Source organism: Phyllobates terribilis, unplaced genomic scaffold (assembly GCF_046119375.1).
Source record: "Phyllobates terribilis strain yellow unplaced genomic scaffold, ASM4611937v1 Scaffold_1__5_contigs__length_1240528914, whole genome shotgun sequence".
Taxonomy (NCBI): Eukaryota; Metazoa; Chordata; class Amphibia; order Anura; family Dendrobatidae; genus Phyllobates; species Phyllobates terribilis.
Genome location: NW_027362761.1, coordinates 602,821,766 through 602,893,854, shown reverse-complemented (window position 1 = coordinate 602,893,854; position 72,089 = coordinate 602,821,766). Strand labels below are relative to the sequence as shown.

Sequence of the window (72,089 nt, the reverse complement as noted above, 5' to 3'; positions counted from 1 at the left end):
TGATGTGGGGTGTACTCATTTTTGCACCAACTAATTTGAGTAAAACTGAAGATTTTGTAATGAGAGTTATGTTATTACCCTTACTTTCATGTTTTGATTACAAAAAAAATGTTCTATGAAATTCAGTGCTGGCAAAATGTTAGAAATTGATTCAGTGAGATATTAAATAAAATCTTACTTATCAAAGGGGGTGTACTCATTTATGCTGAGCAATGTTTATTAAATGTATTAAAACACAGTGAACATAATTACAATTTCTTTCCTGTATGACTTCTCTCATGTTTTTCAAGATATGATTTATATATAAAAGATTTCCCACATTCTGAACATGAATATGGCTTCTCTCCTGTGTGAATTCTCTGATGTCTAATAAGACTCCCTTTACAGTGGGGAAAAAAAGTATTTCGGCAGCCTCCAATTGTTCAAGTTCTTCCACTTAAAAAGATGAGAGAGGCCTGTAATTGACATCATAGGTCGACCTCAACTATGAGAGACAAAATGAGAAAACAAATCCTGAAAATCACATTGTCTGATTTGGAAAGAATTTTTTTCAAATTTTGGTGGAAAATAAGTATTTGGTCAATTACAAAAGTTCATCTCAATACTTTGTTATATATCCTTTGTTGGCAATGACAAAGGTCAAACGTTTTCTGTAAGTCTTCACAAGGTTGGCACACACTGTTGCTGGTATGTCGGCCCATTCCTCCATGCAGATCTCCTCTAGACCAGTGATGTTTTGGGGCTGTCGCTGGGCAACATGGACTTTCAACTCCCTCCAAAAGTTTTCTATCGGGTTTAGATCTAGAGACTGGCTAGGCCACTCCAGGACCTTGAAATGCTTCTTACAAAGCCACTACTTCATTGCCCTGGCGGTGTGCTTGGGATCATTGACATGCTCAAAGACCAGCCACATTTAATCTTCAATGCCCTTGCTGATGGAAGGAGGTTTGCACTCAAAATCTCACGATACATGGCCCCATTCATTCTTTCATGTACACAGATCAGTCATCCCGGTCCCTTGGCAGAGAAACAGCCCCAAAGCATGATGTTGCCACCCCCATGCTTCACAGTAGGTATGTTGTTCTTTGGATGCAACTCAGCATTCTTTCTCCTCCAAACACGATGAGTTGTGTTTCTACCAAACAGTTCTAATTTGGTTTCATCTGACCATATGACATTCTCCCAATACTCTTCTGGATCATCCAAATGCTCTCTAACAAACTTCAGACGAGCCAGGACATGTAATGGCTTAAGCAGGGGGACAAGTCTGGCACTGCAGGATCTGAGTCCCTGGCGGTGTAGTGTGTTACTGATGGTAACCTGTGTAACGTTGGTCCCAGCTCTCTGCAAGGTCATTCACTAGGTCCCCCCGTGTGGTTCTGGGTTTTTTGCTCACCATTCTTGAGATCATTTTGACCCCACGGAGACCCAGATCTTGTGTGGATCTTGTGTGGAGACCCAGATCGAGGCAGATTATCAGTGGTCTTGTACATCTTCCATTTTCTAATTATTGCTCCCACAGTTGATTTCTTCACACCAAGCTGCTTGCCTATTGCATATTCAGTCTTCCCAGCCTGTTGAAGAGCTACAATTTTGTTTCTGGTGTCCTTGGATAGCTCTTTGGTCTTCACCATAGTGGAGTTGGGAGTGTGACTGTTTGAGGTTGCGGACAGGTGTCTTTTATACTGATAGCAAGTTCAAACAGGTGCCAGTACTACAGGTAATGAGTGGAGAACAGAGGAGCCTCTTAAAGAAGTTGTTACCGGTCTGCGAGAGCCAGAAATCTTGCTTGTTTGTAATTGACCAAATACTTATTTTCCACCAAAATTTGAAAAAAAATTCTTTCCAAATCAGACAATGTGATTTTCAGGATTTGTTTTCTCATTTTGTCTCTCATAGTTGAGGTCGACCTATGATGTCAATTACAGGCCTCTCTCATCTTTTTAAGTGGGAGAACTTGCACAATTGGTGGCTGACTAAATACTTTTTTATCCCCACTGTAACTGTGAAGGATTTCCCACATAGTGAACATGAATATGGCTTTTCTCCTGTGTGAGTTCTCTGATGTGTAAGAAGTTGAGATTTATGTGTAAAGCATTTTCCACATTGTAAACATGGAAAAGGTTTTTCTCCTGTGTGAATTCTTTGATGTTTAACAATCTCTGATGTTTTTTCTCCTATATGAATTCTCTCATGTGTAGCAAGGTGTGATTTACAGTACAGACCAAAAGTTTGGACACACCTTCTCATTTAAAGATTTTTCTGTATTTTCATGACTATGAAAATTGTACATTCACACTGAAGGCATCAAAACTATGAATTAACACATGTGGAATTATATACTTAACAAAAAAGTGTGAAACAACTGAAAATATGTCTTATATTCTAGGTTCTTCACAGTAGCCACCTTTTGCTTTGATGACTGCTTTGCACACTCTTGGCATTCTCTTGATGAGCTTCAAGAGGTAGTCCCCGGAAATGGTCTTCCAACAATCTCGAAGGAGTTCCCAGAGATGCTTAGCACTTGTTTACCCTTTTGTCTTCACTGTGCGGTCCATCTCACCCCAAACCATCTCGATTGGGTTCAGGTCTGGTGACTGTGGAGGCCAGGTCATCTGGCATAGCAGCCCATCACTCTCCTTCTTGGACAAATAGCCCTTACACAGCCTGGAGGTGTGTTTGGGGTCATTGTCATGTTGAAAAATAAATGATGGTCCAACTAAATGCAAACCGGATGGAATAGCATGCCGCTGCAAGATGCTCTGGTAGCCATGCTGGTTCAGTATGCGTTCAATTTTGAATAAATCCCCAACAGTGTCAGCAGCAAAGCACCCCCACACCATCACACCTCCTCCTCCATGCTTCACGGTGGGAGCCAGGCTTGTAGAGTCCATCCGTTCACCTTTTCTGCGTCGCACAAAGGCACGGTGGTTGGAACCAAAGATCTCAAATTTGGATCATCAGACCAAAGCACAGATTTCCATTGGTCTAATGTCCATTCCTTTTGTTCTTTACCCCATACAAGTCTCTTCTGCGTGTTGCCTGTCCTTAGCAGTGGTTTCCTAGCAGCTATTTTACCATGAAAGCCTGTTGCACAAAGTCTCCTCTTAACAGTTGTTGTAGAGATGTGTCTGCTGCTAGAACTCTGTGTGGCATTGACCTGGTCTCTAATCTGAGCTGCTGTTAACCTGCGATTTCTGAGGCTGGTGACTCGGATAAACTTATCCTCAGAAGCAGAGGTGACTCTTGGTCTTCCTTTCCTGGGGCGGTCCTCATGTGAGCCAGTTTCTTTGTAGCGCTTGATGGTTTTTGCAACTGCACTTGGGGACACTTTCAAAGTTTTCCCAATTTTTCGGACTGACTGACCTTCATTTCTTAAAGTAATGATGGCCACTCGGTTTTCTTTACTTAGCTGCTTTTTTCTTGCCATAATACAAATTCTAACAGTCTATTCAGTAGGACTATCAGCTGTGTATCCACCAGACTTCTGCACAACACAACTGATGGTCCCAACCCCATTTATAAGGCAAGAAATGCCACTTATTAAACCTGACAGGGCACACCTGTGAAGTGAAAACCATTTCCGGTGACTACCTCTTGAAGATCATCAAGAGAATGCCAAGAGTGTGCAAAGCAGTCATCAAAGCAAAGGGTGGCTACTTTGAAGAACCTAGAATATAAGCCATATTTTCAGTTGTTTCACACTTTTTTGTTAAGTATATAATTCCACATGTGTTAATTCATAGTTTTGACGCCTTCAGTGTGAATGTACAGTTTTCAAAGTCATGAAAATATAGAAAAATCTTTAAATGAGAAGGTGTGTCCAAACTTTTGGTCTGTACTGTATATATAAAATATTTCCCACATTCTGAACATGAATATTATGGCTTCTCTCCTGTGTGACTTCTCTCATGTTGCACAAGACTTGATTTATGTGGAAAGCATTTCTCACATCCTGAACATGGTCTGAACAGGTCAGTGAAGGCACAGTGAGCTGCCATAAGAGCATACAGATTAATATGTAATCAGAGCACCAGATAGAGCGCCCCCCAAAGGCCGCCCTGGAGTGCGAGCATATCATTATCTCCAAACTAAAAGTAAAGATTACACAAGAACCATAGGACGGATTTCATCAACCAAGGTATCATTTTAATCAGTGTAATGTCGCCCACCTGACAGTGTATGTAGTTTACTAAGTACAATCCTACTGGCAGGTACACTTTAAAGACCAAGCGACTTTGTATGTTAATGACCCGGCCTCGTTTTACAATTCTGACCAGAGTCACTTTATGTGATAATAACTCTGGAGCTTCCACACATGCCAATGATTCTGAGAATGTTTTTCCAAGACACATTGTACTTCTTGTTAGTGGTAAATTTTGGTCGTTATTATTTGCATTTATTTATGAAAATATCAAAAATTTGACAAGAAAAATTGAGAATTTTTGCAATTTTCAAACATTGAATTTTTATGCCCTTAACCCCTTAGGGACCGAGCCACTTTGTAGGTTAATGACCAGGCCTCAATTTTTAAATTTGACCACTGTCACTTTATGAGGTAATAACTCTGGAACGCTTCAACGGATCCCGCTGATTCTGAGATTGTTTTTTTCGTGATAGCAATGAAAGTTTTTCGATAAGGCTTTTGTTTATTTGTGAAAAAATTGGAAATTTGGCAAACATTTAGAAAATTTAACAATTTTCAAAATTTGAATTTTCATGCCATTAAATCAGAGAGATATGTCACACAAAATAATTAATAAATAACATTTCCCACATGTCTACTTTACATCAGCACAATGTTTGATACATTTTTTTTTTTTTTGTTAGAAAGTTATAAGGGTTAAAAGTTGCCCAGCAATTTCTCATTTTTCCAACAAAATTTTCAAAACCATTTTTTTAGGGACCACATCACATTTGAAGTCACTTTGAGGTGTCTAGATGACAGAAAATACCCAAAAGTGACACCATTCTAAAAACTGCACCCCACAAGGTGCTCAAAACCACATGCAAGAAGTTTATTAACCCTTCAGGTGCTTCACAGGAACAGAAGCAATGGGGAAGGAAAAAATGAACATTTAACTTTTTTCACAAAAAATTCACTTTAGACCCATTTTTTTTTTTTTTCACGAGAGTATCAGGAGAAAATGGACCCCCAAATTTCGGTCGAAAACTACTTTTGAGGCACAGTGAAAGCTCAGAAGGGAAGAAGCGCCATATTGGAGTTCAAATTTAGCTGGAATGGTTTGAGTGTGCCATGTCACATTGGCAGATCCCCTGAGGTGCCAAAACAGCAGAATCCCCCATAAGTGACCCCATTTTACAAACTACACCTCTCAATGAGTTAATCTGAGGGTGCAGTGATCATATTGACACCACAGATGTGTCACAGAATTTTATACCATTGGGCAGTGAAGAAAAAATAATTACATTTTTACCACAAATATTTTATTTTAGCCCCAGATTTTACATTTTCACATGGGGAAACTGGTAAAAAAAATGGCACCAAAATGTGTAACACAATTTCTGCTGAACGTGGCAATACCCCATATGTGGCTGTACAATACTGCTTAGCCACATGGTGAGACTCGGAGCGCAGATTTTCCTAGAATAGTTTGCAGACTCCATATACAGAGCCCCTAAGTGCTAGAAGAGCAGAATCCCCCCTCCCTCAAGTGACCCAATATTGGAAATCCTATCTCTGCCAAATATGTGGATGTTAAATGTGGTTTAGGCACACTGTGGGGCTCAGAAGGGAGGGGGGAGGATTTGAATTTGGGAGCGCAGAATTTGCTGAATTTCTTTTGGGGACACCTTTTTGCTTTTCCAGGGCCTTTGTACTACCAGCATAGGTGAATTATAATGAGGGCAATCTGAGCTCCCGCCCGGGGCCCGAGGGGGCCCATGGCCAGATTGCCCTCATTATAATGTGTGCACCACCGATGCAGTGCACATATCCCTGTAGGCAGTAGTGGGCTGGACGGCGAAGGGAGGAGCCAGGCAACTCCCCCAGCAGCTAAGCAGGGCCCCTGTTTCTTCTTCAGCCAGGCCTGCACCTCTAAACTTGCTTGTGTGCTGGCCCGGCTGCATCACAGCTAGGAGACAGAGCCCTGTGCGCGGCTGTGTCTGCTAGCGTGACATCACGCAGTGCACTCTGAACTGCTACTTACCAACAGAGAGGAGCTGGACGACTGGAGCTGAGGGATGGTGAATTACATGAGAGTCACAGTGTGTCTGTGTGTACAGATATCATTGTGTGATGTCTGTTTATATGTATTTCAAATGTGTTTATGCGTGTATGTATATGTATATGTCCTTGTATATGTGTGCGTGCGCGGCCTCCCGCTGTGTATGGGAGGCTGTTTGTAGAGGTGTTAGTTGTTTGCTGGATTTGAAGTGGGTTCAGCACCATCAGTGGATTCTGGGGTCTCCCATTCTGGTCCAGCTGGGGCTGATGCTGCTCAGCATCATCATCAGTCCCAACACCTAGCTGGTGCACAAGATGTACAGGTTATCTCTCGGGTCTTTGTTCCTAGCAACATGAAGGATAGGTTGCGGAGGGAGACAGGGCTGCTAAAGCCTAAGTCCAGGATTCTCTGTACTGAGCATGCCCGTGACATGGCGGACCGTGATTGGTGGTTTGGGAGTCAGCTGATCCGGTGACCTGGCACTGCCTGATTGGTCGCGGGTGACATCACCAATGGTGCGAGGGTGGGCAGGGCTTAATCTTTAAAAAGCAAACATGACGGCGCGCTCTGATCATTGAGCAGTGATGGTGTTGTGTGGACGCTTGGTCGTTTGGGCTCCACGTGTGGTTTAGTTTCTGGCAGGCAGGTTTAGTGGAAATAGCCAGGTAGCTTCATCTGACAGTCTGGCTCCGACAAAGGGGTCTCCTTACACCCGAGCAGTCTGCAGACACCCTATTCCCGGTACCACCTGTAAGCCACGTGGAGTGATACTCCTCAGTCCAGTAGCACGCCGGCTGGGAGCACGTATTCGCCGGCGTGAGTCACACACGCATCCTAGCGCCAACAGTGTAGTCCCTGTGCTGTAACAGGACAACAGATACATTATTTATCGCACATCTCTTGTGCAGTTAACGGAGATAGTGCGAATCCCTATTCCCGTTCCGGTGTGCAGTAACACGGAGGGGATTGTTATCTAAGTTGGTTGTTTTACCTTCTCACCCGGAAGGTGTTCGGCCGCAGTCCTCCAGGCTGCATCGCGGACCTCGGGTTCGGTTGCTTTGCATTATTTAATAAAGTTGTTTGCAACTGTCCCCTTAACAGAGGGCTATGTGGGGGCTTATGCTGTATGTGGGGGCTCATACTGTATATAGGGGGATGTCAGCATACTTAAAGGGAACCTGTCATGTCACTTCTATAACTTACACTGTCCCCAGGTCCATGTTAGTGATGCAATGTGCATCACTAACATGCTTTTCCCATGCAAATCACTGCTATAGTGACTTACTAAAATCACTTTATATACTTATAATCTTACTTGCTCGTTCAGTCATAGGGGTGTTCCTTTCTGTATTCAGTCAGCCTGGTCGCCGCCCATTGAATTTGAATGTTTATTCCACACTTGCGCAGTTTCAATGTGTTTACCAGCGTACTTTTTCCCCCATTGTGCAATCGCAGGTAATGTGTCATGCGCTTGCACATTGGGAACGGGGTCCCCGCGCGTGCGCCGTGAATTGCAGCTCCTGCACATGCGCTCAGTCAGTGAAGCTGTGCGCTCAACACCGCTTCACTGCGCAGTGAGAGCATGACTTAGTAATGCACGTTGCATCACTAACATGGACCTGGGGACAGTGTAAGTTATAGAAGTGACATGACAGGTTCCCTTTAATTGTGCTCAATATTAAGTCATACAATTAATGTAAAAAAAAATTATAATTAATATATTAATATTGAGTAGAATTAATTTCAGCCTAATGATTCGGCTTCCACAACAGTAAATATCTCTCATGTGGCCCCTTGGAAAAATTAATCCCCCACCCCTGCTCTATTTTGTATAGCGCTATGTTATGTATAGCGCTGTACACAAGGGAAAAATTTGCGTCGCTCGCATAGCTCGCCGCAATCTCTTTTTCCGTCTACAGATCTGCACCAGAGCACCTGTACGTTACTCCCATGAACTATCACATGATTTATCAAAGGGGGATCATGTGACATGTACCGGGGCGATGGGGGCCCCCATGCCTTCTAAACTGCCCGGGGCCCTGACTACTCTTAATCCACCCCTGGCTGCATTTACACTGGTCAAACTCGGCCAAAATGACCCCCGACTGATTATATGAAGCCGATCGGCAGTCGTTTAATCGCCTGTGAACCTTAATATGATGGTTCTGTGCGCAGAGAATAGCATTGTTCTCGGCAGCACGTTTACACAGGATGATCTGCTGCCCAGAACAGTGATATTTAAGCTTAATGATTTCACCTGACGAACTAATGTTTTGCTTGTACGTCGGGTGACTGTCAGCCGGTTTAGATCGGCCGATCAGTATCCGATTATTGGCCTGTGAAGATGCACCTTGTGAGGAGCTGCCCACTTACTAAAGACGTTTTTACGGCAGCAAAAACGCTTGTAAAACAGTCTGCCATGTAAAGCAATGTGAATTCGGATGTGCTGTGCGCATGATGCGCTAATTTGCGCGCCGAATTCGCATTGCGTTGCAAAACTCAGCATGACCATTTCTACCGCGATTACGCTGCAAGTTTGCGGCCATTGAGGAACATTGAAACGCAGCAAACCCGCAGGTATATGTGGATTTGCTGTGTTTCAATTAAATTCAGTGGCCGTGAATTTGCAGCGTAATCGTGGTGCGTGTGGTACCCGGGATGAAGAGGAGACTACAACTCCTCCTCATCCCGGCTACCACGCGGTGAAAAAAGAAATAAAAAAGTTAAAAATAAACAAAACCTGTATATTCACCTCTCCGGCGGCCACCGGTCTGCTCTCCGGTCTCCTCCAGTCTGCTCCCGGCCACGTCCTCTCTGCTTGGCGTCCCACGGGGTACTGTCAGGACCTGCGGTGACGTCATTTAGTCACCGGATGGTCACGCGACCGCTGACATCGGCGGTCAGGTGATGGTCGCGTGATCATCAGGTGACTAAATGACGTCACCGCACCGCAGGTCCTGGCAGTACACTGCGGGACGCCGAAGAGAGAGGATCGCAGGATTGCCGCCGGGAGCAGACTGGAGGAGACCGGAGAGGTGAGTATACAAGTTTTTTTTTTTTTTTTTAACTTTTTAATTCTCTTTTTTTTTTACTATAGATGCTGCATTTAAAGCATCAGTGGTTCACACATTATAAATCCATGCCCGTTGCATGGATTTATATTGTGTGACCAACTTGTCAAGCACTTTCCAAGTGATGCTCAAAATCGCTTGGAAAACTTCTTGAAAAAATGCATGCGAAAACACATGTAAAGAAAGCTGAAAAAACGCTTCTCTGTGGCAGAAAAACCGCATGTAAATCTGCATGCATTTTTTTTCTGCCAGAGAGAGGCAAAAACGCTCTGCATCAAATCTGCTACGTGGGCACATAGCCTAAGATTCACTTGTAAAATGTCCAGCATTCCACTAATCTCATCTTTATCTCAGGAGTCCATTGTTTCAACAGCCAATAATCTCATTATGTGTGTGTAGATTGAGACACAGTGGAGCCGTCACCACAGGGGGTCTTACATGCAGTCTCAGATTATGGCTTCGGCTTCTAGAAAATTTTTCATTGCTTTTTGACTTACAGTGAATGCTTGAGGGGAAGGGTGATCACTTCTGACCTGGGAGGGGACTGATCCCAGTGGAAGAAAGGAGAGTCAGGTTTTAGTGAGAATGGTGTGGAAGGATTGAAGGAAGAGGATGGAGACCGTGGACTTGGAAGGATGAATGGATAAACATGTTACCATTATGGATTATGTCTTTTGGATTTACACTTTCTTAAAAGGACTGCTGCTACTGGATACCTGTGCTTTCATCATTTTATCTGCTATTTAGAGGATCATGGACTGTGGCTACAGACTATACTGGCTGGAGATACAAAATCTGTGGGCCAACCAAAAGTTGGGAGACAGTGAGTATGGCCTTATACAAAGCCAGTGGAACTATTGAACGCAGATTGGGAATTTGAGGACTGAGAGAACTGTATTTTGGCCATTTACCTGGAATTGCTTTATTACCATGGGTGTGATCAATAAAATATTGTTGCATCGTTAACCTGCCTAGGTGATTACTTACAACCCACAACCTCAGATCTTTACACACCTTAAAGAGTTGCTGGCTCACACTGCACTCAGCGAGACTTGCCGGCTCTGATGAGAGTTGTAGTCTGTACCTGGTGCCTGTGGATAGCGGTCACTTTACTGCTATTCACAGTTTCAGGGAACGTGGACGACATCAGAGCTTTGTGGGAAAATTTTTTGTAATAAATTGGTGAACGAGGGACTGTCTCTCATTTTTATTTTTCTCGTATTATGTTTTTCAGGTTTCCATTTCTGGACTACATCGGATTCGGTGGGATACGGCGGACCTGCAGGGGATTTTTTTTTTCCATAGATTGGTGAAAATCTATAGTGCGGGGAGTCTTTACTCACAGTATTTTTTTCTGTGTTTTTTTTATCTGCAAATCTGCAAAACGTTTCAGCTCCTCCAGAGCTTTTGTCAATTGTGGGCAATCACATAGAAATACAACATTTATATAGAAAAAAAACAAGAAAATGACATCACAATAAAATAAAAAATGAAGAATATATACACAAAAATGAAAAATGATCCATAACAAAGTATATTAACTATCAAATAAAATATTTAATTTTACACCAATACACATTGCCACAAATATGTCTCGTATATAGGAAATGCAAAAAAAACATAATAATCATCGTATTATTTAACTATACGCAAAGTCTAAAAAACAAATATAATTCACCCACAACACATTCTAATTCTCCTCTGTATATCATAAATGGGAAGGAAAAATTATTGACCTAATTTATATATTACTTGCTTGTTTATTTTACATTTTTCGCCTTTAGTGGCCATAGGATAGGGCATCAATGTATGATCGGTGCCGGCAGCCGGAAGTGCTCACCTGCGGGGCTCCGCCGTCAAGTGGTAGTGGCCGCCGCGGTGTACTGCAGATCCGCCTCCCATTCAATTGAATACACCACGGCGGCCACTACCACTTGAAGGCAGAGCCCCGCAGGTGAGCACTACCGGCCGGCGGCCGCCAGCACTGATAACAGTTGATCGGCGGGGGTGCCGCGTGCGGGAACCCGGGCCGATCATACATTGATGCCCTATCCTTCGGATGGATGAGTGAGAGGGGTCATCTGAATCCTCGGTAACAATAGATAGGGAGGCATCTTCTGATACTGGGGAGGGTTCCCTTTTTCGCTTACTTTTAAGTGTTTTTCACAAGGGCCTTGCTAATTTCTTCTTTGATCAGAGATCTCAACCCTGAAGAAAAGCTGGGGGTTTCCTCTGCCACAGTTTGAAGAGTTTTTTCACGTGGGTATCAGGCAGAGGGATTTTCCATAAAGCACATTCCTTGTGCTTTGACTTGGAATTGCATTTCTTGCTCTGAAAAACATTTACCAAGAAGGAGGGAACAATTATCAATTGAACATTCATGAAGATCCACTTACCCCTGATCAAAATTCACGGTACCGGTTTTGCAGAAGAATCTCCTACCGATTGAGGGTCCTCCCTCTGGGCTGCAGGATCTTTCTTTCTACCTAAGTTTTTTCGGCTGCATCTCGAGGATCCATGTTTATCCATGGAACGGCTCCCACTAGTATGTGAGTGATGCTCCACACACTCTTGGGACTCCCCAGGCAGCAGCTGATCTTCCTGCTGCCTGGGGAGCAATTTTTATACCGGCCCTCTATCCCGGCAGCAGGTCAACTGACCCCTCGCGTGGCCAATAGAAACACCCCCATATTTGGTGGGGAACATCCCCCCCATTTGCTGCCGCACGCCTCCGGTGTGTCTCTGGCCGTGACGTTCATCCCGGAAGCAGCGTATCCTGGGCACACCCGCCGGCTCCCCAGCAGCACCTCCAATTATATCTGCAACGTCATCTGGTCGCGCCTGCCGCGTCACCCGCCGGCACGGCACAAACTTCTTGTTTGCGTAGATGGGGGGGGAATCATCCTCCAGACCTAGAACCGATCACAGCATCCCGTGGTCTGGGCCACGCACGAGTGGCCGACCCCAGACAGGGGATGCTGCTGCTACCCCAATGCACACGGAGCACCCCCCCCCTGAGCTCTACCGTGTGGTCTCCAGGGAATCCAGGTCAACCGAGGCAGAGAAGATATCCTAGCCTGGAAAGGCCGGCCAGGCCTGGGACAGGAAGCTTTCTTCTTTCTTGCATTAGGTAAGCCTGCAGGGATTCCCATCAAGGACAGGAAACCAAACTGAGGCAGAGAGAGGTTCCGCCCTTTTAACCTGTATGTTTCCTGTCTTTGGTGGACAGATCCCCCTCTCTCGTGGTGATGTCATGGGTGAACAAATAAATTACAGCTGACTCCTGAGGTGCACCACAAAAAGTTCCGGACCCTCTAACGTGGACCTCACGACAGCTACAGTGATGTGGTGGACGGGCTCAGAAGCAACTTCAAGAAGTGGGTCCAAGGAATATCTGTTGCTCAAAGAAGAGAGGGGAATCCAGGTCAACGGACTGTGAAATGGCTTTATTCACAAAGTGCTTAGTGGAGGATAAAACAAGCTATCAGCGATACAGCTCACATGATAGGCGATATCTACCCTTAATCATGATGATCGACAATGGTGAGTAGCTGCTTATATACCGAGTTCCGGTTAACACACCGGTGTCTTAATTAAATAGCAAAGTTACTCATTGAAAACAAGTGAGAACAGACATGGAACAGAAAACCCAGCTGTCACAGGTTTATCGTGACAGAGAGAAGTCAGAAGACCGCAGCGTCTGAGTTCACGTACTCCTGCATTGAAACATATTAAACAGTTCAGGTTTCTGTCAGCAGTGCAGGAGTTAAACTGCTCAGCTTTGAGTCTCTGTAGCTTCCTTCTTGGAGGTTCTCAGCTGTGCAGCATCAGCCACTCCCCTCTCCTATATAGTCTTTGCTCTGACTCTCTGCATTGCCAGTGTACACTGTGTTCCAAATTATTATGCAAATAATATTTTCTCAGATTTTCCCAAATTACCTATATGAATTGCAGTCATTGTAATTTTCCAGTCAAATAACTATTAGAGTACAATTGAAAGGTTTTTGTACAAACTGCCTATGATAACAGTATATTTTTCAAGAAATAAAACACTCAAATTGCACTCAAAATGCATGTTCCAAATTATTATGCACAGCAGAGTTTTCAACCTTTTCATTTTAATAAAGAACAAAAAAATGGTCATTTTTGCAATTATAAGCATTAGCAGGTTATTACACACTGAAATCAAACAGTTTTCAACTCAAAACTTTATTCCTGGTGATGTTACATTTGCACATAGGACCCCTTGTTCGAAAGGAGCTTCTGAACTCTCTCGTCCATTGAATTTGTCAGGTTTTGGATGGTTTCTGCTTCAATTGTTTTGCATGAGGACAGAATACCCTCCCAGAGCTGTTGCTTAGATATGAACTGCCTCCCGCCATCATAGACACTCCTTTTGATGATGCTCCAGAGGTTCTCAATGGGGTTGAGGTCAGGGGAGCATGGGTGCCACACCATAAGTTTGTCCCCTTTTATGCCCACAGCAGCCAGAGATGCAGATGTGTTATGTGCAGCATGAGACGGGGCATTATCATGCATGAAAATGATCTTGCTGCGGAATGCACGGTTCTTCTTCTTGAACCATGGAAGGAAGTGCTGTTTGAGAAACTCAACATACATTATGGAGTTCATCTTTACCCCTTCAGGGATCCTAAAAGGGCTGAAAATCTCTCTCCCCATGATTCCAGCCCAAAACATTACTCCACCTCCTCCTTGTTAGCGCCGTAGCCGTGTTTGCATGGGGTGTCCATCAACCAGCCATCCTCCACTCCATCCATCTGGACCATCGAGATCATTTCATGTATGATAATGCCCCGTCTCATGCTGCACATAACACATCTGCATCTCTGGCTGCTATGGGCATTAAAGGGGACAAACTTATGGTGTGGCCCCCATGCTCCCCTGACCTCAACCCCATTGAGAACCTCTGGAGCATCATCAAAAGGAGTGTCTATGATGGTGGGAGGCAGTTCACATCTAAGCAACAGCTCTGGGAGGGTATTCTGTCCTCATGCAAAACAATTAAAGCAGAAACCATCCAAAACCTGACAAATTCAATGGACGAGAGAGTTCAGAAGCTCCTTTCCAACAAGGGGTCCTATGTGCAAATGTTACATCACCTAGAATAAAGTTTTGAGTTGAAAACTGTTTGATATCAGTTTGTAATAACCTGCTAATGCTTATAATTGCAAAAATGACCATTTTTTTGTTCTTTATTAAAATGAAAAGGTTGAAAACTCTGCTGTGCATAATAATTTGGAACATGCATTTTGAGCGCAGTTTGAGTTTTTTATTTTTTTAAAAATATACTGTTATCATAGGCAGTTTGTACAAAAACCTTTCAATTGTACTCTAATAGTTATTTGACTGGAAAATTACAATGACTGCAATTCATATAGGTAATTTGGGAAAATCTAAGAAAATATTATTTGCATAATAATTTGGAACACAGTGTAAGTCTTGTACTGCCTGGTGAGGAGCGCAGGATTCGGTGTTCGGTAGAGGCGTTTGGAGTGTTGATCTTTGACTGTTGCTTGGTGTTTCGGTTGTGTGCATTGTCCCATCCTCTCCTATTTGGTTTTTCCTTCCTTTTCTCCCCAGTGTTCCTCTCTGTTGCTTGTTAGTACATATTTGTATGATTGGTATTTTTATTATCCCTGTGTATTTATATACCTTATTCTACCCCACTTCCCTGGGTGGGGGAGCTGACAAATAACAGCTGATTCAGGAGTACAGCAAGGTACTTGTCCCCAGCATCTTCACCAGCAGAAGTAACCTGGGGAGCAGGGATAGCTAGGGCGCCCCTAGTGTTAGGACAGGGAAGGAGCCTCTGGCCTTGGGTAATCTGACAACAATAGCGTGACAGCAGCACTAGACTTAGAGTAGTTTTTATTGTACGGTTACAATAGACCAATTAGGGTTAACCCATTGTGGACCATATGTACATACTGTGATCAGGTAATGTGGTAATAAGAAAGCTGTGCCTGACACCATAAATGGCAATTGTGCTTCCACAATATATTATCAATTAATGTTAATTCATAGTTTTGATGCCTTCAGTGTGAATGCACAATTTTCATAGTCATGAAAATACAGAAAAATCTTTAAATGAGAAGGTGTGTCCAAACTTTTGGTCTGTACTATATATATATATCTATAGTACAGACCAAAAGTTTGGACACACCTTCTCATTTAAAGATTTTTCTGTATTTTCATGACTATGAAAATTGTGCATTCACACTGAAGGCATCAAAACTATGAATTAACACATGTGGAATTATATACTTAACAAAAAAGTGTGAAACAACTGAAAATATGTCTTATATTCTAGGTTCTTCAAAGTAGCCACCTTTTGGTTTGATGACTGCTTTGCACGCTCTTGGCATTCTCTTGATGATCTTCAAGAGGTAGTCACCGGAAATGGTTTTCACTTCACAGGTGTGCCCTGTCAGGTTTAATAAGTGGGATTTCTTGCCTTATAAATGGGGTTGGGACCATCAGTTGTGTTGTGCAGAAGTCAGGTGGATACACAGCTGATAGTCCTACTGAATAGACTGTTAGAATTTGTATTATGGCAAGAAAAAAGCAGCTAAGTAAAGAAAAACGAGTGGCCATCATTACTTTAAGAAATGAAGGTCAGTCAGTCCGAAAAATTGGGAAAACTTTGAAAGTCTCCCCAAGTGCAGTTGCAAAAACCATCAAATCAAGCGCTACAAAGAAACTGGCTCACATGAGTACCGCCCCAGGAAAGGAAGACCAAGAGTCACCTCTGCTTCTGAGGATAAGTTTATCCGAGTCACCAGCCTCAGAAATCACAGGTTAAAAGCAGCTCAGATTAGAGACCAGGTCAATGCCACACAGAGTTCTAGCAGCAGACACATCTCTACAACAACTGTTAAGAGGAGACTTTGTGCAGCAGGCCTTCATGGTAAAATAGCTGCTTGGAAACCACTGCTAAGGACAGGCAACAAGCAGAAGAGACTTGTTTGGGCTAAATAACACAAGGAATGGACATTAGACCAGTGGAAATCTGTGCTTTGGTCTGATGAGTCCAAATTTGAGATCTTTGGTTCCAACCACCTTGTCTTTGTGCGACGCAGAAAAGGTGAACGGAGGAGGAGGTGTGATGGTGTGGGGGTGCTTTTCTGGTGACACTGTTGGGGATTTATTCAAAATTGAAGGCATACTGAACCAGCATGGGTACCACAGCATCTTGCAGCGGCATGCTATTCCATCCGGTTTGCATTTAGTTGGACCATCATTTGACCTCAAACACACCTCCAGGCTGTGTAAGGGCTATTTGACCAAGAAGGAGAGTGATGGGGTGCTACGCCAGATGACCTGGCATCCACAGTCACCAGATCTGAACCCAATCGAGATGGTTTGGGATGAGCTGGACCGCAGAGTGAAGGCATGAAAATACAGAAAAATCTTTAAATGAGAAGGTGTGTCCAAACTTTTGGTCTGTACTGTATATATATATATATATATATATATATATATATATATATATATATATATGTACATTATAGAAATAGTATTATCTGTGGCGATGCCTCTGACTGTATAATGGAGACCACAAGTCAGATAGAACTGTATAGATGTTATGCTCATGGTATAATTCATTGTAATGTTGGGGAACAGGGTCGGACTGGGGTGTCTGGGGCCCACAGGGGGAATTGACTCTAGGGGCCCACCTACAGCTATATGTAAATACCAGTTAGCTGTTATAGTGGAGCGTCGGCTGTAAATCACAGACGGCTCCTACACATCTACTGTGCGCCACTATAACTGGGATGTACAATTACGGTAGTTTGCATTAAAGGGGTTCTTTGGTTAAAACAAGTTGTCACCGATCCATGAGCTCCACAGGATAGGTGATAACTTATTAATCGCTTGGATTCAAACACTGTAAACCGCACCGATTGGAAGAATGGGGAATTTTATCCCTGACAGGACACTTATCCCCATTTTAAAATGCAGCAACAGGTGGGATGTCTGACCGCAGCTCCATTCATTCTTTTGGAGGCTTACAAAAAAAGAGCAGCGCTCACAGCCACTGAGAGAACTAGTGGATCGGTGGTTGAGTCGCACATGAGCTCCAGTCTAATGGGGAGAAAAGCTCCACATTCTGCCGATCGGTGCAGGTCCCAGCAGTCAGGCCCCCACCAATTAATAAGTTATCACTGATCCTGTGGAGAGGTGATTACTTGTTTTCCCCGGAGAACCCCTGTAAGTGCATCTATGCTGCTCTGGTCCAAGTATTTAATCTCTAAGGCCACGACCCCACTATCAGTATTTGGTCAGTATTCCGTCAGTATTTTTTTCTCAGGAGTGGGAGCCAAAACCAGGTAAGGAACAATCAGAGAAAAGGTATAATAGAAACAAGTCACCAATTCTGCATTTATCACCCACTCCTGAGGAAAAATACTGACCAAATACTGATAGTGGGGCTGTGGCCTAATGGAAAAAAAAAAAAATTCCTAGTTAATATCAGCGAGAACAAAAGACCGCCATACATAACATAATCCACTATACCAACACCAATAATACCACATACAAGGAACAAATACCGCTACACCATGACCAGACCTCATATTACCACCATATAGTGACCGAATACTACAATACTGATCATGAATACAAACCACAATGCCTAAAACACTGTGATTACCACCAGCAACATTATACACAGGAGCTCTGTATATAGTGTCAGTTTACATGTAATACAGTGATCACCAGTGACATTATACACAGGAGCTCTGTATATAGTGTATAGTGTACAGGTAATACAGTGATCACCAGTGACATTGTACACAGGAGCTCTGTATATAGTGTCAGTGTACAGGTAATACAGTGATCACCAGTGACATTATGCACAGGAGCTCTGTATATAGTGTATAGTGTACAGGTAATACAGTGATCACCAGTGACATTATACACATGAGCTCTGTATATAGAGTCAATGTACATGTAATACAGTGATCACCAGTGACATTATACACAGGAGCTCTGTATATAGTGTCAGTGTACAGGTAATACAGTGATCACCAGTGACATTATACACAGGAGCTCTGTATATAGTGTATAGTGTACAGGTAATACAGTGATCACCAGTGACATTATACACATGAGCTCTGTATATAGAGTCAGTGTACATGTAATACAGTGATCACCAGTGACATTATGCACAGGAGCTCTGTATATAGTGTCAGTGTACATGTAATACAGTGATCACCAGTGACATTATGCACAGGAGCTCTGTATATAGTGTCAGTGTACAGGTAATACAGTGATCACCAGTGACATACACAGGAGCTCTGTATATAGTGTTAGTGTACATGTAATACAGTGACCACCAGTGACATTATACACAGGAGCTCTGTACAGTTGTGCTCAAAAGTTTACATACCCCGGCAGAATTTTTCCTTTCTTGGCCTTGTTTCAGAGAATATGAATGATAACAAAAAAACTTTTTCTCCACTCATGGTTATTGGTTGGGTGAAGCCATTTACTGTCAAACTACTGTGTTTTCTCTTTTTAAATCTTAATGACAACTAAAAATATCCAAATGACCCTGATCAAAAGTTCACATACCCTGGTGATTTTGGCCTGATAACATGCACAGAATTTGACACAAATAGGTTTGAATGGCTACTAAAGGTAACATCCTCACCTGTGACCTGTTTGCTTGTAATCAGTGTGTGTGCATAAAAGTTGAGTGAGTTTCTGGGATCCAGACAGACTCTTGCACTTTCACTATGTGCAATCCGCAGCGGCCAGATATTACAGCATAGTAGATGGGATTTATACAAATCCCATGCTCACTATGAGTTCCCGTGCTCCTGCGAATCTCCCACAAACACGGACATGTGGCGCGTGTTCACAGATCGCAGCATGTCAATTTCTCTGCAAGAGAAATTCTATAGTGCAATGTATAGGATGCGGTGTAGCTGCATGCAAGGAACACATGCGGCTTCACCTGCGTGCAGCACTTTGGACGTATGTATGCTGCGTTCAAAGCGCAGCCAATACCGACCGTGTGCACATACCCTAATAATTCTCACCAGTGATACAGAAGCTGCGGTTATTGGATGGTCGTCATTATCTGCCCTTATACCCGCCCCGAGCACCAAGAGCAGAGACAACAGCTGGAAGAGACGGAGAGGGGGAGGCACAGACGGAGAGGGGGAGGGGAAGACGGAGAGGGGGAGGCGGAGACGGAGAGGCGGGGACGCGGAGGCAGGGACGGAGAGGCGGAGACGGAGAGGGGGAGGCGGGGACGGAGATGGAGAGGCGGGGACCGAGAGGGGGAGGCGGGGATGGGGAGGCGGAGATGGAGAGGCGGGGACCGAGAGGGGGAGGCAGGGATGGGGAGGCGGAGAGGCGGAGATGGAGAGGCGGGGACCGAGAGGGGGAGGCGGGGATGGGGAGACGGAGAGGGGGGGACCGAGAGGGGGAGGCGGGGATGGGGAGGCGGAGACGTACAGGGGGAGGCGGGGACAGAGAGGCGGAGACGGAGAGACGTAGAGGGGGAGGCAGAGACGTAGAGGGGGAGGCGGGGACAGAGAGGCGGAGATGGAGAGGCGGAGATGGGGAGGCGGAGACGTAGAGGGGGAGGCGGAGAGGCGGGGACCGAGAGGGGGAGGCGAGGATGGGGAGGCAGGGACAGGGATGGAGAGGCGGGGACGGAGAGGGGGAGGCGGGGATGGGGAGGCAGGGACAGGGATGGAGAGGCGGGGACGGAGAGGGGGAGGCGAGGATGGGGAGGCAGGGACAGGGATGGAGAGGCGGGGACGGAGAGGGGGAGGCGAGGATGGGGAGGCAGGGACAGGGATGGAGAGGCGGGGACGGAGAGGGGGAGGCGAGGATGGGGACAGGGATGGAGAGGCGAGGACGGAGAGGGGGAGGCGGGGACGGAGAGGAGGAGATGGGGAGGCGGCGAGAGGCGGGGACGGAGAGGGGGAGGCGGGGACGGAGAGGAGGAGATGGGGAGGCGGCGAGAGGCGGGGATGGAGAGGGAGGGGCGAGGACGGAGAGACAGGGACGGAGAGGCGGGGACGGAGAGGGGGAGGCGGGGATGGGGAGGCAGGGACAGGGATGGAGAGGCGGGGACGGAGAGGGGGAGGCGAGGATGGGGAGGCAGGGACAGGGATGGAGAGGCGGGGACGGAGAGGGGGAGGCGAGGATGGGGAGGCAGGGACAGGGATGGAGAGGCGGGGACGGAGAGGGGGAGGCGAGGATGGAGAGGCGGGGACGGAGAGGGGGAGGCGAGGATGGGGACAGGGATGGAGAGGCGGGGACGGAGAGGGGGAGGCGGGGACGGAGAGGAGGAGATGGGGAGGCGGCGAGAGGCGGGGACGGAGAGGGGGAGGCGAGGATGGGGAGGCAGGGACAGGGATGGAGAGGCGGGGACGGAGAGGGGGAGGCGAGGATGGGGACAGGGATGGAGAGGCGGGGATGGAGAGGGAGGGGCGAGGACGGAGAGACAGGGACGGAGAGGCGGGGACGGGGAGAAGGGAGAGAGACAGGCAACAGGGGAAAGAGACAACAGGGGAAAGAGACAGCAGGCCAGAAGAGACGGCTTCAAAGCGCTGCCCCCAAAAACCAGCAGAGGGCAGCAACAGAGAGACAGCGTCTGATCCTGACTATGAGATAGAGAAACGACAGAGCATCACCGCAACAGCACAAGAAGAGGCTGCAGCACTGAGAGCGGAGGACCTGTGGTGACGTCACCGTCATGTGATCAGGGGGCGGAGCTCAGGAAGGGTAGAGACTAAATCCACGTGGGCTAAATGACCTGACGTCATACCCATGTGACTTGATGATGTCACCGGAAGAGGCGGGACCTCGCTCTCCATTGCTCTCTGCTGCTGTGGCTGTTGTGATTACACCGAGGAGCTGAGGTGATTTGGGGGCGCAGATAAGTGGATGTTCCTGTATGGGGGCTGCACAGGGAGCGGGGGGATTCTGTAGGTGCGAGACTGCGTGGGTGAGGAGGGGGTCCTGTTATTTGCATGGAGTCTCTCCCTCCCCCTTTCCTGTGTCTTTCTCACCACCAGCAGTATAGTTACCATGGTGACCGTCCTCTGCTGACTGTGTAGTTACCACGGTGACCATCCCCCGCTGGATGTGTAGTTACCACGGTGACCGCCCTCACTGGAGGTGTAGTTACCACGGTGACCGTCCCCTGCTGGAGGTGTAGTTACCACGGTGACCGACCTCCTACGAGGCTGATAATGAGTGGTCAGATCGGTGGAGGAGGCCGCGGTGGAGTTTGTGGCTTTTCCTCCAGATTCTTCCTGATAAATGTCGGATATTTGGGGCAGAATTCAGTGATTGTCGTTATATCGTCCCCTGTGATCTCCATCTTCTCCTTTATCATGAAGACGCCGGCAGGACGAGATCCCTCCAGCTGATCCAGTGTTCATCCCTCCTTCTCCTGAATGACCCCGAGGATGGACGAGGACGAGACCACCAGAAGATTATTACACTTCACCCTGGAGATCATCTCCCTGCTGAGCGGAGAGGTAACTCCTCTACATTTCTATCAGCTTTATTGTGTTATGTAACAAGTCCGACATCGGGAAGAGGAAATCCAGAAGAGGAAGAGAAGGATTCTTTACTGTAAGAGCAGTGATTGTGTGCAGCTCTCTGCCAGGAGGAGTTGTCATGGGGATTCCCTATAAGAGCTGTAGAGGGGCCTGGATGTCTGTCCTGAGTGTAATAATATTCCAGGTTATGGCCCCAGATTACTGGAGACGGTTATTGATCCCGGGATTTCTACTGATTGTCAGATCTGGAGTCGGGAAGGAATTCTTCTCCCTAAGTGTCTCTCTCCATACACAGGATTACACAATAGTGAGGAAGACACCGGGGGAGGGTGTGACTCCCATCATCCATCTCCAGGAGTCAGGAGGGCGGAGCCCGGGCCCCATCACAGAGCCTCCTCCGCACCCCCCGATACATGAGAGGAAGAAGAAGATCCTAGAGCTCAGCAACAAGATGATTGAGCTGCTGAGCGGAGAGGTGACTGCTGGGACATTATACAGGACAGCACTGGAGGATTCTGGGTGATGAGCGGAGAGGTGACTGCTGGGACATTATACAGGACAGCACTGGAGGATTCTGGGTGATGACCGGAGAGGTGACTGCCGGGACATTATACTGGACTGCACTGGAGGATTCTGGGTGATGATCGGAGATGTGACTGCCGGGACATTATACAGGACGGCACTGGAGGGTTCTGGGTGATGATCGGAGATGTGACTGCCGGGACATTATACAGGACGGCACTGGAGGGTTCTGGGTGATGAGCGGAGAGGTGACTGCCGGGACATTATACAGGACGGCACTGGAGGGTTCTGGGTGATGACCGCAGAGGTGACTGCCGGGACATTATACAGGACGGCACTGGAGGGTTCTGGGTGATGAGCGGAGAGGTGACTGCCGGGACATTATAGAGGACGGCACTGGAGGATTCTGGGTGATGACCGCAGAGGTGACTGCTGGGACATTATACAGGACAGCACTGGAGGATTCTGGGTGATGACGGTGTCATTGTTGTCAGGTTCCTATAAGGTGTCAGGACGTCGCTGTCTATCTCTCCATGGAGGAGTGGGAGTATCTAGAAGGACACCAGGATCGGTACCAGGAGGTGATGATGGAGGAGCTCCGGCCTCTTACACCAGGTTCGCTGTAGATAACGTGTAATGATGAATCTCCCATTTTCGGCTTTTCTCCTCTTTTTTTGCCTTGTACATGTGACTCTTGCGCTGCTGTTCTCTCTCCCTCCCTGTCTCGTCTTCTCCGCTCCCCGCCCCCATCGCTCACATAGGAGAGTGATTTTCCGCAGCGTTTGATTTTAGATTCTGTGGATATATCAGCAGATTTCCGATTGTTTGGAGGACAATGAAGCCTCATAAGGCGACAGCAGAAGAAATATTAGGAAGATTCATCTCTTCATGACATAATGGCCGTTCAGTAATGAGGGTTATGAAGGGTCATTCCTCCTGAGCTTGTTGGGGTCTCAGGACTCCTGTTCTGGTGACTGATGGGGTCCTCTGTCCCCTGATCCGACGTCCCACACTGGGCGGTTACTCCGGTGATGTCCCCCCCCCGTATCAGTATGGTACAATATAAGGGAGGGCCCTGCTCACAGTCTACATGGGAGGGGGGAATAGAAGGAGTTTCGTATCGGACACAACCAGAGTAAGATGTTACACGTCTCTAAGGTCTCAGATTTGTAGTGATTTACGTTTATTGTGTATTGTTCCTTACAGGGAACCTGTCTGGTTGGATATCGCCAGTAACATGCACATATGGGGTTAGTCTGCTGGTTAATGGCATTAGGGAGGTGCCTGGCCGCTGTACTGAGTGTGCGGCACCCGGAAGCCGCCGGCTTTCAGTCATGCAGGCGCCAACGCAGCTACTGTCACCGTACGCAGCACTGAGCGGCGTCTGTAACTGCGCCCGGGACTGAGACTGACAGCCGGCTCAGCAGTGCATCAGTACAGAGCGACCGTCACTCAGTGTCGGGGCGCAGTTACAGCTGTCTCCCACAGTGCTGCCAGTGGTGACTGTAGCTACACCTTCTTGATTCCTTGGGATTACATCAGGCCTATGCATTTCACCCCTGGGATATTAATTCCAGCAGTCCTGAGGAAGAGCAGAGAAGACAGAGCGAGGGTTATACTAATTGTCCCCTTCTGGCCAAGAAGGACGTGGTTTTCCTGGTTAAGGATACTGTCGTCACCGACCCTTGCGTGATTCCGGATTTTCTCTACCAGGGGCCGGTGCACCATCCCCAGGTAGCCAATCTGTATTTGACAACCTGGAATTTGAGAGGCGCTATTGCAAGACAAAGGATTTTCTCCTAATTTAATTTCTACCCTACTTCAGAGTAGGAAGGCTGTCACCACTAAAGCTTATGGTAAGACCTGGAGAAAGTTTATAACCACCTCAGGGGCAAAAGTGCAGGAAAGGGTACTGATTACTGTCATCCTAGAGTTCCTACAATGGGGTTTAGAGCAAGGCCTTTCTACCAGGGCTGTGGAGTCGGTAAGCCAAACCTCCGACTCCTCAATTTCCATGACTCCACCTCCCTCATACTCGGCTCATGTTTAAGTGATAAATGTACTGTAGTAAAATGGTAATATCAGGCTTTTAATCATTATTATGATACAATAATCAAACCATTTAGATAGAACGTAAAATATATTTATTGTAATACAACTTTAGAACAAAAAAACTTTTCCATATTTACAATTTATTATACATTATGCAGTAAATGTAAAAAAATAATTTTCAACAAAAACTTTCTGAATAACATTTGTGGTGTCTATGAATTTGTTCTGAGCAGGGCTGTGGAGTCGGTAAGCCAATCCTTCGACTCCGAATTCCTCAATTTCCCTGACTCCGACTCCCTCGTACACGGCTCATGTTTAAGTGATAAATTTACGGTAGGACACATTTTTCTCAGCTAAAAGTCTAAACCCTTAGATCAGGAATAGGACCGACATTTATAGGACATTTCATAACTTTCCCAAATTTTTATGAAAAAATATTCCTCAAAAACTGCATTTAACTACTTTTCCCAATTTACTATATATTTTAGGAGTCTGAGTCGGTTCATTTTATACCGACTCCCACTCCGACTCCACCAAGATGGGCAACAACTTCACGACTCCGACTCCACAGCCCTGGACTTGTGGGAAATAGTATCGCCTCCATCAGATCCTTCTTCATAGATGACCTCAAATCTGACCTAATTATTTTAAGGCTAGAGAACAACCTCACTACACTAACTTGGGTTGGTAGCAGAGCAGTAACCCCATGGGAACATCTCTAACAATTTCCGGGTATAAAGGAATTGCTTCGTGCACAGTCAGTTTTGATGAACGATTGAACTCTTCTGCTTCTTTGAGAGCAAGTGATAAATTTTGCTGAAATCTGGTCAATCTGTTTTCTATGGGAGTGGAATCTTTCTTGCCTGCTCCATGTCGTCCAAATACTTCTCGAAATCAAACTCCTCATCTGATGAGGATGAAGAAACAGCAGCAGCAGCACTGGCAGGACCCAAGTCCTCTTGGCCGTCCTGTAGGCCACTCATCCTAACTGCTACCTCAGTCAGAGCTTCTTTTCCTTTACTAAGCTGTTGATCATCCAGCAATATACGATTACGATGACTTGGGTCCACATAAACAGCTGCCAGAAAATTTTTATTTTCCAATAGCTGGGTCTCTCTCCGTTTAATTGAAGCAGAAATGCCATCTGCGATTAAGCCTCCTCATTGGGACAGGCAAAACTACAAGTTCTTCCACTCCCTTATGAAAATGCCAGGAGTTAAATCCTCAGCTTGTAACTTTTTAGTCCCTGTAAATGGGTGATAAAGCAATTCCTTCAATTCAGCCACCTGTGTCCATTGACCTTCATGTAGGGTTACCTGAGGGTTCGCCATATCTACAAGAAAGGGTTTCAGCTCAAGCAATCGCTCAATCATTAAATAAGTGCTGCCCCGCCGAGTGGCTTCATCCACAATTGCCTCTTTTCCAGCGCGTCTCTTCAAGATGGAATCAATTTTAGGGGTTCTGGCAGCAATAGGCAATTTCCTCCCTTTGATGATCAGAGTTGCAGCAGGTCCCTCTTGCAGACTATCTCTTATTGCCAGCTGCAGAGCGTGCACAACACAGCGCATGTGATGGATAGGAAAGAGGTGTGAAGCAGCTTCAACAAGATCATCTCATTGTAAAGAATCATTCTGCTGTTCTTCTGTAGAAATATCTGTTTGTTCCTCCGTTATGGGACTGTGGCCTTCCATCTCCATCATACTGAATCTGAAATGTTCTTCTAGCTGTTGTTCACCTTCATTATTCTCACTCATCAGTGTAATTGTACTTATCATGATTGAAGCATTGTCCAATAGCAAGAACCTGTTCTTTTTTGAGTTGGTAATCTTGCAGAACTTTTTCCCCTAAGATCTGGAGTAACCGGCTGGTGTGATCAGCTTTACTATCTTTACTGCCAGCGTCTTGGTAACAATTTTTTTGTTGTCACAAATATATCGAACATTGATGGCAAAATAGTTCACTCTGTGACTTGCGCAGGCATCCATTTTAAGAAACATGAAGCGTCTCTTGAGTCTTTTTGAGATCTTCCTTTTGGTTCAGGGCTTCTTCAATCACTAATTTTCTAATACTTTCTCTTTCCAGAGAAACACCAAGTTTGCGGGCCATTTCTCCATTAAGAGCCGTAAAATCTGGTCGTGCAAATAATAATGGTACACCGTCCTCCATAACAAGCTCGATGAGCTGTCTTATAGCGTATCTGCTGTCATTGTTACAGTAACTTTGTCACTTACAAAATATCTTTTAACTGATGTTTGAGATGTTCTTTCCTCCTCCTTTGCCTGGCGGAAAGTGCTGGGCTCTGGTTTCTAGGCGCCGGGCTCTGGTTTCTAGGCGCCGGGCTCTGGTTTCTAGGCACCGGGCTCTGGTTTCTAGGCGCCGGGCTCTGGTTTCTTGGCGCCGGGCTCTGGTTTCTTGGCGCCGGGATCTTTTTCAGTCACAGCTTTGTAAACTTCTGGGTAGTAGCGTTGTAAATGTCTTTTTAGATTGGAAGCTCTTGAAGGAGCATTTTTATCACTGAGTATGCACTGATTTTTGCATCACAGCATTTGTTTTCATCTGGGTCACTTATACACTGACACACAAAATGTTTTTTTTATCTTGAGTCACTGTGAAATGCTCAACTACAGCTGACTTCATAAAATGCTTCTTAGACATTTTGTAATCCTATAAATCCACTCTCAAAATAATTTTTATTCTGTAAAAAAAAAAAAAAAAGATATATTGTAATTCTTGCAAGAATATGGAATCATGCACTGTATAATTTAGGATAAACATAAAACAATCTTTGCATAAATCAATAGGACAGATGACAATTATAAAGTTTGTAAAATATGTTGTTAGATAGCTTTACTCTGAACTTTCAATGTCAGGCTTGTCTCAGGGTACAGCTCACTAAATGCTCTATGAAGAGGGGAGGAGAGAGGGAGCAGGATTGTGCTGAATCATATTCCAGAAAAAAAACAAAACACACACACACTTTTCCCCTTATATTCTATGTATAGTGTATATAAGTCATCAGAGCAGCTAATTTCTTTAAACATAAGCTAACAGGAAAAACAAACTAAAACATCAAGCATACAGAGACAACATATACTGGACTATTGATTTATGCACAGTTTATTGAAAGTTTAGATATGCTTTAAGAAGTACTTACCTTAATCCTGCTTTTCTGTTCACTCCAGCAGTTCTGAGATGAGTGCAGGCATTCCTTCCCTGTGGTCCGCCCCCCCCCCTTTATCTGTAGAGGAGCTGCTTCACTACTTATTAACATAAACTGTAGCACAGATTCATCTCAGCTAAAAGTATAGACCCCTAGATCATGAATAGGACAGACATTTATAGGACATTTCAGAACTTGCCCAAATTCTTATGAAAAAAATATTCCCGCAAACTGCATTGAACTACTTTACCCAAATTATTATATATTTTATGAGTCAGTCCGTTTTATACCGACTCCACCAAAATGGACACAGATTCACGACTCCGACTCCACAGACCTGCTTTCTACCAGTACCGTTAAAGTCCAGGTTTCAGCACTGGGAGCTCTATATAATTATAACTTGGCAGGTAATCGCTGGGTCTCTCGGTTTATTAGGGCCTCCTCTAGATCTAGGCCCATTATTAGGCAGATATTGCCCCCTTGGGACTTGAATTTGGTTCTGACAGCTCTGACTGATTCTCCATTCGAACCCTTAGTCAACATCACTGAAGTTTCTCTCATTAAAGATGGCTCTCCTAGTTGCCTAACTTCAGCTCACAGGGTTAGCGACATTCAGGCCCCCCTTTCACACAGATCCTAGAAGATTGGTTGGGTCTAGTTTTAGAATGACTATCTGCCTAAGGTAGCTTCCCGTTTTTATGGGTCTCAGGAGGTAGTCCTTCCATCTTTTTGTACCACACCAAAAAATTCTAAGGAAGAGAAACTTCGTACACTGGATGTAAGGAGATGTCTAATTGAGAACCTGTCAGTCACACAGGCCTGGAGAAAGGATAGGTATTTATTTCCTTTCAGGGACTTTGGAAGGGGCGTAAGGCCTCAAAATGTACAATAGCTAGATAGCTTAGGGAGGCCATTAGTTTATCCTACTCAGCGAGTGGGAATGTTGTTCCAGAGGGGTTAAAGGCTCACCCCACAAGAGCAGTGGCAACCTCATGGGTGGACAGGTCGGAAGTTTCCATCGAACAGATTTGTAAGCCAGCAACATGGTGTTCTCCCTCTACTTTCTATAGGCTCTATCCGTTGGATCTGGCCTCCTCCTCTGGTCTCACTTTTGGGAGAAGGGTTCTGCAGGCTGTGGTCCCTCCCTGAATTATAATTCTCTCCGTGGTGCTGTCATGGGTGAAAAAAAAAGACATAATTACTTACTGGTAATGGGATTTTTCAGAACCCATGACAGCATCCTTATATTACCTCCCTTCACGTGTGGGTCACACTTTTTTGGCTTTTTGTGTTTCGTCACAGAGGTGTTTAAGGCATTTTGATGATGTTGTTTGAATTGTTGTAATAACCATTGGAGGTCCTCCAGCGTTCTGTAATCCAACTGATGCGAGGGAGAGGTACCGTTCTTTTATTCCCAAGGTTTCCTGTCCTTGATGGGTGGATCCCCTCTCTCCCTGGTGCTGTTATGGCTTCTGAAAAATCTAATTATCGGTAAGTAATTGCATCTTTATCAGGTATTGCTTTTACGAGATTAATTGTGTGAAAAAGACCTGGGACCACAATTCTCCTGGTCAGAACGATAACAGTCTTATATAAATGCATTTTTGTGCATTTTGATGCTCTTTCAGCATTTGGATCAATTTTTGTAGCTTTCTTCTTACAGAGGTGTGCCAATTGTGGCCTTTCAATTTTTTTTTATTTTTTTTTCAATTTATTTGCTTATTTTTTCTTGACAACTTTTACCATATTGATTCATTATTGTGGGGTTGAACACTTGTCACCATACAGGGTGCCCATGACAGGGCATCCGCATTCCCTTGGAATTTCACAGCTCGGTGTGCTACTGAAAAACTGAAATTTTGCAAGGACAGAAACCATCTGGTGACCCAAGCATTCTTCTCCTTGGCATTTCTCATCCAGACGAGGGGCGAATGGTCCGTAACGAAGCAAAACTGTCGCCCGAGCAAATAACGTAGGGACTCCAAGGCCCACTTAATGGCCAGGCACTCCTTCTCCACTACTCTATAATTTTTCTCTGCTGGGGTAAGTTTCCTGCTCAAGTAGGTGACTGGATGTTCATCTCCGTTCGCCTCTTGCGATAGTACCGCTCCTAGGCCTACCTCCGAGGCATCTGTTTGCACGATGAAGCTTTTCTTGAAGTTGGGGCTGATGAGGACCGGCTGTCCGCACAATGCCAACTTCGTGGATTGGAACGCTTCCTCCGCCTGAGGGTTCCACCGAACCATGGCCGACCTCTTTCCCTTTAAGAGATTGGTCAGGGGTGCCGATCTCCCAGCAAAATTAGGTATAAACCGTCGGTAGTACCCAATAATGTCGAGGAATGCTCTTACCTGTTTAGTAGTCTAAGGCTTGGGCCAGTTTTGAATGGCCTCAATCTTGTTTATTTGGGGTTTAATAACCCCACGGCCATATACGTATCCCAAGTACCGGGCTTCGAGACCTATCGCACTTTTTTTTTGGGGGTTCGCTGTTAATCCCGCGACTCTGAGTGAATCCAGCAACTTTTGTACCTGGGACAGGTGGGTCTGCTAGTTGGTACTAAAGATGATAATATCATCTAAATATGCTGACGCGTACTTCTGATGAGGCCACAACACTGTCCATCAGCCTCTTGAATGCGGCCGGGGCCCCATGTAATCGGAAAGGCAAAATGACCTAGTGATAGACCCTCCGGTGTTATAAAGGCGGTCTTTTCTTTCGCCGATTCTGTCAGAGGCAACTGCCATTAACCCTTGGTGAGATCAAGCGTGGTGAAGTTCTGGGCCTGTCCCAGTCTCTCGATCCACCCAGGGCATTGGATAATGATCAAATTTTGACACTTCATTCAATTTTTTTAAGTCGTTACAAAACCGTAACGATCCATCAGGCTTCGGAATCAGAACAATGGGGCTAGCCCACTCACTCCTAGATTCCTCAATGACTCCTAACTGGAGCATTTGTTTTACCTCAGCCGCGATGGCTTGCCTCCGGGCTTCTGGTACACAGTGCGGTTTCACTCGTACCCTTACTCGAGGCTCGGTGACAGTGTCATGTCGGATCACAGATGCATGGCCAGGCAGTACTGAGAGTACGTCTGTATTCTGCTGCATCAAATTCCGAGCCTCCCATCGCTGCTGTTTAGTGAGAGCATCACTTATCTTAACTTCACACCCGACCTCGTCCCTGGCCGGTGTCAGAGGGTTCCCAGACGGTACGACTGGAGTCTCATCCGTAATCAAAAATTCCCAGACTTTCCAGGCTTTTAGCAGGTTCACATGATACAGTTGTGCCGGTTTTCTCTTTCCGGGCTGGTACACTCGGTAATTCACCTCCCCGACCTTTTCCCAGACTTCATTTGGCCCTTGCCACTTGTCCATGACCTTACACTCTGCTGTGGGCACTAATACGAACACCTGATCCCCTTCTATAAAGGACCTGACTGTGGCTCTTTTATTATATGTGCGACTCTGCACTGCCTGGGCATCCATTAGGTGCTTTTATTATAGGCGTGACCGCCGTGATCCGATCCTGCATACTTGCCACATGCTCAATTACACTCCTATGCGGAGTCGGCTCCTGTTCCCACGTCTCCTTGGCTACGTCCAGCAACCCCCTAGGATGCCTGCCGTACAATAGCTCTAAGGGTGAGAAGCCCATGGAAGCCTGTGGTACCTCGCGGACAGCGAACATCAAGTAAGACAGTAGCATGTCCCAATCCCTCCTGTCCTTGAGATCACTTTTTTAACATAGATTTAAGAGTCTTATTAAATCTCTCCACCAACCCATTGGTGTACCACCCACAGACCAATGTGTGCAACTGTTTGATCCGGAGCAGCTTACATAGTTCCCTTGTCACCTTGGACATAAATGGAGTCCTCTGATCTGTAAGGATCTCCTTTGGTACCCCAAGGCGGCAGAACACGGCAAACAGCTCGCTGGGGATACGTTTTGCCAAAGTGTGGCGAAGTGGTATTGCCTCCGGGTAACGGGTGGCATAATCTACTACCACCAAAATATGTTAATGGCCACGGGCGGATTTTACTATAGGCCCCTCCAGATCCCTCGCAATCATCTGAAAAGGTACCTCTATAATGGGATACCAATGGAGTCCGGAAATTTGCAGTGGGTGTGGTAAGTTGACACTCGAAACACGACTCACAATACCTCTGTACCTTGGCAGAAAACCCGAGCCAAAAGAACTGCTGCAAAATACGTTCTTGTGGTTTTTTGTCACCCCTAGGTGTCCACCCAGCATGTCTGTGTGTGTGTGTGTGTGTGTGTGGGTTTGTGTGTGAACCATCTCCAGCACCGCCCGGCAGTACGACTGGAATATTGCCAGCTGTTCCACCACTTCATTCCGGATTTTATCAACTCTATATAATAGATCCTGGTTGACAGCCATGCGCGGGAAAACCGCCTCTGCACCTGGTTGTTGAGGCACCCCATTTATTTGTACCACCCTTTCTCGTTCACGGGTTAGAGTGGGATCTTGCAGCTGACCTGTCCCAAAAGTACCAGGGGACACTTCCAGCTCTGGGATCGACGGGGTCTCCTCGACCTCTCCTGCCAATACCTCTAAGTCTCTTCCCAAAACAGTCCCATCAGGAAGGGTCTTCACCACTCCCACCACGTTTCATCTCCTCACACGGGGTGGAAAAAGTAACCTCTGCTGTCGGAGGTCCCCATGTTTGCAAACAACCCCGACTTTCTGTCCACTGGGGTTGTCCTTGGCAACCAGTGACCCATGGACCAGAGTCACTAGGCTCCCTGAGTCCAAGAGAGCCTCCGTCTGGTATCCATTGACGAGTACCTGGCAAAATTGAGGTTCGCTGCTCACAGCGTCTGCAGTCACAGTGCAGACTGTCTGGGCATACATCGAGACTCTGCGTGTGAACCCACAGTCCATGGGTTCAACAGTCAGGGGGCAGTTGTCAGCTACATGTCCTGGCCCTTGGCGCTGCCAGCACCTGATAGTGGAGGCACCGTTAGTCTTTGAGACCGTTTTAGGGGACACTGGTCTCCGGCCTCCCTCACTCCAGGGTACCCCATCATTATGGGCTCGGTACTAACTGTCCCCAGCAGAGGGATGTGACCCTTTCACCGGCTCCTGGGCTTGCAGGGTCCGACGTGATAGTCGCAGTGGGGCAGAGTACCGTATGAAGTCCTGAGTGGCCGTGTACCGCCCGATCAGGCTAACCACCTGGTCTAAAGTGCCCGGGTCCCCTTGCCGCACCCAATGCTGTATAGCTGCTGGCAGAGCTCTCACTAGCCGGTCGACCACCACCCTTTGCACAATCTGGGCCAGAGTCAAAGTCTCAGGCTGGACCCACCTTTTAACTTGCTGCAGCAAGTCATATGCCTGAGACCTGGTGGGCCGGGCCTCCACAAAGGTCCATGAAAACACCCGTTGGGTTCTCAAATATGTATTAATTCCCAGTAGGGCAAGGATCTCACCTTTCAGCTTCCCATAGTCCTGGTCATGATCGCAACTCAAGCCAGAGTAGGCCTTCTGCGCGTTGCCTATCAGAAACTGAGCCACCACGTCAGCCCACTGGGAACTTGGCAGGTTCTCCCACTCCGTGGTGTGCATGTAGACGGTGAGGAAGACTTCTACGTCATCCTCCGGACTCGGCTTCCTCAAGGCTGAACGGACCTTATCCCGGGCCTCACGACTTTCCGGGGTCTGTGCTGGTGGCGTCTCTCGCAGAGCCGCAATCTGCTGCACGATCAAGTCATTAGTGCGCTGCTGGTGCTGCTCCTGCTGTTGCCTCTGGAGATGCTGGTACTGCTGCTGGGTGACTACCAACTGCTTTAGTAGCTCCTGCTTGTCAGCCGGCTTGAGCTGAAGCTTTGCAGACTTGATCACAGACATGCAGCTTTTGGGGTATGCCTCAGTTCACACTGCCCACCATATTGTAGTGCGGCAATGAGGCAGTGACCCAAGGAAAGTTCAACTTTAAATGTCTTTGTTTGCAAAATTCATAACTCTAAATGCAAACTGTCCTCCTGGTCGCAGCCGGGTGATCCAAACAGTCCGTGTAAACCTGCCGCCGTTTCACTCGGATGCGCCAGTTACGTTGCCTTCACAAGCCTTTGTTGTACCTTCACCCAGGCTTGCATTGTACATCGCCTCCTGCTCTGCAGCTTGGCAAACAAACCACTGACACACCCAAACCTTTGCTGAAGGTTGTTTAATGGATTCTGTGGCCATGAGCCACTTGTAAGACTCGGCTGGAGGGAGTGGACCGCCCCACTGCCACCTGCAGATCACTCCCAAAATAAAAGCCCACGCTGGGTTTTCTTAAATCCAACTTGGTCAAATAGTTTGACCAAGTCCAAACTTTCCTTTTATTTTGCTCTGCAGCCACAGGTGTTTCTGTGATTCCAGTGCACTACAGCGGGTTCAATGTGCCTCTATGAGCATCCTGGGGGATACATACCGTCCCCCGCATATAATTCCCCTCACTGCCTCCCGACTGTAATACAGGGATAAAAACCTGTGATCCCAATGTATTACCTGTGACAATACAGCTTTTCTTCTTAGTTATTCCAGACGATTAGATTTGTCAGGCTAAGTGCCCACGTTGCGGAAATGAAGCATATTTTTTACGCTTCTCCCTGGCAGGAAAGACGCATGCGGATTTTACATGCGTTTTTGCCGCCAGGTAGAAGTGTTTGTAAAGCGTTTTTGCATGAATTTCTGCATGTGGGTTATCAAGCGCTTTTCCAAGCGATTTTAGCATCACTTGGAAAACTGCTTGACAACTTGTTCACACTATATAAATCCATGCAACCGGCATGGATTTATAGTAGTGTGACCAAGTTAGTTTAAAAAAAAAAGAATACAATGGTAAAAAATAAGTTTATACTCCCCTTCCGGTGTCTTCCCGGTGTTCTCTCCGCCGCGTCCGGTGTGTTGGGCGGCTCGCGGTGGTGTGAAGGACCTGCGGTGACGTCATTGAGCCATGTGATGGGTCACATGATTCAGTGACGTCATGGCAGGTCCTTCACAACAACGGGAGCAGTGCAAGAGAGCGGACGCGGCGGAGAGAACACCGGGAAGACACCGGAAGGGGAGTATAAACTTTATTTTTAATTATTTTTTTTACAGTTTCTATGGTACCCGGGTCTGGATGAGAGTCTCCTCTCCTCCAGACTTGGGTACCATCCGCACATTGAACCGTGTGATATCAGCTTGTGCACATGTAGTGATGCGGATGTCATGCGGTCCAATGCAAGTCAATGGCTGCGATTACGCTGCGCTTCCGCAAAATTAATGAACATGCTGCGGATTTTTGAGCGCAGCATAAACGCTGCGGAAAAATCCGCAGCGTGGGAATTGACATTGCGGAATGCCATTGAGGACTATGGGGGGCGGATTACCAAGCGTTTTTGAAGCATTTACGCTGCGGAAATTCCGCAGCATAAACGCTTGAAAAACGCTACGTGGGCACCCAGCCTCAAATCAAGAGAAATGGCATTTATAGAAGGGCCGGATGATTTTCTCACAGTGAATGTCATTGTAGGTTAAAATAATTGAAAGAATGTAGAACTTGTGGAGACCGGTTGGACTTGATGGACCTGAGTCTTATTTAAACCTATATAACTATGTATTCATGGGGTTAATCGCAAAGGTCAGAGTTTAAGCGCCGATCGCTGCAGTTACAGGTAGATGCTGGATATTGGGAAGGGAATAAATACTTTATAGGAAAATGTATATTTTATTAGATCAGATGTTTTTCGGTCATCCCATCTGAAAATAACTATAAAGTGAAGACCCCAATGGGCTCATACCGGGACCCCCTCACATAGACTCCTCGGCTGCTATTATTTTCAACAATAAAGAGGTTAAATAGCCGGAGGTTTACTTATTTCTAGTTCTCAGAAGGAAAAAAACTCCTCAGACGACCCCCCATGGGGAATCTGCATGTGTCCCTTATTCATTATCCTGTGACTATGACATAAATCTGTGTTGGGAGTCCTCCTATAATCCATGTGGTGACGGCTCGGAGGACCTGCTTCTCCCGCTGCTCAGTGACTGCGCTTCTGTGCACTGCTGATCACCATTATTGGCGTCCCTTCATTTTTTTTCATGGCCTGTACAATATCTTCAGAAATAATGAAAGTTACAGTATATCCTTAGGATTTTTTTAATTGGTGGTCCAAAGTAATACAACAATAGAACATTGTTTAACCTCCTTGTGGCAATTTCAAAGAAGAAACCGAATAAACAGCATGTGCAGCAATAAAGGCCCCCCTAAACCCCTAATTAATACTTGGCAGAAAAACAAGAACATCCTCCAGCGGTAGCCAGAAATATAAAAAGCAAAGTTTATTGATCACATTAGAAACTGTAGTAGCAAGTCACCAAAAGAGATCCATAGATATTCTATTCTATTTTCTGCTGTTTGTCTTCACGTCCGAGACTGGGACGGCTCCGCGCGCTGCCTTACAGGTGAAGACTGCTAATCAACGGTGGGTGAGCTGACTATTCCTTTACCCCATTCCCCTCTGTTCTTCAAGTAATTAATACTTGGTTGCCCCCCCTAATTAATACTTGGTTGCACACCCTTTGGCATTGCTGACAGCCTCCAAACATTTCTTTTAGCCATCTATAAGCTTCTTGCACTTCTCAGCTGGGATTTTCTCCTGCTCTTCCTTTGGAGTTTGTTCGAGCTCTTGAATGTTTGCAGGGTTCTTTTTCCCAACGGCAGATTTCATCTCACCTCAAAGATTTTCAGTGGGATTGAGGTCTGGACTTGTTGCTGGCCATTATAAAACAGTCAATTTTTTTTCTTTTTCAACCATTCCTGTGTACTTTTGGATGTGTGCTTTGAGTCATTGTCTTGCTGGAGGACCCATGATCTTTGACTCAAACCAAATTTTCTTTCACTGGGTAGGACATTTCGCTCTAAAATCTCTTGATAATTCTCTGATTTTATGATTACTGTGATACGGTCAAGGTCTCCAGTACCAGACGCTGCTATGCAACCCCACAGCATTGTGGATCCTCCACCATGCTTAAGTGTTGGTAAGGTGTTCTTTCCTTATATAACCTTTATTGCGCCGTCTGTAAACAAACTGTTGCTTTGCATTGCCAAAAAGCTCTATTTTTGTTTCATCTGTCCACAGAACATTTTACCAGAAGGATTGAGGCTTGTCAAGGTACTCTTTGGCAAAGATCAGTCGTTCCTTTTTATGTCTTTTCTTCAGCAATGGTTTCTTCCTTGGCCTTCGCCCATAAAGCTCTGCTTGATTTAGTGTGCGGCGTATGGTACTTGTCGAAACCATGACCCCAGACTGTTCCAGGTTGGCCTTCAGGTCTTTGGATGTTTGACGTTGTGTTTTTTTTTTCCACCATTTCCACCAATCTTTGAAGACCTCTTTTGCCAATTTACCTTTTTTCCCCACGTCCAGGGAGGTTCTTGACAGTTCCATGCTTGGCAAACTTATTAATGACATTGTGCACTGTTGAAACTGGGATGCCAAGGTTTTTGGAGATGGCCTTCTACTCTTTGGAAGTCTTGTGTTTGCTAATAGCAGTTCTGATGTCCTCAGGCAGCTCTTTTTTTCTTTACCATTGTGACAAAGGAACGGGGCCTACCATGTGGCTTTTTAAATCACTAAAGTCATCATTCATTGGCTAATTCATGTCACAACGGCAATGACAATCACAGGAGAATCTCTTTTGTGATTTACCACAGACGAGTCAAAATATGTTTCCATACTAAATTAAGGTAAAGGTGGCAATACCAGTGACACAGAAAAACCTAAAGCTTTCTATTTTTTCCTCCCATTGATTTTTGTTTTAAACTATTATCATTTGCTCTTTCGTATTTAACATGAGTCTCTCTACAGAAAAACTGTTTTCACTTAATTAATTTTTTTTCAGGAGATATTCCACATTATGTACTTAAAGTGCACCTGCCAGCAGGATTGTGCTTAGTAAATACATACACTGTCAGGTGGGCGACTTTACACTGATTAAAATGATACCTTAGTTGATGAAATCCGTCCTGTGGTTCTTGTGTAATCTTTACTTTGTTTGGAGATAATGATATGCCCGTGCTCCAGGGCAACCTGTGGGGGGCACTCTATCTGGTGCTTGATTACATATTCACCTGTATGCTCTTATGGCAGCTCACTGTGCCTTCACTGACCTGCCTCCTATTTTACCTAGCCACGCACTACTAGATGCATTATGTAAAATAGGAGGCAGGTCAGTGAACGATAAGTGAGCTGTCATAAGAGCATACAGATGAATATGTAAGCAGAAACCCAGATAGAGCGCCCCCCATAGGCTGCACAGGAGCACGAGCATATCATTATCTCCAAACTGAAAGTGAAGATTACACAAGAACCACAGGACGGATTTCATCAACCAAGGTATCATATTAATCAGTGTAATGTCGCCTACCTGACAGTGTATGTAGTTTACTAAGCACAATCCTGCTGACAGGTGCCAATAATGATGAGCAGGAATGTATCGCAAATGATGTTGTCCTCTATTTTCATCTTCTCCTTTTATTGTAAAGACGCCCTCCAGCTGATCCAGTGTTCATCCCTCCTTCTCCTGAATGACCTTCTGAGGATGGACGAGGACGAGACCACCAGAAGATTATTACACTTCTCCCTGGAGATCATCTCCCTGCTGAGCGGAGAGGTAACTCCTCTACATTTCTATCAGCTTTATTGTGTTATGTAACAAGTCCGACATCGGGAAGAGGAAATCCTGAAGAGGAAGAGAAGGATTCTTTACTGTAAGAGCAATGATTGTGTGCAGCTCTCTGCCAGGAGGAGTTGTCATGGGGATTCCCTATAAGAGCTGTAGAGGGGCCTGGATGTCTGTCCTGAGTGTAATAATATTCCAGGTTATGGCCCCAGATTACTGGAGACGGTTATTGATCCCGGGATTTCTACTGATTGTCAGATCTGGAGTCGGGAAGGAATTCTTCTCCCTAAGTGTCTCTCTCCATACACAGGATTACACAATAGTGAGGAAGACACCGGGGGAGGGTGTGACTCCCATCATCCATCTCCAGGAGTCAGGAGGGCGGAGCCCGGACCCCATCACAGAGCCTCCCCCGCACCCCCCGATACATGAGAGGAAGAGGAAGAAGATCCTAGAGCTCAGCAACAAGATGATTGAGCTGCTGAGCGGAGAGGTGACTGCTGGGACATTATACAGGACAGCACTGGAGGATTCTGGGTGATGAGCGGAGAGGTGACTGCTGGGACATTATACAGGACGGCACTGGAGGATTCTGGGTGATGACCGGAGAGGTGACTGCTGGGACATTATACAGGATGGCATTGGAGGATTCTGGGTGATGACCGGAGAGGTGACTGCTGGGACATTATACAGGACAGCACTGGAGGATTCTAGGTGATGACTGGAGAGGTGACTGCTGGGACATTATACAGGACAGCACTGGAGGATTCTGGGTGATGAGCGGAGAGGTGACTGCTGGGACATTATACAGGACAGCACTGGAGGATTCTGGGTGATGAGCGGAGAGGTGACTGCTGGGACATTATACAGGATGGCATTGGAGGATTCTGGGTGATGACCGGAGAGGTGACTGCTGGGACATTATACAGGACAGCACTGGAGGATTCTAGGTGATGACTGGAGAGGTGACTGCTGGGACATTATACAGGACAGCACTTGAGGATTCTGGGTGATGAGCGGAGAGGTGACTGCTGGGACATTATACAGGACAGCACTGGAGGATTCTGGGTGATGACCGGAGAGGTGACTGCTGGGACATTATACAGGACAGCACTGGAGGATTCTGGGTGATGACCGGAGAGGTGACTGCTGGGATATTATACAGGACAGCACTGGAGGATTCTGGGTGATGAGCAGAGAGGTGGCTGCTGGGACATTATACAGGACAGCACTGGAGGATTCTGGGTGATGACCGGAGAGGTGACTGCTGGGACATTATACAGGACAGCACTGGAGGATTCTGGGTGATGACGGTGTCGTTGTTGTCAGGTTCCTATAAGGTGTCAGGACGTCGCTGTCTATCTCTCCATGGAGGAGTGGGAGTATCTAGAAGGACACCAGGATCGGTACCAGGAGGTGATGATGGAGGAGCTCCGGCCTCTGACATCACCAGGTGAGAGGAGACTCTTGTTGGCTCCGGTGGATGTGATGACGTCTCTCGGCCTCGTCCTATAATAGATGATTTTTCTCCAGACTTGCTCTGGTTTTCTCTACATTTTCTTCGTCTGACAACAGCTTTCATTTTCCTGATTATTCTCTTCTGACTTTTTTTGATCGTTGTTTTTTCATTGCAGTTTTGGGGAGGTGTTTTTGATGTGTTTCTTTCTTTTGGCGTTTACCGTGTGAGACAAATCCTGATGTGAAAATGGCAAATATATATATATATATATATTATATTATATTATATTATATTTTATAAAAAAAACATTTGTTCTCATTTTTGGAGACAAAGCAAAAATAATGGGGACTTCAATCTGAGATCCTGGTCTGGTGGTAATAAGTGTAAGTCTCCCTTACAGGGATGTTTGTCAGAAGAATATGTATTATGGAGCTTTTCTGTGGAGTCTGACCAGACAATCTCTCCTTGGCTCCCCGTGTGCATCAGTAAGCGCCCATGACCCCGGTGCCGGCTCTCTAGTTGTCCTTTCTACACATTGATTGGTACTAACCGCTGTGTACCTGGTGCTCCTCACAACACCGTCCTTCCGGGTTCTGTGACTTCATCCGTCAGCCGTACATGTGACCTTTTTTCCTCCTTTAGAGACAAACACAGAACTTGCTGCTTATTTTAGTGTTTATACCGAGGCGGATGTTGAGATTTATCTCTATTTAACGAAAAAGAAAAACACAGTAACCCGTCTTTTAATAGATCAGGTTCTCTCCTCTTAGAGTGATCCCAGAGGATCCTGTCCAGGAGGGCGGCCGTGTCCTCATGGTGACATCATGAGCTCTCAAAAAACAATCACTGGTAAATGGTCACCGTTCTTCCCCCAATCTCCATACAGTGAATTAGGAGAGAAGAAACCGATGGATGGAAATGTGGAGCTTTCTCCAGCTCCTCTGTGGTTCCATCCCTGGTGGAGACAAAACTTGGAGAAGTTGTGTTTCTTAGTACGGCTCCTCCATCTGACTGACGAGGGTCTTCTTTGTCTCTCTCCTCGGGGTCTTCATCCTCGCAGAGCAGAGAGCATTAGGCTTTAGCCTCACTGATTATGACTTCATACTTGAAGCCCACAATGTGCTGGGTCCTCTGTACCGGTGGTGAGGACCACAACAATGTAACTTAGTCCCTGATACATAAACATTGAATTACCAGTTCTGAGAGACGAGTCTCGTATATAGACAGATACACAGCAGGTCATGTATTCAGTCTCTGTGTCTCCCCAGATGGATCCAGGAGGAGAAATCCACCAGAGAGATGTCCCCGTCCTCTGTATCCCCAGGACTGTCCAGAGGAGAATCACAACATCCCGGAGGATCATCAGGTAGATGACACTGAAGTCCCCACAACATCTGACCATGACGTGATGGGACTTGAGCTCATTTTACATTTTTTCTTTTTTAGGGTGAAGATCAGATTGATATTAAGGTTGAGGTTATACATGGAGCACAAGAGGCGACCACAATATGGGCCGATCAGCAGGGTGAGGAGGGGAGACTGTCATGTCTGTTATGTGGTCATCTACTACTACTCCCATCATTGCATGACACAATCTACAGTGGCATGTAAAAGTTTGGGCACCCCTGGCCAAATTACTGTTATTGTGACTAGTTAAGCAAGTTGAAGATGAAATTATCTCTAAAAGACCTAAAGTTAAAGATGACACATTTCCTTTGTATTACCCTTGGACATTTGTGTGGTCAGATAACTTTGACCAATGATTCAGACCTTACTTAGCCTGTTAGGGCTCGTTCACTATCATCATTAGAAAAGGCCAGCTTTATAAAAACCCAGCCTACTTTAACAATGTGCCAAAAAAACAGCAGCCATGGCTTCTTCAAATCTGCTGTCTAGCACTCTGAAAATGGTGGAGGCCCACACAGCACGAGAAGGCTATAAGCAAAGCATTTTCAAGTTGCCCTTTCCTCAGTTCAAAATGTAATAAAGAAATGGCAGTTAACAAACAGTGGAGGTCAAGATAAGGTCTGGAAGACCAAGCAGAATTTCAGTAGGGTTGCTAGAGAGGCAAATCAGAACCCTCGATTGATTGCAAAAGACCTTTAGAAAGATTTAGCACATCAGAAGAAAACCTATCCTGTGACCTCACCTTGAAATTCAGTGTCAGAAGTATGCAAATATGCAAAAGTACATCTAAGAAGGCCTGATGCATTTTGGAAACAAGTCCTATGGACCAATGAGGGTAAAATAGAGCAATGATCAAAGTTGTATGGAGAAAAAAGGGCACAGAATTTCAGGAAAAGAACATCTCTCCAACCATTAAGCATGGTGGTGGATCAGTCATGCTTTGGGGTTGTGTTGCAGCCAATGGCACAGGGAACGGGTGGAGGGAAGAATGGATTCCATGAAATTTCAGCAAATTCTTGATGCAAACATAACACCATCTGCAAAAAAGCTGAAGGTGAAAAGAGGATGGCTTCTACAAATGGATAATGATTAGTGTTGAGCGAGTATGTTCTGTCCGAGTACGCTCGGGCCGAGCTCCGAGTATTTATAGCTGCTCAGTGATATGCTTGAATCCCTCCCGTGTGCATGATTTGCAAGTGTTTGACAGCTTTATTACATGTGAGGAATGTGTAAGAAATAGACATTCCTCCCATGTAATAAAACTGTCAAACAGTCGCAAATCATGCACACGGGAGTGATTCGAGCATATCACCGAGCAGCTGTAAATACTCTGAGCTCGGCCCGAGCGTACTCGGCGAAAGGGTTAACAGAACATACTCGCTCAACACTAATAATGATACTAAACACACGTCAAAATCCACAATAGACCACCTCAAAGGGCGCAAGCTGAAGGTTTTACAATGGCCCTCACAGTCCCCTGATCTGAACATCATTGAAAATCTGTGGCTAGACCTCAAAATAGCAGAGAATGCAAGATGACTCAGGAATCTCACAGAACTGGAAGATTCTCCAAAGAAGAATGAATGAAAATCCCTCAAACAAGAATTGAAAGACTATTGTCTGGCTACAAAAAGCATTTACAAGCTGTGATACTTTCAAAATGGGTCGCTACTAGCTACTAACCTTGCCGGGTGCCAAAACTTTTGCGTTTGCCCATTTTTCCTTTTTGAAAATGTAAAAGATGAAAATATATATAATATATTATTTATTGTTTTGCCTAAAATACAAAGGAAATGTCATCTTTAACTTTAGGCCGTTTAGAGATTATTTCATCTTCAACTTAACTGTTAACAATAACAGTAATTTTGACCATTGGTGCCCAAACTTTTACATGTCACTGTATTCTGTCACTATGTGTTTCCTACAGATGGATTCATGGAAAGAAATCCACCAGAGAGATGTCCCCGTCCTCTGTATCCCCAGGACTGTCCAGAGGAGAATCACAACATCCCGGAGAGTCATCAGGTAGACGGTGCTGAGCCCTGTACTGGATCTGTATATGGGGGGACATTTCTGATTGAGGTCATAGATGTCACAGATTTTGGTTGTTTCTTGTATTGTGCTGATGTTACATCTGATATATCAGGAGGAAGATCCGACTAAGAATAAAGTGAAGGACGAGACAGAAGAAGAAGCGATAACGAGGGGGGATCAGCCGTGTGTGAGTGACGTGAAGGAGGAGATTCCTGTAGATGTTTCCACAGGTGTGTAATAATGACCGGCGTGTGATGATGATGACTGGCGTATGACGATGATGATTGGCATGTGACTATGATTAGCGGCGCCTGACGATGACCGGTGTGTGATGATGACTGGCGTATGACGATGATGTTTGGTTTGTGACTATGATTAGCGGCGTGTGACGATGACCGTTGTGTGATATTGTATGAAGTCTCCGATGCAGTGAAGCTTTATCCGCTGTCCACATCGCAGCAGAAGCGTCCGGTGATGGCGCGGCTGCTCTTGTAGAGTCCGGTTGCTCACCGATGAATAACTGGGCCGCCTTCACACCTTTTCTTAATGATTTAATAAGCGCATTTTTAATTTTCCTAATTGTGTTTTTTAATATTACTTCCATCTTTTACTTCCATATTATTCTTACTCAAGTCTCATGCTGCCATATAAATGACTGAGCTTGCGATTCGGACAGAACCCCGGGGGAAGATTCCGTATAATGAGGCGCTGTGGACGCCGTCTGGCCTATGATCCAGTGATGTCCATCTTTTTAAGCGTGCATAAAAGCGCAGTCGACCAGAGGCTAGACGGAGTTCGGTGTAACTCTGTGCCTCATTATTGTGAATGGATCCCTCGGGGGTGTCATCTGAATCATGTATTTTGTAGATTTAGTTGGAAACCCTGATGTAAATGTTCAGTGTACAGCACAGGATAAATATGATCCAAAATGCCACCATTAAGAGCTTCTACTCAACCCACAAAAACAAGTCCCCATTCAGGTTCATCATCTGTAAACAGTAATATTGGGGGTGTCTGTCAGGAAAATATTAATGTCAGGGACAGATTAACAGCTTATTAGCCCTTCTCCCAAGCCCTCTCCTGTAGTGTTTGTCCAGAGATGACAATTATACTGTGTCTTCCTGCAAATTATCCCCCACAGCCAAAAGGCTTTACACATGAAGTGTCACAAGCTAAAATGCAAATGTATTTCCTCTTAACACAGACCAGAGATAGATTGACACCTTCTCCCAAGCAATGAGTTTGGAGGAAATGGTTCGTTAGTTTCAAAGAGACCCACAGACAATTCCTGGCCACCAGCCATAGCCAGATCGGCTCCGATATTAGATATGAAATCGTATGAGTTCCATACGTCCGGCAATAACGAAACCCAAATGGGTAGTGACCAAATCAGCCCAGGAATGTGTAGGTAGTTTTCCAGGGCTGTAACCAAAATCAGGGAGCTGCAGCGCAAAAACACCAGAATAGCAGACTGCAGCTATGTGAAGTGTGATATCAAAATAAAGATAAAATCATAAGGGAAAAAATGGCGTAGTTTGCTAGCTTCTGCGATCAACGAGTGATGAGTTATCGCAGAAGTTAGCGTTTCTAATAAAAATGTACAGGCTGGAGACCGGCCCACATGATGTCACCACAAGGGGCGTGTGGGCAGATCTACCCATAGGTATAAAAGAGTCTATGGAGAAGACAGGAGCACTCATTGCCAGGGGGGAATAAGAATTATAAGCAACGGGTCCTGTTCAATAACAGCATATTCCAACTGGGGAGCCCCTCCTCCACCTATATTGAGTCGTCGCAGCGAACTTTATCGTGTAAGTTTCACTTTTTTATCCTGTTTTATTTTATGTATCTGCATATGTATTTTAATGCCCCCTTTGTAACATCCTTATGTATATATTTTTCCTAAACACTGCCTCCCTTTTGGATTAAATATAAAATTTAATAGCTCTGCTTCTTTTGTTCTGTAATCGTTCCCTCCCCGAAGCCATATACGCTACCAAAACGCAGGCGTCCGGCCAGGCCTGTATTATATTTCAAACTCGGCCGGTGGTGGCAGAGAGTATTAATAATTGGGCTATCGTGAAGCTGACAGTGACCGTACGGAGGGCGTTAAACCCGGATTCCAGGCTGTGGAACCCAGGGTGTTACGCCATACTCTCACTGGTCGCTTACCGATACCTACGTAAAGAGTAGTCTGGATCGCGTGCTCGCGACTCCGGACGAAATACGGACAGCGTGACGGCACGGTGAGATATTGCGTGATCTCCCCGGTGTCGTCCTGACTGTGTGTGGGCCCTCATCCCTGACAAATTGGTGGCAGCGGTGGGATATTGTATGATCCTGCCGGTGTCGTCCTGACAAATTGGTGGCAGCGGTGGGATATTGTGTGATCCTGCCAGTGCCGTCCCTGACAAATTGGTGGCAAGCGGTGGGATATTACAGAACATCAGTGGCTGGATTGAGCAATCATTCCTGTCACTGAAAACTTGCACGGTTCTCGCGATAATTCTGTACAAAGTTTTAAGAAATCAGACTCGGTGTTTTAATATTTTTTTTTTATCTGAGACATTACTGTATGTGTAGCAGTTGCATCCCCCCCTTCTCTTGTTTTTCTGTCCTATCTTTTATTTGGCAATAATGGCTACACATGGAGAGAACTGGTATCACCAGCAGGTGAAGACCACTATCATCGCCCTCTGTGAGCTGAGGCAGATTGACCCAACTGGCAAAACCAAGGTCCAAATGATTGCTGAACTCCTGCAGGGTGATGCAGAGCCCGTCCGACAGCAGAGCCCTGATGATGGGGCGGCAAGCCAAGGATCTGCTGCAGGGGTTCCACCTGCGATTGCCAACCATACCCGCAACCAGGGTAGTGTGGACCCCCACCTGCAGATGGCCATGGAGCAGCTCGATGCAGACGATCGTGACGGACGACTGCAGCTGATCCTGAAATTCCAGCCCGAGAGGCTGCGAGAGCTGAGCGACAAGCTGACCGAGAGGCTGCTGAGCGCCAGGCCCAAGCTGACCGACAACACCAGCTGGAGCTAGCCCGGATCCCGACGAAGTCATCCTCCACGCTGTCCTGTGAGTCCAACAGCACCAACTGCCTTAAACCCCGTCCTGAGCACTTCCCTGTGATGGAAAAGGATGGGGACTTGGACACATTTCTGCGAGGCTTTGAAAAGGCCTGTAGGCAGTATCAGTTGCCCACCGGCCAGTGGGCAAGGTACTTAACTCCAGTGCTCCGCGGAAAAGCCTTGAAGGTGTTCGCTTCCCTCCCTCGCGAACAAGATGGAGACTATGAGGCCGTCAAGCAGGCCCTGATAAAAAAAAAGTACCAGCTGACTCCGGAGGTTTACCGAAAAAAGTTCAGAGCCCTCCAACGTGGACCACATGACACCTACAGCGATGTGGTAGACGGGCTCAGAACCAACTTTGAGCAGTGGATCCGAGGACTGTCAGTCACCACCTTCGAGGACCTGAAGGATCCGATGGTGAAGGACCAGTTTCTTCATCTTTGCCCAGTGGAAGTGAGACTGTTTGTGCTTGACCGGGAGCTGAGGGAAGCCGCCAAAGCAGCCCAGATCGCGGATACCTATGAGGCCAACCGCACACCAGAGGTGCGGAAGTCAGCCACCGCCAGCTGGAAAGGGGGTAAGCTGACGACCACCCCCAGTGTTCCAGCCAGTCGGCCCTCAGCGGCTCCTGCCCCATCTTTTAGCACCCGGCCCGCATTTGACTCCCGTAGGTGTTATACTTGTGACCAAACGGGTCACATCAGCCTTGTCTGCCCGGAGAGGCAGAAGATGGACCCCACACCTGAGGCCCCAGGGCCTACTGCAGCCATTCTTTTTGTGGGTGGGGCGGTTGGTCAGGCCCGGGAGAACTTACAACCCGTTACCGTGGCCAACGCTGTCACTGTCGGCCTTAAGGACACTGGCGCCGAACGCACCCTGATCCGTCCTGAGTTTGTGTTACCAGAGGAACTCATTCCTGGGAAGACCCTGACTGTCACCGGGTTTGGGGGTGTTCGCCGTCCCATACCGATGGCCCGAGTTTTCCTGGACTGTGGTGCGGGGAGGGGATTAAGGGAAGTGGGGGTGTCGGAGAATCTCCCCACTAATGTGCTATTGGGAACTGATCTGGGATGGTTGGTTGCTCGATACATCCCTGACAACCCTCCCAGATCTGATATGTCATGTAATGCCACTGTCAAAGATGTCAATGTCATGTATAATAAGTGTGTGTTGTGGTAAAGGGGAACTCAGCCGCCTCACCCTGCAGGGTGATGATGATGAGGATCCCCTAAAGAGAGCCAGTATAAGTGCTAGGGGCAAGGGGAGCAGGCATGGACACCAGGAAGCAGGTCGTCCCGTGCAGGTGACCAATGTCATGCCGGATAGTGACATGGTCAGTGGTAGCTGCCCCATGACTAGCACGGCTCCAGAGGTGATGGGGAGAAACACGGGGATCATAGGGAAAGTGGTCCCGTGCCGACGACCAGTGTCACGACGGACTGTGACATGGCCGGTCATAGCTCCCCCCTAGGGAGCGCAGCTCCCAAGGTAAAGATGATGACTCGTAAAAAGGTAGGCCGCATAACCAGGCAAGGTAGGAGGAAGGTGTGTCCCCCTGTCAGGAGTATAGGAGGAAGGTACCCATAGCCTGTCAGAGGTGTGGGGAAGATGTATCCCAAACCGGTCAGGGTGACCGGAAAGCTGGATCCGCAGGAAGGGTGGGCCAGGAGGTGGGCTCCAGGGGCAATCTGTAAATCACCCTTTATGCCACCTCAAAGAGGGGGAGATGTCAGGAAAATATTAATTAATAATAATTAGCCCTTCTCCCATGCCCTCTCCTGTAGTGTTTGTCCAGAGATGACAATTATACTGTGTCTTCCTGCAAATTATCCCCCACAGCCAAAAGGCTTTACACATGAAGTGTCACAAGCTAAAATGCAAATGTATTTCCTCTTAACACAGACCAGAGATAGATTGACACCTTCTCCCAAGCAATGAGTTTGGAGGAAAGAGGAAATGGTTCGTTAATTTCAAAGAGACCCACAGACAATTCCTGGCCACCAGCCATAGCCAGATCGGCTCCGATATTAGATATGAAATAGTATGAGTTCCATACGTCCGGCAATAACGAAACCCAAATGGGTAGTGACCAAATCAGCCCAGGAATGTGTAGGTAGTTTTCCAGGGCTGTAACCAAAATCAGGGAGCTGCAGCGCAAAAACACCAGAATAGCAGACTGCAGCTATGTGAAGTGTGATATCAAAATAAAGATAAAATCATAAGGGAAAAAATGGCGTAGTTTGCTAGCTTCTGCGATCAACGAGTGATGAGTTATCGCAGAAGTTAGTGACGCGCCCCCTGGGCCATATTCTTTAAGGGAATACCCGGAGCCGGATCAGATGGGGGTTGTAGTCTCCGAGTGGCTGTGACCCGGTCCGTGCCCAGGGTGTCAAGCTCAGTGTGTGGCAGTCCTTACTGATGTTACTAAAGTTCTTTTATGTCGACTACGCCACCCGTTGAATTGCGGTCACTACGGCCGCCGCTGCAGCAGGGTCCGCTGAGGCTGATGGTGTTTGTGCAGCTTAGGTAGTATAACCCCCAACGGGAGGGGTATAGCCTCAGGGGGTCAGGTGCAGAGGATGGTGGTTGTGGAAGTGCAGGGAAGATGGTAATGAGAGTCAGAGTCGGGTTGTGCAGTTCAGGGTTCTTTACTTACTGCTGTTCTTGTACCGGTCACTCCGGCCTTGAGTGACCACCCGAGCCGCGCTGCGTCCACCAGGTCCTGGACTCGGCCAACCCCCAAGTAGTTCTGGAGCGTGGTTCTGAGCTCCCTTTCTGTCCTGTCCTCGTCTCTGGCCTTCCCCACCAGGGATCCACCTATGTCCGGCTCCCTCGGGCCTTCTGTTGGTAACCCTTGACTCTGGGTTCCCTGACCCTATGCGTGGTCTGCCTTCCGGGTGGATATGGTGGGTGGCCGTGGCAGATGCTGCCCACGGCCTCCGGTCTCTGGCTGAGGTATGCTGTAGCCCCCACCAGTTTGGGATCCGGTACCCTGTTGCCAACTCTTCACCCTGTGGTTGTATTTGGGCTCTCAGAGTTCCTTCTTTCTCCCCCTCTGGGTCTTTCTTTCTCTCCTCTCTCACTCTTGGGCTGGGGCTGCTCTGCTCTTCTGCTCTCTTCCACTGCTCTGCAAAGACTTACTTCTCACAGACTGACTGACTGTGGCTGACTGACTGACCCTGATCTTAGATGGTGCCCACCTTAAATACTCCCTCTATGTGTGAGCTCAGGTGACCAGCACCCAATGAGCTCCTATCTTTACCCAGGCTGCTCCCCCTATCTGCCCCTACACTACTGGAATGTACCACCCCCCTCCCACTCCAGCCAGGAACAGACTCGGTCGTACCTGCACATTTCTAAGTGGGAGTACCGTTGGTCTGTTCCTCGGAAATGGGATGTGTGTAGTGCATGCAGCTTTCTGAGCTCAGTTCCACACTCCATCCTTACCCGGGAGTGGAATATCACACCTCTGGGTTGAGGTGCAATACCCCTGTAGCAGCCGAATCCTCAGGGTGCTACATTCCCCCCTGGTAAATCACAGCACGTCCTCGGGCTGTAAGAGATAAAAAACACCAAACATACAATTTTTGCATAAACAACATAATAAAACATCATATAAAACTTTTCATAAAAACTTTCTTGTTTCTGGTACCTCCGGCCACGGTGCAACTTGTGACCGGGTAAAGTGCTACAGTCTCTTAAAGAAAATGGTTTCCTATAAAACCGGTAGGGGGCGCTTTAGGAAGCGCAACTATATACAAAGGGATATGGCCGCTCTCAGTCCTCGGCCAGGTATTAGGAAAGGGATGACCGCTCTCAGTCCTCGGTCAGTGGGAATGGGGACACACGGGTTAACAGTTCAGTTCTCTGGTCCCAACGGGGACTATAATAGCAGCAACAGTTCACTGTGCCCCAACGGGCAACTATATACAGCTTCTACTCTGCTGTACTCAACGACGACGTCCTCCTGCTCTTTCTTTGTGGACAGTTTCAGTTTCAGACCCGTCCGGGCACGTATGCTGGGCGAACAGGTCCTCACCCAGGTGCGGTACTTTAGGTGTTATGGGCGCAGTGGTGGTAGCGGCGCCCGGGTTGCCCAGGCCTTGCGGCCAGGCCTGGGGCACCTGGAAAGTGAAGGGCACCGTAAGGACGGCGGCGCCCTGGGCTACTTGGCCCTGCGACCAGGCCGGTGGCTCCGCGGAGGTAGGGGGCGCTGTTGGTATTGCGGCGCCCGGGGGTACTAGGCCTTGCGACCAGGCCGATGGTACTTCCTGCTTGGTCACGCTCGGGGTCGAGGCGTGTGACGTCACAGGGGTCGCGGCTCCCGTTTGAGGCCTAGTCTGCGGCGGTGACGTTGCAGCGACGGGCACGGCAGGGGATACTTCGGGCTCTGCGACGGGGAGCTGGGGCAGGTACGCGGTTTCCCGGTTTGGGGTAGAGACGTCCCCTTTACCTGCCTCCTTTCGTTCGGCTCCCTTCTCGGCGCCGTCTCCGGCCTTCAGTCCTCCTGCGCCATCCTCAGAGGCGGTCTGTCTCCTCGTCTCGGGTGGCGTGCTCCGCTGACGGATTCTTGTCTGCTGGGCCATCTCACGGCTCCATTCTGCTAACGTCTCTCGCTGCACCCGGGCCATCCTCCGTGCGAGGCCCTCCAGCGCGGTCTGTGCACACTCCCGATCTCGGGGGAGCTGTGCCAAGACCTCCACTAAGCCTAGTGGGGTCGTTGCTTCTAGCAGGCTCCTGACCAACGGGTCGGTGCTGCTCTGCTCTCCTCCCGCTGTCTCCAGCAGGCCTTCTGGAGTGGCGACCGGCAACAGGCTCCTGACCGCTGGGTCGGTGCTGCCTGGAGTGGCGGCCCGCATCAGGCTCCTGACCACTGGGTCGGTGCTGCCTGGCTCTCCCTCCATCTCCGGGGAGGCTCTCTCCAGACTCTGCTCCAGGCTTCTTGTCTCCGGGTGCGCTCTCTCCAGACTGCTCCAGGCGACACCCATCTTTGCTCTCTTCTTCTCAGTCCTCCCACTTCGAGGGCGGTCCCGGGGCCACTTGGTGATTGTCAGCTCCAGGGGCAGTTCTTTCACGCTGACAGACACCTCTAGCATCACAGTCTCTGTTGGTGGGGGCGGTTTCCACTTTTGGCGCCATTTTCGGTCCTGGCCCACGATGGGAGGCGGCCTCTTACCACCCTCTGGCACGCCCATAATGGCGTCCGCTCTTCCAAGGCGGGAAACCTTTGGAAATGGCGGGAATCGTCTCCCAGTGGCGGGAAACTCTGCAGATGGCGGGAAAAAGCTGTTAATGGCGGACAACCGGCGGGAATCGATCTGTGACGGAGTCCGATGGCGGGGACCCTCCGGAACCGGCAGGAGACTTCTTTTTGAGGTAAACTTGTTCTTTTCTTCAGGCACGCAGTACCCGGGTGTTGCGGGCACGTAATCCTGCCGACTACGCCAAAGTTGACGCGCCCCCTGGGCCAGTGCTGTTAGGGATACCCGGAGCCGGATCAGATGGGGGTTGTAGTCTCCGAGTGGCTGTGACCCGGTCCGTGCCCAGGGTGTCAAGCTCAGAGTATGTGGCAGTCCTACAGATGTTACAAAGTTCGTTATGTCGACTACGCCACCCGTTGGATTGCGGTCACTACGGCCGCCGCTGCAGCAGGGTCCGCTGAGGCTGATGGTGTTGGTGCAGCTTTAGATAGTATAACCCCCAACGGGAGGGGTATGGCCTCAGGGGGTCAGGTGCAGAGGATGGGGGTTGTGGTGGTGCAGCGTAGATGATAATTAAAGACAGAGTCGGGTTGTGCAGTTCAGGGCGTTTACTTACTGCAGATATTCCGGTCACTCCGGCCTTGAGTGACCACCCGAGCCGTGCTGCGTCCACCAGGTCCTGGATTCAGCCAACCCCCAAGCAAGTCCGGAGCGTGTCCCTGAGCCCTCCTTCTTGTCCTTTCTTCTGGCCGTCCCCACCAGGGATCCACCTAGGTCCAGCTCCCTCGGGCCTTCTGTTGGGAGACCCTTGGCCTTGGGTTCCCTGACCCTACACGTGGTTTGCCTTCAGGGTGGATGTGGTGGGTGGCCGTGGCAGATCCTGCCCACGGCCTCCGGTCTCTGGCTGAGGTATGCTTTAGCCCCCACCAGTTTGGGATCCGGTACCCTGTTGCCAACTCTTCACCCTGGGGTTGTACTTGGGTTCTCAGAGTTCCTTCTGTCTCCCCCTCTGGGTTTTTCTTGTTCTCCTCTCTCACTCTCTCTGGGCCTGGGGCTGCTCTGCTCTTCTGCTCTGGCTTCTCTGCAAAAGGCTGACTTCTCTCAGACTGACCGACCTCTCACAGACTGACCCTGATCTTAGATGGTGCCCACCTTAAATACTCCCTCTATGTGTGAGCTCAGGTGACCAGCACCCAATGAGCTCCTAACTTTACCCAGGCTGCTCCCCCTATCTGCCCCTACACTACTGGAATGTACCACCCCCCTCCCACTCCAGCCAGGAACAGACTCGGTCGTACCTGCACATTTCTAAGTGGGAGTACCGTTGGTCTGTTCCTCGGAAATGGGATGTGTGTAGTGCATGCAGCTTTCTGAGCTCAGTTCCACACTCCATCCTTACCCGGGAGTGGAATATCACACCTCTGGGTTGAGGTGCAATACCCCTGTAGCAGCCGAATCCTCAGGGTGCTACATTAGCGTTTCTGATAAAAATGTACAGGCTGGAGACCGGCCCACATGATGTCACCACAAGGGGCGTGTGGGCAGATCTACCCTTAGGTATAAAAGAGTCTATGGAGAAGACAGGAGCACTCATTGCCAGGGGGGAATAAGAATTATAAGCAACAGGTCCTGTTCAATAACAGCATATTCCAACCGGGGAGCCCCTCCTCCACCTATATTGAGTCGTCGCAGCGAACTTTATCGTGTAAGTTTCACTTTTTTATCCTGTTTTATTTTATGTATCTGCATATGTATTTTAATGCCCCCTTTGTAACATCCTTATGTATATATTTTTCCTAAACACTGCCTCCCTTTTGGATTAAATATAAAATTTAATAGTTCTGTTTCTTTTGTTCTGTAATCGTTCCCTCCCCGAAGCCATATACGCTACCAAAACGCAGGCGTCCGGCCAGGCCTGTATTATATTTCAAACTCGGCCGGTGGTGGCAGAGAGTATTAATAATTGGGCTATCGTGAAGCTGACAGTGACCGTACGGAGGGCGTTAAACCCGGATTCCAGGCTGTGGAACCCAGGGTGTTACGCCATACTCTCACTGGTCGCTTACCGATACCTACGTAGAGAGTAGTCTGGATCGCGTGCTCGCGACTCCGGACGAAATACGGACAGCGTGACGGCACGGTGAGATATTGCGTGATCTCCCCGGTGTCGTCCTGACTGTGTGTGGGCCCTCATCCCTGACAAATTGGTGGCAGCGGTGGGATATTGTATGATCCTGCCGGTGTCGTCCTGACAGTGTCCATATTAGTGGTAGCACAAAGGCTCTGGAAAAGTGACGTGGCTTCCACTAAAAGAAATCCAGCGAAATCTGCGCTCTCAAATCCAAATGCCCCCTCCTCCTGGGCCCCACAGTGTGCAGTTAGCATCCACATGTTTGGCATTACTGTAGCGAGGAGAGCCAATTTATTTATCCAGAAAGCACTAGCTGGGAATCATGTACTGGGCGCTACAACTTAAGGGCACTAAAATGTACTGGCCACTATGATGAAATATTAGCATTTTCACTTAGCAACATCCATTGCTGCTCGTTTCTGGAAAGCACCCATGGAGTCAAATTCATCACAACACCTGTAGATAAATTTCCATAGGGGTGTAATTTCCAAACTGGTGTCACTTGAGGGGGGATTCTGCTCTTCTGCCACTTAGGGGCTCTGCATATGGAGTCTGCAAACTGTTCTACTGAAGTTTGTTCTCCAAGAGTCAAATAGCGCTCAGTTCCTCCTGAATCTGGTCGTGTGGCTAAGCAGTACAGTACAGCCACATATGGGGTATTGCCCAGTTCAGCAGAAATTGTATAACAAATTATGTGGTCATTTTTTACCCATTTTCCCTTGTGAAAATGTAAAATCTGGGGCTAAAATAACATTATAGTGAAAAAATTTAATAGTATTTCTTCCCCTTTCAATTGTATAACATTTTGTGAATCACAATTACATTGCATTCATTGGGAAAGTGCGCGGTGGATGCTGGGTGTGACGCGCGGGGTAACCCCACCCACAGCCCGGCGTCCACCGCGGGGATCGCATCACCGAGTCACGCCTTACTTGACGTGACATCAGGGGAAGCAAGAGCCGGCTGCAGCCGGGGGTCGCGTGATGCCGGTGAGTGGCCAGCGATAGCGCCGCTCACAGCAAATAAAGACAAAGCTAGGTAATTAAAAAAAAAATCTTCTCTCAACAGGTTAATTACATTGGGGGCATTTTTAACAGTAGTGGACATCTTCTTTAATTACTTGGAGACTTTTCTACACTAAGGGCAAGATATGAAGCTTGAGAGAGTGAAATGGCACTGGTGGTAAATTAAGGGGGTAAATCCTGATTACAGGTTCCCTTTAAGAACTGTCTATTTGCTGTCTAATCTCTGCCACCCCTGACTTGTGCCAATATCACCAGATTATAAGTGTCATTCACTTTACCCGTCATTGTGTTAATGTTATGGCATGTAGTTGTCCTCCTTATTACCGGTACTTTCACTGACGAGGGTTTTCATTGTGAGATCCAGAAAATACATTCAGAAATCTCTTTTGTGTTGAAGAAAAAAAATCTCATCTAATTTATCTTTCGTCCTAATAGGAAATCCTTGTGAGAATAACGGTTCATCACTAAATTGTAAAAAAGAAGATATCATGAAGCACTCTAATGGAGAAAACCTCATCACCCTTCATGGACCTCCTAGACTTCACAGTCCTTCACATTCTTATAATCCTCCTAATCATGAGGAATCATCTCCTGAGCAATCTCACATTATTACCGAAAGTTCAGGGGGCAAAGTGGATTCAAGATTTCAGTGTGACAAGCAATTTACAAAAAGCTCAGATTTTTTAACTCACAGAAAAGACAAAGGAAAAAAGCCATACTCCTGTTCAGAATGTGGGAAATGCTTTTCATATAAATCACAATTTGTTATACATGAGAGAATTCACACAGGAGAAAAGCCATTTTCATGTTTGGAATGTGGGAAGTCCTTTAAGCATAAAGGGGATCTTATTACACATCAGAAAATTCATACAGGAGAGAAGCCGTTTTCATGTTCGGAATGTGGGAAATGTTTTGGAAGTAAATCAGACCTTGTTAAACATCAAAGAATTCACACAGGAGAAAAGCCATTTTCATGTTCGGAATGTGGGAAGTCCTTCAAACATAAAGGGGATCTTATTATACATCAGAGAATTCATACAGGAGAGAAGCCATATTCATGTTCGGAATGTGGGAAATGTTTTAGAAGTAAATCAAACCTTGTTAAACATCAAAGAATTCACACAGGAGAAAAACCTTTTTCATGTTTAGAATGTAGAAGGTTCTTTACAGATAAATCACAACTTGTTAAACATCAGAGAATTCACACCGGAGAAAAGCCATATTCATGTTCAGAATGTGGAAAGTTGTTCACAAATAACTTTAGTCTTATTAACCATCAGAAAATTCATACAGGAGAGAAGCCATTTTCATGTTCGGAATGTGGAAAATGCTGTAGAAGTAAATCAGACCTTGTTAAACATCAAAGAATTCACGCGGAGGAAAAACTTTTTTCATGTTTACAATGTAGAAGGTGTTTTGTAGATAAATCACAACTTGTTAGACATCAGAGAATTCACACAGGAGAAAAGCTGTATTCATGTTCAGAATGTGGAAAGTCGTTCACGGATAAAGGAAGTCTTATTGTACATCAGAGAATTCACACAGGAGAGAAGCCATATTCATGTTCAGAATGTGGGAAATGTTTTACTTTTAAAGGGAGTTTTATAACACATCAGAAAATTCACACAGGAGAGAAGCCATATTCATGTTCAGAATGTGGGAAATCATTCACAGATAAAAGGAGTCTTATTCCACATCAGCGAATTCACACAGGAGAGAAGCCATATTCGTGTTCAGAATGTGGGAAATGCTTTACAAATAAAGGGAATCTTATTACACATCAGAGAAATCACACAGGAGAAAAAACATTTTCATGTTCACTATGTGAGAAGTCCTTCACAAATAAAGGGAGTCTTAATACACATCAGAGAATTCACACAGGAGAAAAACCATTTTCATGTTCACTATGTGAGAAGTCCTTCACAGCTAAAGGGCATCTTAGTAGACATCAGAGCATTCATACTGGAAAGTTGCCATATTCATGTTCAGAATGTGGGAAATGCTTTAGAGATAAATCAAATCTTGTTAAACATCACAGAATTCACACAGGAGAAAAGCCGTATTCATGTCCAGAATGTGGGAAATGCTTTACAGAGAAATCAAAACTTGCGACACATGAGAAAATTCACACAAGACAACAGCCGTAGTCATGTTGAGAATGTGGGAAATCTTTTATCTGTAAATCAAATCTTTCTGCACATAAGAGAATGCATACAGCAGAAAAGCCATTTTCTTGTTCAGAATGTGCGAAATGTTGTAGAAGTAAATCAGAGCTTGTTATACATCAAAGAATTCACACAGGAGAGAAGCCGTATTCATGTTGAGAATGTGGGAAATCTTTTATACATAAATCATACCTTGTAAAACATGAGAAGTCATACAGGAAAGAAAGTGTAATTATGTTCACTGTGTTTTATAAAGCTTAATAAACATTGTTCAGCATAAATGAGTACACCCCCTTTGATGAGTAAGATTTTATTTAATAGCTCACTGAACACGAGATCAATTTCTAAAATTTTGCCAACACTAAGTTTCATACTTTCAATTTTTTGATTACAAAAAAAATGTTCTAAGGTTATTAATAGTGTTGAGCGAGCACTAAAATGCTCGGGTGCTCGAAGCTCGGGTCGAGCTCACTGTGATACTCGGGTGCTCGACCCGAGCAACGAGCCCAATGTTAGTCTATGGGAGACCCGAACATTTTTGCGACTGCACCCCCGGCAGTCTGTAGAAAGCCTAAAAAGTGCCCAAAACGATAGTGACAGTGCTCAAATGACATGGGGATCGCCCCAGGAAGCATTTCTGACCCCCAGGTCACTGCTGTCAACAACGTGGTCAGAGGTATTAAGCCACTTTTACAGGCTCACAATAAAACATGCAAAAACGAAACTGAAAGTGCTTTCCTGTTAAATATGTTAACCCCTTAATGACCATGGGTCTCTCTGTTTTTGTGTTTTCCTTTTTTGCTCCCCCTTCTTCCCAGAGCCAGAACTTTTTTAATTTTCGTTCAATATGGCCATGTGAGGGCTTATTTTTTGCGGGACGAGTTGTACTTTTAAACACCATCACTGGTTTTACCATATCGTGTGCTGGAAAATGGGAAAAAAATTCCAAGTGCAGTGAAACTGCAAAAAAAATGCAATTCCACAGTTGTTTTTTGGGTCCTTTTTTTACCACGTTCACAGATTGCTAAAATTGACCTGCCATCATTATTTTCCAGGTCGTTACGAGTTCATAGACACCAAACATGTATAGGTTCTTTTTTATTTAAGTGGTGAAAAAAAAATCCAAAGCTTGCTAAAAAAACAAAAAAAAAATGACGCCATTTTCCGAGACCCTTAGCTTCTCCATTTTTCGGGATCTGGGGCTGGGTGAGGGCTTATTTTTTGCGTGCCGGGCTGACGTTTTTATTGATACCATTTTGGGGTAGATCCGATGTTTTGATCGCCCGTTATTGCATTTTATTGCAAAGTTGTAGCGACCAAAAAAACTTAATTCTGGCGTTTAAATTTTTTTTCTCGTTACGCCGTTTACTGATTGTATTAATTCTCCTTTTATATTGATAGATCGGGCGATTCTGAACGCGGCGATACCAAATATGTGTATGTGTTTTTTTATATATATATATATATATATATATATATATATATATATATTTTATTTTGAATGGGGCGAAAGGGGGGGTGACTTAAACTTTTATATATTTTTTTAATATTTTTAAAAACTTTTTTTTTTTTTTACACTTTCTGAGAGGAGACTAGAAGCAGCAGTTGTCTGATTGCTTCTACTGCATACAAGCGATGAGGAGATCGCTTGTATGCAGGAGAAATGCTCACTTGCTATGAGCGCTGACCACTAGGTGGCGCTCATAGCAATTGAGACATGACAACCACAGGCGTCTGCTGCAGACCCTGAGTTGTCATGCCCACCCATTGGTGACCCGCGATCACGTGTCGGGGTCACTGATGGGCGGGGCTTAGGACTCCCGGAAGCGCGAGTTAAATGCCGCTGTCAGAGATTTAACATGTTAACAGCCGCGGGTGGATTGCGATTCCAATAATCAGCTGACATGTGCTCGCTTCAGTGCGGGCTCACCCCCGGAGCCCCCGCTGAACCGGCCTTCCCGACCTGGTCCGTACTATTACTGACCAGGTCGGAAAGGGGTTAAGGAACATCCTTTCCAGGGTAAAGACTTGTGTATAAGGTAAAATAAATAACCAAAAATACTCCTCCACACCTTGGGCTATGTTCACAAGTAGCATTTTTTATGCGTTTTTGCACTTTTGTATTGCTTTCAACCGTGACAAATGCATTCACCGGGAAATGTCATTTTAACATTTTACAACCTTATCTGGCCATGTGCTGTGTGACACATGCATACAGTGCTAAAAAGACATGGGAACAGCATGGGGAAGACTCCTGGAAGCATCTCTGACACCCAGTTCACTGCCTAAAAGTGTGCCCATCAGAAGTGATCCTTGCCGCATCAGAAGATGCAGACTTGCAACTATCCCCGTGCAAGTCCTTGTCCCAGGGCAGTGTTCAATTGTACCTCCCCCATAACTTGCAATACAAGCGCAAGTATGCAGCCTGCCACCCACCCACCCCCAGGCTGCAATACCATACTGCTAGCTTGCTTGCACTTGAAATTGGGCCTTTTAGGCATGTGGAGGTGGAATCTGGCCGCCACGTCATGGCTGCGTCGGTAGCCTGGTATCCATACTCAGTCCCCAGCCGCCCGGCGGCCGGGTGTCCACGCTTGGTCCCCAGCCGCCCCGCGGCCGGGTGCCCACACACAGTCCCCAGCCGCGTGGGGGTGGCCGGGTGTCCATAAACGGTCCCCAGCCGCCCCTATTTGTCCCGGTGCGCCTTATACACAAGCGCGCATGCCAAAACATTACCTGTGCCCTCCCCAGTGTATTTAGTGGGAAGGACAGCCTAACCACAAACACGTGGACAAGTGAATGTGGCCAGGAATGGTCCATCTCACTGACGCCTTCATACTGGGTTAATATTGTGGAAACCGGGACACAGTTGGACACTGGGATGCAACACGTCCTCCAGACATAGAGGATTGCGGGTCCTGGGTCAATCAGGCTTCAACACAAAGTTCAGAAGGTAGACAGCAGCAGTGGTCGGCCTCCTACACAACGAGTAAATTATTCATGATCATGAGGCCATCCACCTCCTTAGCTTTCTGTTCCTTGGAATGCAAGCGCATGTATGTAGTAGCAGCTAGGCCTGAGGTGGTCAGCGTTTTGGCGCATATTCTACCTCCTTCGAGGATTGCTGGATGTTTTCCTGCTACTATCCCAGTTCTATGACTCCCGTTAAAACAAAGCTTCAGGTGATGAATGATGAATAAGGTGGTGGCAAAGGAGAAAGAACAGGAGGAACAGGGACTATTCACATCAATATCAGGCCAGCCAACCACACATGTCTTGTAGGATATGTTTCTGTACCAAAAGGAGCGGTTCAGCTACACAGTTATAAGGCATACAGTGAATGCAGTGCCTACCAAAAATTTCGAGGCACTCCAATGCCCCTTGGAAGTGACATGGAGGTCAGAGGGCCTTAACTAAACCGTTTTTTCCATTTATAGCAACTGGGTCTCCTGTACACTGTTGACCTAAGCAGGGAATGGAAGGCTTTCCAAAAATTATTAGGCACCGCAATGCCCCTTGAAACAGACGTGGATTACAGCGTATTAAAAACCTTCTACCCGTTATTGGGGAGTGGGTCTCCCTTAGTGTTCGCCTATGCATTGAAAAGCAAAAGCTGACAAAAATTAGGAGGAAATGCAATGCCCGTTGCAAGAGTCGTGGAGGTTAGAAGTAATTAAAAACAACATGTCAATGCCCCTTGGAAGAGCTGTGGAGTTCAAAGTGGTTTAACAAGATGGTTTTAATGCCCCTTAGAAGAGACGTGGAGTTCAGAGTGGTTTAGCAAGACAGTTTTAATGCCCCTTGGAAGAGATGTGGAGGTCACAGTAGCTTAACAAGATGGTTTTAATGCCCCTTGGAAGAGACGTGGAGTTCAGAGTGGTTTAACAAGACAGTTTTAATGCCCCTTGGAAGAGTGGTGGAGGTTACAGTGGAATAAAAAGACAATATCAATGCCCCGTGGAAGAGACGTGGAGGTCACAGTAGCTTAACAAGACAGTTTTAATGCCCCTTGGAAGAGTGGTGGAGGTCGCAGTGGAATAAAAAGACAATATCCATGCCCCTTGGAAGAGTGGTGGAGGTTACACTGGAATAAAAAGACAATATCAATGCCCTGTGGAAGAGATGTGGAGGTCACAGTAGCTTAACAAGACGCTTTTAATGCCCCTTGGAAGAGTGGTGGAGGTCGCAGTGGAATAAAAAGACAATATTAACGACCCTTGGAAGAGACGTGGAGGTCACAGTAGCTTAACAATACGATTTTAATGCCCCTTACAAGAGCCATGCAGTACAGCATATTAAAAACATTATTCCCATTATTGGGGAGTGGGTCTCCCATAGTCTTTGCCTATGCCTTCCAAGCAAAAGCTGCCAAAAATTAGGACAGAGGAACTTGCAATGCTGGCAACATGGACCACGGTCACCCTGGTGGTATAGTGGTCGTGGAGGCTGAGGATAAGGAGAAGAGCAAAAAACAGCCGAAATGAGGAAGCGTATACTCATGTGTGGGTGTGAAGCGATGCATGGGAATGCACCTCCCGAAATAACACAGTGGATTTGACTTTATGTTACTCTGCTGTCATTTGGTGGTGATGAGAAGTCTGGCCCAATCCAGCCCTTGTTCATTTTGATAAGGGTCAGCTTGTCAGCATTGTCAGTTGACAGGCGAGTGCGCTTATCAGTTATAATTCCCCCAGCGGCACTAAAATCACGCTCCGATAACACGCTAGCGGCAGGGCAGGCCAAGACCTCCAAGGCGTACAGAGTGCGTTCATTCCAAGTGTCCAGCTTGGATACCCAATAATTAAAAGGCACAGAGGAATCACGGAGGACGCTGGTACTCCCTCACCATCTTTTGAAACTTTCCACTCCTTGTGAGAGTACCCTGCGCCTCAGGGCCTGTAAGCTGGGCAGGTCTCAGAAAACTGTCCTAGAACATTGACAGTGTTCCCCTGCCTCTGCTGGATTGGAGTTGCGTCTCTCTCGCCTGTATGCCTTAGTTGGGCAGCGAACTGTGACCTCTGCCGCTACCGTGTTCAGATGGGAATTTTTTTAATAGTTCTGCAGCAAGGGCCTTCTGGTACTGCCCCATTTTTGTAGACCTCTCCAACTCAGGAATAAGAGAGTGAAAGTTCTCCTTGTAGAGAGGGTCTAAAAGTGTCATCAACCAGTAATGACTGTCACCCAACATTTTGACAATGCGAGGGTCACGGTTAAGGCAGAGTAACATAAAGTCAGCCATGGGTGCCAGACTGGTAACGGGCAAGACTTCCGTGTCCTCACCAAGATGACGACTGATAGTGTTGAGCGATCACTAAAATGCTTGGGTGCTCGAAGCTCGGGCCGAGCTTACCGTGATACTCGGGTGCTCGACCCGAGCAACGAGCCCAATGTTAGTCTATGAGAGACCCGAGCATTTTTGCGGCAGCACCCCCGGCAGTCTGTAGAAAGCCTAAAAAGTGCCCAAAACGATAGTGACAGTGCTCAAAAGACATGGGGGCAGCATGGGGATCACCCCTGGAAGCATTTCTGACCCCCAGGTCACTGCTGTCAACAACGTGGTCAGAGGTATTAAGCCACTTTTGCGAGCTCACAATAAAACGTTCAAAAACGAAACTGAAACGGTTTTCCTGTGAAATATGTTAAGGAATTTCCTTTCCAGGGTAAAAACTTGTGTATAAGGTAAAATAAATAACCAAAAACAAAAATACTCCTCCACACCTTGGGCTATGTTCACAAGTAGCATTTTTCATGCGTTTTTGCACTTTATTGCTTTCAACCGTGACAAATGCGTTCACCGGGAAATGTCATTTTAACATTTTACAACCTTATCTGGCCATGTGCTGTGTGACACATGCATACAGTGCTGAAAAGACAAGGGATCAGCATGGGGAAGACCCCTGGAAGCATCTCTGACTCCCAGGTCACTGCCTAAAAGTGTGCCCATCAGAAGTGATCCTTGCCGCATCAGAAGATGCAGACTTGCAACTATCCCCGTGCAAGTCCTTGTCCCAGGGCAGTGTTCAATTGTACCTCCCCCATTCCTTGCAATGCAAGCGAAAATATGCAGCCAACCACCCACCCACCCGCAGGCTGCAATACCATACTGCTAGCTTTCACTTGAAATGGGCCTTTTAGTTTGGAGGAGGCCGAAGCTGGCCACTACCTCATGGCAGCGAGGTATCCATACTCAGTCCCCAGCCGCCCGGCGGCCGGGTGTCCACGCTCGGTCCCCAGCCGCCAGGTGGCGGCCAGGTGTCCATACTCGGTCCCCAGCCGCCCCGCGGCCGGGTGTCCACACACGGTCGCCAGCCGCCTGGGGGCGGCCGGGTGTCCATAAACGGTCCCCAGCCGCCCTGATTTCTCCTGTCACCTTCCCCCACACTTTTCTTAGCCTGGCCTGCTTTAGGGCAGCATTGGACGAGCCCACCAGAGAACCAGACTCCTCCGGTGGGCCCTGGCTTCTCCATCAGGGGAGTTGAGAGTGCCAAGGTGAGGAGCATGATGATGATGATAGAAGTTAGCATCTGCTTTGTTTTCTTGGAATGCAAGCGCATGTATGTAGTAGCAGCTAGGCCTGAGGTGGTCCGCGTTTTGGCGCATATCCTACCTCCTCCGAGGATTGCTGGATGTTTTCCTGCTACTATCCCAGTTCTATGACTCCCGTTAAAACAAAGCTTCAGGTGATAAATGATGGATGAAGTGGTGGCAAAGGAGAAAGAGCAGGAGGAACAGGGACCATTCACATCAATATCAGGCCAGTCAACCAGATATGTCTTGTAGGATATGTTTCTGTAACAAAAGGAGCGGTTCGGCTACACAGTTATAGGGCATACAGTGAGTGCAATGCCTACCAAAAATTTCGAGCCACTCCAATGCCCCTTGGAAATGACATGGAGGTCAGAGGGCGTTAACTAAACCTTTTTTTCCATTTATAGCAACTGGGTCTCCCGTGCACTGTTGGCCTAAGCAGTGAATGGAAGGCTTTCCAAAAATTATGAGGAACTGCAATGCCCCTTACAAGAGTCATGTGTGGCACCCCAGGGGTCTGGTCACCACAGTAATAGAGATATTACGTCGGAGAGCAAGTGGGAGGTTTCCTGGTCAGGATCCCTTAAACATGCAACATCCTCCTGCCCCAGTCCTGGGAGGGGAGAATTCTGCCCTTATAAACTGGATCTGGGGTGGGGTTGAGTGAGTCACAGAACAGTCAGAGTCAGAGTGAGAGCAAGGGAAAGTAACAGCAAGGAGCTCTGTAGGAGCTAAAGACCAGGGGCTGGAAGCTGAGCAGAGCTCGCCCTGGCAGAATACAATAGGAACCGGACACAGGAGTCCGAAGCTGTGAGGACTTATATATCCAGCAGCAGAAACCAGCCGGCAGGGGATTTCAGGTCCTCTGGCCATAGAAGCCCGGAGGCTCAGTCACAAGCAAGGGACCAGCACCGCCGTCGTGGAGCGGAGGCTAACAGAAGGCCCCAAGTCACCAGCCATACGGGTGAGCACTACACGGTACACTCAGGGACGTGGGCTACTTCTACCCGCTTACAGCAAGGTAGCCAGGAAGAGTGCAGACAGACGGGAGGCCTACAACTCCACCTGGCCAGGGGAACTCCTGCTTGCTCACAGACTGACCAGGCCTCTTATGCTAGCCAGTACTCCCGGGAGGGTCTACCTTATAATCATCAGTAAAGACCCTGAACTGCACTGCAAAGACTCTGAATCGTTCCTGCTGCGCTCATGCACCATCACCCCCATCATCCACACTCACTGCCCTGAGGCTATACTCCTCCCGAGGGGAGTTATCCCATTCTATTCTGCGCACACAACACCAGCCTCAGCGGTCTGCCTCGCAGCGGTGGTACTCCCTGACCGCAATCCACGGGTGGCGCAGTCGGACAATTAACCTCAAAACCTAAGAAAGACTGCCACTGGTTTGACCAGCCTGAGCCACGGGACCGGGTCACCGCCACGGAGACTACAGACCCCAGAGACCCGGACACGTGTACACACGGCCCAGGGGGCGCATCACATGCAGTACAGCATATTACAAACATAAGTCCCAGTATTGGGGAGTGGGTGTCCCATAGTATTTGCTTATGCCTTGCAAGCAAAAGCTGCCAAAAATTAGGATGGAGCAACTTGCAATGCCCCTTACAAGAGCCATGCAGTACAGCATATTACAAACATAAGTCCCATTATTGGGGAGTGGGTGTCCCATTGTATTTGCTTATGCTTTCCCAGCAAAAGCTGCCAAAAATTAGGTCGGAGCAACTTGCAATGCCCCTTACAAGAGCCATGCAGTACAGCATATTACAAACATAAGTCCCATTATTGGGGAGTGGGTGTCCCATGGTATTTGCTTATGCTTTCCAAGCAAAAGCTGCCAAAAATTAGGACAGAGCAACTTGCAATGCCCCTTACAAGAGCCATGCAGTACAGCATATTACAAACATAAGTCCCATTTTTGGGGAGTGGGTGTCCCATGGTATTTGCTTATGCTTTCCCAGCAAAAGCTGCCAAAAATTAGGACGGAGCAACTTGCAATGCCCCTTACAAGAGCCATGCAGTACAGCATATTACAAACATAAGTCCCATTATTGGGGAGTGGGTGTCGCATGGTATTTGCTTATGCTTTCCAAGCAAAAGCTGCCAAAAATTAGGATGGAGCAACTTGCAATGCCCCTTACAAGAGCCATGCAGTACAGCATATTACAAACATAAGTCCCATTATTGGGGAGTGGGTGTCCCATGGTATTTGCTTATGCTTTCCAAGCAAAAGCTGCCAAAAATTAGGACGGAGCAACTTGCAATGCCCCTTACAAGAGCCATGCAGTACAGCATATTACAAACATAAGTCCCATTATTGGGGAGTGGGTGTCCCATGGTATTTGCTTATGCTTTCCCAGCAAAAGCTGCCAAAAATTAGGACGGAGCAACTTGCAATGCCCCTTACAAGTGCCATGCAGTACAGCATATTACAAACATAAGTCCCATTATTGGGGAGTGGGTGTCCCATGGTATTTGCTTATGCTTTCCAAGCAAAAGCTGCCAAAAATTAGGATGGAGCAACTTGCAGTGCCCTTTACAAGAGCCATGCAGTACAGCATATTACAAACATAAGTCCCATTATTGGAGAGTGGGTGTCCCATAGTATTTGCTTATGCCTTGCAAGCAAAAGCTGCCAAAAATTAGGACGGAGCAACTTGCAGTGCCCCTTACAAGAGCCATGCAGTACAGCATATTACAAACATAAGTCCCATTATTGGGGAGTGGGTGTCCCATAGTATTTGCTTATGCCTTGCAAGCAAAAGCTGCCAAAAATTAGGACGGAGGAACTTGCAATGCTGGCACCCTGGTGGTATAGTGGTGGTGGAGGCTGAGGATAAGGAGAAGAAGATTAAACAGCCGAAACGAGGAAGCGTATACCCATGTGTGGGTGTGAAGCGGTGCATGTGAATACACCTCCCGAAATAACACAGTGGATTTGACTTTATGTTACTCTGCTGTCATTTGGTGGTAATGAGAAGTCTGGCCCAATCCAGCCCTTGTTCATTTTGATAAGGGTCAGCTTGTCAGCATTGTCAGTTGACAGGCGAGTGCGCTTATCAGTTATAATTCCCCCAGCGGCACTAAAAACACGCTCCGATAACACGCTAGCGGCAGGGCAGGCCAGGACCTCCAAGGCGTACAGAGCAAGTTCATTCCAAGTGTCCAGCTTGGATACCCAATAATTAAAAGGCACAGAGGAATCACGGAGGACGCTGGTACGATCGGCAAGGTACTCCCTCACCATCTTTTGAAACTTTCCACTCCTTGTGAGAGTACCCCGCACCTCAGGGCCTGTAAGCTGGGCGGGTGTCAGAAAACTGTCCCAGAACGTTGACAGTGTTCCCCTGCCTCTGCTGGATTGGAGTTGCATCTCTCTCGCCTGTACGCCTTGGTTGAGCAACGAACTGTGACTTCTGCCGCTAGCGTGTTCAGATGGGAATTTTTTTAAGAGTTCTGCAGCAAGGGCCTTCTGGTACTGCCCCATTTTTGTAGACCTCTCCACCTCAGGAATAAGAGAGTGAAAGTTCTCCTTGTAGCGGGGGTCTACAAGTGTCACCAACCAGTAATGACTGTCACCCAACATTTTGACAACGCGAGGGTCACGGTTAAGGCAGCGTAACATAAAGTCAGCCATGCGTGCCAGACTGGTAACGGGCAAGATTTCCGTGTCCTCACCAAGATGACGACTGACCATGCTCTCCTCCTCCTCCTCTTCCTCCTCCCCCCTGTCCTCAGGCCACCCATGCTGAACCGACAGTATGACACTTGTACAGGTACTACCGTCTACAACGCATGATAGCAGCTCCTGTTCTTCTTCCTCCTCCTCCTCTCCCTCATTGTCCCCCAATGCACGTTGGGATGAGATGAGGCTGGGCTGTGTGTAATCGCCCGCTACGGCTTCTTGATCCATCTTATCATACTCTGGCTGCAATGCCTCCTCTTTAATGCTCTGCAGAGAGCATTGCAAAAGACAGACAAGTGGGATGCTGACACTAATGATGGCGTCATCGCCACTCACCATCTTGGTGGCCTCCTCAAAGTTTGTCAGGATGGTACATATGTCAGACATCCAGGTCCACTCCTGAGGTCTTATGTGTGGAGTCTGACCTGAATATCGACGGCCTTGTTGCAGCTGGTACTCCATAACTGCTCTCTTCTGCTCACAAATCCTTTGCAACATGTGGAGGGTAGAGTTCCAACGTGTGGGGACATCACACACCAGTCGGTGTGCCGGAAGCTGCAAACGCTGCTGCAACACAGCAAGGGCGGCGGAAGCTGTAGCCGACTTGCGAAAATGAGCTGACAGGCGGCGTACTTTCACGAGCAGATCTGGCAACTCGGGGTACGATTTAAGAAACCGCTGAACCACGAGGTTAAGCACATGAGCCAGGCATGGTAAGTGTGTGATCTCACCTCGCCTCAGAGCCGCCACCAGGTTACGGCCATTGTCACACACGACCATGCCGGGATGTAGGTTCAGCGGTCTCAGCCACAGATCTGCCTGCTCTTTCACAGCTGTCCACAACTCACAAGCAGTGTGAGGTTTATCACCTAAGCTTATGAGTTTCAGCACAGCCTGTTGCCGCTTGGCAGAGGCAGTACTGCAATGCTTCCAGCTTGTAACTGATGTGGTGATATCTGAGATGGAGGCTGAACATGAGGAGGAGGAGGAGGATGCGCAGGAGCTGTACACTGTGGGGGCAACTCTGACTGACATAGGGCCCGCAATCCTCGGTGTGGGGAGGATGTGTTCCGTCCCATGGTCCGACTGGGTCCCGGCTTCCACTATGTTTACCCAGTGTGCCGTCAGAGAGATGTACCGTCCCTGGCCACAAGCACTTGTCCACGAGTCCGTTGTCAGGTGGACTCTCCCAGTAACTGCGTTGTTGAGGGCACGGCAGATGCTTTGGGACACGTGCTTGTGTAGTGCGGGGATGGCACACCGGGCAAAATAGTGTCGGCTGGGGACCGAGTACCGAGGGATGGCCACCGCCATAAGATTGCGGAAGGATTCCGTCTCCACCAGCCTAAAAGGCAGCATTTCCAATGCAAGCAGTCGTGAAATGTGCGAATTTAGGACTGTGGCCTGTGGGGCGTTAGCTGCGAATTTCCGCTTTCGTTCAAAGGTCTGGGATATGGACAATTGAACGCTGCGGTGGGACGTGGACGTGGACGTTGATGCTGTTTCTTGAGAAACTGCCATAACAAGTGAAGACTGAGAGGAGGGGGCATCTTTACATGCAGTATGGACAGGGGATTGCCTTGCACACACAACAGGGGGTTCTATTGCACGCACAACAGTGGAAGAAGCAGTGGTGACACCCGCTGACACTGGTCGTGGACCCTGGGTTTCGCCTCACAAAGTCGGGTGCTTTGCTGCCATGTGCCTGATCATGCTGGTGGTGGTCAGGCTGGTAGTTTTGGCACCCCTGCTGATGCTGGCATGGCAGGTGGAACATATGGCCTTTTTGGGGTTATCAGCAGAGTCTTTAAAAAAATTCCAGACTCTGGAAGACCTACCGCTTGTACTGGCAACGTCCCTCGTGTTGGTGTTACGGGGAACGGTTGCCTGCCTTCTGTCTGCGGCCACCACACTGCTTCTTCCTGCCTGTTGGGGTACTCTGCCTCCATCCCCCTGTGTGCTGCTGGCCTCACTCTGCATGTCCTCCTTCCATGTTGGGTCAGTTACTAGATCATCCACCACCTCCTCCTCTTCCACTTGCGCACCACGATCCTCCTCCTCACTTCCTGGCAATTGTGTCTCGTCATCGTCCACCTCTTGTGACAGATTGCCAACGTCGACTTCCTGTGGCCGTGTCTGTTCAAATATTTGGGCATCGCAACATGGGATCTCCTCTTCCATCACTTCAAGCGTATCAGGCGAGGGGCCCAAATATGGAAATGGACCAGTGAACAGCTCTTCAGAGTGTCCAAGTGTGGGATCACTTGCTGTCTGACGACACTCGGCATGGTGGGAGGAAGGAGCATCAGGGTGAGGAGGAGTATGCGGTCGAGACTCACGGCTACTAAGAGTTGACCGTGTGGAAGACAGACCGGAGGTGGTGGTGCCCAGGTAACTGGAAGTATTATCTGCTATCCAATTAATAACCTGTTCACACTGATCAGTTCTCAATACTGGTGTTGTTCTGTGCTTCCCTAGTAATTCGGTCAAGAAGTGGGAGCGAGAAGATGTGGCTGTTGGTTGTGGCACATTTTCACCTTGGCCACGGCCCCGTCCTCTGCACGAACCATCACCAGAACGTCCACTTCCACGTCCCTTGCCACGCGCCTTGCCCATTGTAAATGAAGTAAAATAGCTTACACTTGCACTATCAATGGAAAAAGGGTAATAAAGAGTAGATTAGAACCGTGGAAGAGGAAAACCACAGTTATTGTTTACTGGGGTATACCACACTTTTTTAAATAGAGATATTTGCGGCTGAACAGTGAGCGACACACTCAAACTGCTTTTTTTTTAGATACCAAAGGCCCAAAACTGGATAGTACAGCGATTTGACCCGTGGAACTGCGAAACCACACTGGGATGTCGGGCCTACACAAGACTATTTTCAACAGATATATTTTTGTGTCACAACAGTCAGGAGACACTACTGTTTTTCTTTACGGAAAAAACTACCAAAAGCTGAATAATAGAGATTTTTTACCGTGGGATGGCAAAACCACAGTTATTGTTTACTGGGGTATACCACACTTTTTTAAATAGAGATATTTGCAGCTGAACAGTGAGCGACACACTCAAACTGCTTTTTTTTTAGATACCAAAGGCCCAAAACTGGATAGTACAGCGATTTGACCCGTGGAACTGCGAAACCACACTGGGATGTCGGGCCTACACAAGACTATTTTCAACAGATATATTTTTGTGTCACAACAGTCAGGAGACACTACTGTTTTTCTTTACGGAAAAAACTACCAAAAGCTGAATAATAGAGATTTTTTACCGTGGGATGGCAAAACCACAGTTATTGTTTACTGGGGTATACCACACTTTTTTAAATAGAGATATTTGCGGCTGAACAGTGAGCGACACACTCAAACTGCTTTTTTTTTAGATACCAAAGGCCCAAAACTGGATAGTACAGCGATTTGACCCGTGGAACTGCGAAACCACACTGGGATGTCGGGCCTACACAAGACTATTTTCAACAGATATATTTTTGTGTCACAACAGTCAGGAGACACTACTGTTTTTCTTTAAGGAAAAAACTACCAAAACCTGAATAATAGAGATTTTTTACCGTGGGATGGCAAAACCACAGTTATTGTTTACTGGGGTATACCACACTTTTTTAAATAGAGATATTTGCGGCTGAACAGTGAGCGACACACTCAAACTGTTTTTTTTTTTTTTTTTTTTTAGATACAAATGGCCCAAAGTGGATAATACAGAGGTTTGAACCGTGGAAGTGCAAAACAACACTTCTGTTTCTCTAGCCTACACCAGACTATTTTCAACAGTTATATTTGTGTCTGAAAAATCAGAGACACTCTTTTTTCGGGGGGGGGGGAGGGACACACCAAAAGGTTAATAAGACGGGTATTTGTACAGTGTGAAGGAGGAAAAAAAAAGGAGGATTTAGATGAAAAAAAAAGGATTTTTCCTGGCCCCCGACAGCTGGTGCTAAGTCCAGCAATTTCACCAACAGGAGTACACAGGACTGTAATGCAGCGTTTGCTGGTATAACCACTGTGTCTCCTATACAGCCTGCCTGCCTGCCTGCCTGGTATCTGGGATGGATATTAGTCCTGAAAAGGACTGTTTGTTTGTTCTGGCAGCCTTTACAGACCCTACACTAACTATTTCGCAGTTTATATCTCTCCCTAAATCAGCAGTGCTGTCCCTACACTGTCTAATCTGGAGCGTCTGTGTCCAAGATGGCGGCGCCCCGTTTTAAATACTCGAGGTGACGCTGTGCGGCCAGCCAATCACTGTAATGCCCACAACCAACATGGCTGCAGCATTACAGTGACTGGCTGGCAATCCCTGCATGTTCATTGGCTCTGTAAAGAGCGCCAAACATGCAGTGCGGAGACCCGAGCTCCCGCCCGAGTAACCCGGAAATGCTCGGTGCTCGCCGAACATCCCGAGTAGCGTGATGCTCGGGCGAGTACCGAGCAGAGTCGAGCATGTTCGCTCAACACTAGACGGTACCAAACCTTCTAGCCATAGAATGAACAACTTAGTGACATAATACTATATCTATCTTTTTTCTGTCTTTCAATAACGAGCTCTTAGAGCCTGGATGCTGGATGGAGCGATGACAACTTGTCTCTTCAGAATTCCCCATAGGTGTTTGGTTGGGTTCAGATCCGGAGACACTTGGCCACAGAATCACTGTCACCCTGTTCTTCAGAAATGTAACAGTGGCCTACCAAGGGAACAGAGTGATGGCAGCATCTTTTCATTCACTACAGAGCAGAACATCTGTGAATTCAAGATACCATCAATGAAATGTAGCTCCTCATGCAGCCCCACATAAGGACACGGCCACCACCAAGTCTCACTGTAGACACCATGCATTTCTCATTGTATTCCTCACCTCTTCAATGTCATACAGTTTTGAAGCCATCAGTTCCAAAAAAATATGTATTTTGGTCTCATCACTCCAGAAGATAAAGTCCCAGGAATCTTCATATTTTTCCGCATGTGCCCTGGCAGATTGTAGGTCAGCTTTTTTTGTGCATGGGCTTCAGGCTTTCGTTGTGGACAACAGCCATACATGACATTCCTCTATAGAAAAAATTGTCTGCTTTCACCTAAACTCTCAATGCTTGGTGAGATCCATGGGAAGTGCTCGGATGGA

The 72,089-nt window shown here is 47.1% G+C and overlaps 1 protein-coding gene across 1 annotated transcript; it reads left to right on the top strand.

Annotated features, from left to right (window-relative positions):
• Window positions 1–20,713: 20,713 nt before the first annotated feature.
• On the top strand, window positions 20,714–56,993 carry LOC141272230 (uncharacterized). Its single transcript, XM_073682722.1, has 12 exons — window positions 20,714–21,165; window positions 21,649–21,789; window positions 22,109–22,288; window positions 22,830–22,950; window positions 38,083–38,210; window positions 38,530–38,712; window positions 39,549–39,672; window positions 40,947–41,044; window positions 41,125–41,203; window positions 43,013–43,110; window positions 43,232–43,349; window positions 54,989–56,993. The coding sequence occupies exons 2-12, from the start codon at window positions 21,706–21,708 to the stop codon at window positions 56,698–56,700; spliced, it is 2,925 nt and encodes a 974-aa protein (XP_073538823.1). The 5' UTR covers window positions 20,714–21,165; window positions 21,649–21,705; the 3' UTR covers window positions 56,701–56,993.
• Window positions 56,994–72,089: the final 15,096 nt, after the last annotated feature.

Excerpts from the sequence above, each read along its gene's own strand:
- LOC141272230 (XM_073682722.1), top strand. The coding sequence starts at position 21,706 with ATGACCCCGAGGATGGACGAGGACGAGACCACCAGAAGATTATTACAC. Across the intron at positions 22,289-22,829 it reads TTGAGCTGCTGAGCGGAGAG|GTTCCTATAAGGTGTCAGGA; the intron begins GTGACTGCTGGG and ends CATTGTTGTCAG. Across the intron at positions 41,045-41,124 it reads ACATCCCGGAGGATCATCAG|GGTGAAGATCAGATTGATAT; the intron begins GTAGATGACACT and ends TTTCTTTTTTAG.